Source organism: Sciurus vulgaris (genome assembly GCF_902686455.1).
Source record: "Sciurus vulgaris genome assembly, chromosome: 3".
NCBI classification, from domain to species: Eukaryota; Metazoa; Chordata; class Mammalia; order Rodentia; family Sciuridae; genus Sciurus; species Sciurus vulgaris.
This window is the reverse complement of record NC_136463.1, coordinates 49,828,761-49,889,708: the sequence shown is the minus strand read 5'-3', so window position 1 is coordinate 49,889,708 and position 60,948 is coordinate 49,828,761. Positions and strand designations below refer to the sequence as shown.

Genomic DNA, 60,948 nt, shown 5'->3' with positions numbered 1-60,948 from the left:
GGGGATTCCCTAAAAATGTGAATTCGAATTGAATAGAGGTTAATATGTTAAAATGTAAATACCAGGTCTTAAAGTCTAAAAAAATTGTTCTTGTACCCTAATATGGAGGTCTGGGGTAATTTGCTTTAACATGTATGTTAGTAGTAAATTTTAGCTAAGTGGATTCCTTGTGAAGAGGAGATGGTTTCTAAACTAAGCAAGTGAGGTTTGTAATTCTGAGGTAGGCAAAGAAAAATATTTGGGAGCATTAATTTTTATTATTATTATTAAAATAATGCTCTAAGTTTAAAAAATATGGTTAATAGTAGAATAATGGACCTTCCACTGCTAATGATTTCCATGTACCAATTCCAGAAGCCTGTGAATATGTTCCTCTATGGCGAAAAAGAGTTTGCAATGTGATCAAACTAAAGATTTTGAGATGTGATTTTTCTGGGTTATCCAGGTGGGGTCTGTATAATCACAAACACCCTTAAAGAATGGACAAGGGAGTCAGGAAGATCAAGAAGGATATGAGACAATGGAAACAGAAGTTGGGGGATGCGATTGCAGGAAGAGGGATTCAGGAATGCTCTAGAACCTAGAAAAGACAATGAAACAGATTGTCCTTCAGAGCCCCTGGGGGCATCGTGGCCCTGCTGATGTTGGTCAAGTGAACCTGTTTCAGGTTTCCAACCTCCAGCACTGCAAGATAATAAGGGTTTGTTGTTTTGAGGCACTAAAACTGTGATCATTTGTTACAGCAGCAACAGGAAATTAATATATAGAGAGAAGACAAAATAAATGGATGTAGGAAAAAAAAAATCCTAAAGAAAAGGAGCAAGGAGAGACAAGACAAACTGGAAATAAGAAACAGAGCCAGAGTTGTGGAGACAGGTGTTGGAGGCTGCAGTGTACCTGGACTGCTGTGTCTCCTGGGAGCCCACAGAATGTAGGACTAGAGAGGAACTGGGAGCGGGAGAGAGTGATGGGCCTAAGGACAGACAGAACAGCAACTCCTTCCTAGTTGGCCCAGCCTGCATCCCTCTCAAAGCAGCTTCTGAGATAAAGGCTTAGAGAGGTGGAAGGGAGGATGAAACCGGGCAAGAGGGATAGCTGATCCCAGCCTGTGTCATTGAGGTGGACACTGCCTGACCAGGTGTGTAGCCGTGTGGGCCCAATGGGAGAAGCTCTTGCTTTGGTCCATGCACAGCATCCATACACTCTTCTGCTCCTCAGATTCATTTGTCTTAACTAGTTGTTCCTTTAGCATTCCACTCATGTTGAGTAATAATGATTTTCACCAAATAATCAAATGCACAACCACTGCGAGTTTTTGAGGGTTGTGTGAGGAAAGCAGGTCAATTGGGAGACAGTCCACCCTGGCTGAGTCATGATGCACAAGGAGTCTAAGAAGGGGCAGAGAAAAATTCAGAAGAAAAAGATGTGTTCACACAGAAGGTAGGAGGTGTCCCCAAATATTTGTTTTTTTTCTATGAACTTTGGTGGCAGTCAGCATGCTGGTGCCCAGCCCTGAGTATTATAACTGTGTGGTTGCCACTATTGGAATCCTGGCTTCCTTCTACTCTACTTTCTCCTGAAGGAATCCTCCCGGGAGAGCTTATGTGACAGGAGAGCAGTGAGCAATCTGCAGACTTTCAGGGAATGCTATTGGACTTAGCATGCCCACTGACATGAGGGGACAGTCCTGATTCCAATTCAGGCACTAGGTGTCCCTTTGTGCCCCCATCCCTTCTCACCATTGTGACATTTTTGTAATTTTATCCTACTCATATCACTAAACAACTCGTGACCAGCAATGGGTGTTATCAAGACAGATGTGAGATTTTGCTCCCAATTCAGATACATGTGTATGTGGTGGAGCAGGGGCCGTGTTTGAGTAAGGTCTTTCTTAAATCTTATTTTGTTTTAGAGATTTCTTGGAATTTTTTAACACATGCCCATGAACACAGGAAAATCCCCAGATGAATGTGGGCACTCCCTACCAGCAGGGATCTTACTTAGACCCCTCTGTATCCTCTTTTTTTTATATATAGGCTTTTAAAGTAGCTTCTATGTCCTCTTTGGTTACTAGGGGTAGGGCTCAGCATCCGTAGATAGGGAAAATGCTAATATTACATGCATTTATTGGTCATTTAGAGAAAAGGCGAAAAGGGAGACCAAAAGGGGATACTCCATGTAGAAATGCAGGATATGAACTACTTTCCTTATAAGAACCACAAATGGGAGAAGTTTTGATCCCCCTCAAAGCCTCACCTATGAAAGTCAGGACTCTTGGGAAGTAGCTGCACTCCCAGGCCCTACTGGGAGCGGTTTTAGGCTCTAGCCTCTGACATTTCAGATTGTGATTTTCAGATTGTGTTGTGACTTTGTATTCTATTGAGGTGGAGACAATGCCATGAATTCACCTGCTTTTTATTTTCCTCTTGCTGGTCATATGGGAAGATTGCACTTCCAGTGTCCCTTGCAGTTGAGTTGAGATCATGTGACTAGTTCTGGCCAAAGAGACATGTGTCCCTTCCAGGTTAAAACAGGGATGAGTGGAAATGAGTTCTCCAGGTTTTCTCATTCCCTGCTGTAGTGACCCTGTGGAGACTTCAGATTACAATATGACAGAGCCTTCAGACACCTGCATCCCTGTGGGTTCAAAGGCCCCCACTTTGGAGAAGTAGCATGGGGAATAAATGAATCTTCACTGGGCAAGACCACTGAGATTTTGAGATTAACTTGTTACTTCAGCATAATCTTACTTATCCAGACTAATACCAAGCAGAGCTCATGTGGTAGTTCTTTTTAAAACTTTTGTCATTTAGTGATGGTGAGTACATTCATGCTCCTCTCTTTTGCTATTTTGAGATATTACATTCACCCTGATAATTCCATGGAACCCCAGAATTTATACCTCCTATCCAACTGTAAGGTCATACCAACTGACAACTGCTTTCCATCTTCCTTTTCCCCTCCTCTCTCCAGCTTCTAATAACCACAATTCTATGTTCAACTTCTGTGAGATCAATTTTTAAAATCTCCATAAATGAGTGAGATTATGCAGTGCTTGTCTTTCTACATCTGGCTTATTTCACTTGACCTAATGTCCTCAAGGTCCATCCATGTTGTCACAAATGACAGTATTTCACGTTTAATGGCTGAAGACTATTCCATTGTATATATGTACCACATCTTTTTATCTATGGGTCTGTTGATGAACATTTATGTTGGTTCCATATATAGAACTATGTGGTAGTTTTGAAGCTTTGAAAAAAATTTTTTTTCTCATTGAAATGTCACACATTTTCTTTTCTTTCCTTTTCAATACAATTTCAAGTGCTTATGCTATGCCAAGACTAGTAATAGTAGTAGAAAGACTCCCTGGAAGGAAAACAAAAGGCAAGAGAAGTAATGCTTTATTGGAGTGTTTTGAGTTTGACATCCTGCAGGGGTTTGAATCAGAGGGTGGAGTAAACGGAGGTTGACTTGGGTTTTGGTCACAGCACTTCAGGGAGGGATGTCTAGGGCAGGACACATTCCGTGGCAAAGATGGCACTTCCGGTCACAGTGGTCTTCTTTCCTTTTGATAGCATCTATGTTGCTACTCTATATAAAACAGAAGAGAACACTTATTGACACCTGACCTGTGTCTTCAGGGCACAGAGGAACAGGTCATATTAGAGAGAATAGTGAGAAAGAGTCCCTTGGTCGGGGTGGCCTAGCACAGATTTAGATTTGGGCATGCATTTTCAGGCAGTCGTGTGGGGGAAACCCACTTTCCCTTCAAGCCTGCACTCTTCTCATTTTTTATTTTCCCTTAATGATCTACTTTCCAGCCCTAAGAGACAGTTTTCCTTTTGTCTGTGCCTCCTGAAGCCCATGTCTGTTGCCATTGGTCATGATGTGTTTTGCCATCCTTCCTTTTTCTTCCAATACCACTTCTGGCCCCGGCCTTTCTGCCCTCCATGCTCCACACATGCCTCTCTCTTGGACGGTCGGTTGCCATTTATCTGTTTTATCATTATTGTTGATAAGAAAGTTGCTCTTTGCTTTCCATGATGACAGCTACCTCATCTGTTTGGTCAGCGTTATCAGGGCTGCCTGTGGGGATGTCTTATTTCACAAAAAAAGGGGTAGTCAAAGATTTTTGGGTGATCATTACTAATTAATTAATTCATTAATGATTATTGAGCACTATTTTAATGCAAATGCATTGTCCTAGAAACTCGGGATATGATGCATAAAAAACAAAACAAAACAAACAAATGAACAAACAAACCAAAACAGGGAACCAGTTCCCTGTTCCAGAGAAGATTACATTCCAGTTGAGGGGTAAGGGCAGATGATCAAAAAGCAATACAGTGGATAATCAGCTATCAGTTAGAGAAGCAGACTATGGATGGAAGTGAGACATGTGATGGAAAGGTAGGGGACTGGGGGTGTCGCTAACTTAATACGGATACTTCCTGAAGACTCATCAAAGTGGTCACAATGGATCTGAAGTTTGAAGGACTAGGGGTGACCTGTCATGGACTATCTGGAGAAGAGTGTTCAAGGCTAAAAGATCTGAAAGTCTATGTGTTCTCACATAATGATTCACTTGGTATTGTTACTTCAGGAACAGGAACTAAGTCCAGTGACAGGAGGAAAAAATTGCACAAAATGAGGTTAGAGAAATTAGAGAACTAACAGAAACAGAGTGAGACCTTTAAGGTGCAGGCTTGGAAGACAACAATCTGCTAAGGGCCAAGGCAGCACCCTCCTCACTGACGGCTGACCTATTCTCACCTCCTGAAGCATTCCTCTGTTGTCCTCCACAGTTCCTCTGTTTCAGAGATCTGCTGGGATCACCATACAGGTGGGACATGTCTTCACTGAGATGCTCTGCCCAGGACCTAGAGAAACATACAAACATCTTCTCCTTCAAAAGGAGCCTGGACTGTGGATCTGGTTGTGTCCTGTACTTAATGCACAACCTTCCTGGACCCGCTTCTTTAGCAGGAAGTCTAAGGATGAAATGGTAAGATGCACACCAAGCCGCCTTCCAGTATCTGACCACAAGACTCACAGAATACACTCAGCAATATTGGTTTCCATTCCTTTCCAAGAAATGGTGAGAGGAAACAATGGGAAAAAAGACACTTGCCATCCCCAGTGGTTTTGAGTGAAATGGACAGAACTCTGAATTCTTTTTCAACACCACTTTATGGAGGAATGACTGATATATATATATATATATATATATGTGTGTGTGTGTGTGTACTTAGTTAATATACACAACTTGGTGAGTTTGGGGATAAGTATACACTGGGAAACCAACTTCTCCATCAAGGTTATAATCATAAATGTGATTTCCCAAAGTTTACTCCTGCCCTATGATTATGATTATGATTACTTTGTTAGGAATATTTAACATGTCTCTTAGCAAATTTTAATATTATACTGTTAACTATGATCACCTTGGTGTACATCAGACCTTCAGAAGTCATTTATCTTGTATGACTGAAACTTTATAATCTTCCATTTCTCCAACCCCTAACCCCCTGCCACCACCATTCCACTCTCTGTTGTCTAAGTGTGACTATTTTAGATTCCATAAATAAGTGAGATCGCACAGTATTTCTTCCCAGGCCCAACTTATTTCACTTAACCTCGTACCTTCTGTGTTCGTCCATGTTATTGCAAATGGTAGTAATCCTTCTTTTTCTTCTTCCTTTTTTAAGGTTGAATAATAATCCACCATAGGTGTAGACCACCTTTTCTTTATCCATTCTTCTATCAAAGGACTTTTGGGTTGCTTCCACATTTGACGATTGTGAATAATGCTGCAATAAATCTTGATGAAATCTAATTGAGAAAAAAGCACTGTGTAGCTAGGATTATTTTCAAACCTGAGGAACAACGCTGCCCGGACTAAAAGAAGATTGAAAATACTGTTGTTATCTGACTCCCAGAATAGCCGGCTCCTCTTCACTTAAACTCTTAAGTAATCTCTAGGCCCTGGAGGTGGGCCTCCTGCAGCCCAGCTCTCTCCATGTCCTTAATCAGGGGACAGCGTATTCTTGAAGGCCCTTTGCCTACAGAAGGAATTGCAACCTTAGCTGGAAGATCTGCCGTGGCCCTGTGTTTGCATCGGTGTTTAATAAACAATGAGGCCAGTTTGGCATTTTATACTCTGCTTCCCTGAATTAATCATGCTTCTCACCACACCCTACTTCCCCACAAAATTGTGGACTTTGAAATAATTGAGTATTTTTCCTGCCTCCAGTTGGACGGCAAGAAGTTAAAATTATTTTTAGAAAACAGTTGCCCAGAGTGAGTGTAATTTGAACAGTGTCTCCACTAAGTTTGTTTTAGCTAGTTCTCACTGCACTTGAATGTGAAAGCAAGCCAAGCCACAGTCAGCTCTGCTCCCATCTGGATCTTTGTATAAAACCTCCTCCCCAGCTCAGTTGTGGGGATGTGCCCCAGGTAATGGCTGGATTTGCATTAACTACTCTGGTTTGATGATTTCTCGTGTGTGGTCATTTGCCTTACATAGATGTCAGTCACTGTATTAGTCCAGATTGTCTGGGAAAAATAGATTAAAATCTATACTATATCATCTAGATCTATACGTTTACCTATCTATCAAGAGGAGATTTATCTTAGGAATTGGATCACTTGGTTATGGAGGCTAAGAAGTTCCACCATCTGCCATCTGCATCTGGAGAATCAATGACAGCCAGTGGGATAACTTGGTCCAAGTTGGAAGGTCTGAGAATTGGCTGTGGGGAGATGGCGTATGTCCTGATCTGAGTCCAAAGGCCTGACAACCCTGAAGGCAGAAGTTCCACAGCCCAGCTGAGACATGCAGAATTCATCTTGCTGCAACTTTTTGTTCTGATTGGACCCTCAGTAATCTAGATGGTGCCAACTCATGTTGGTGAGAGCAGATCTTCACTTGGTCTACTGACTCAATATCAGTCTCTTCCTGAAACACCCTCCTAAACACAGTCAGAAATACTGCTTTTATCTTTTAGTCTGGGTCAAAATGACTCATAAAATTAACCATCCAGTCACTGAATATTGTCATATGCTTAAGTCAGACCTTGTCATGTAAGCAATGAACAGAAATAGAGGTCGAGTCTAGGATGGATCACCTCATGGGGATCTGTGGCCTTCCTGCTCTCTACCTGTGTCCCCTCCCCACATCTATAAATGGAGAAATGACCTCACCATCCTCATGCAGGAATCCAGCTCATGTAAGGCATTGTGAGGATTGAAATCTCAGTTTTGCAAACTCTAAGGTCTCTCTGAATACCAGGTGTTCCTGAGGGTCTTCATAAGGCTCAGGAGTGTGTTTGGTTGCCAGTGGGGTGGCAGAGCTTGCAGGCGTTTGCAGAGAGAGAACATTCCTAACACTTCATTCTATCAGCCACCAGGAGCTAGACAAGAGGAGAGGAGATGTGAAGAGGCACAAGCTGGAGTTGTGAGAGGTGATGGGGAGGAGGTGACAGCTTGTCAGGAGCACAGTCAGGACAAGCATAAAAGCTCCCTGAAATTTCCCAGGTGAAAGCACTTGCTATGTGGTCTGGTCCTGCTACCTCGTTGCCAGGTTGGCATCTCCTTGGCCCCTCTTTCCACCCACTTGGGAAATTGCTGCTTCTCCCCTGCCCAAGTCCAGGTGCTTGAAGGCTCAAAAAGGATGCCAATGTTTGAATCTAAGTGTCCCATGTGCTGAAGGCTTGGTCCCTAGGGTGGTGTTACTGGGAGTTGGTGGAGTCTTTGAGAGGTGGGACCTTCTGGGAGGTTCTTAGGTTATTGGGACTGTGCCCTTCAAGAAGGTTGTAGACTCCAGCTTCTTCTTCTCCTTTATTGTGGCTGCCTGACCATGAGGTGAGCTATTGTGCTCTGCTTCACCCTCCTGCCATGGTGTGCTGCATTGACAAAGGCCCAAAGTAACAGGCCAACTAGTCATGAATTGGAACCTCTAAAATTTCCAGCTAAAATAAACCTTTACTCTTTATAAATTGATTATCTCTGGTATTTTGTTTTAGTGATGGAAAACTGATTAACACAGAGGGGAACTGGCTTCATTCCTAATTAACTTCATCTTTTTATTGTCATGTAGACAAGTATTACATGTGGGAATGGAATATATCCCAGCTTAGGCATGTGGATCTGGATTTTCCTGATCATCCAAAATAGGAGCAAATAATAACATCGCAGATTATAGTGTCTGGGCCCAGAAGACCGTACTGACTTTTCAGGCTGTCAGGGTGAACTGTGCTAGGTCTGTTGTGAGGGTATAATGTGACCATGCACATGCCCTTGGTGAGCCCACAATGAAATTCAGAGGGATGTGGTAGATGAATCATATGTTTTCAGAATTTCAGTTTCCATTTTATAAAGGAGGCAATGAACACGGTTTGTTTGAGCTCACACAATTGGCTAGTGGCAGAGCTAGGAAAAAGCTCCTGGTCTCTTGTTGACCACTCAAAATGCTTCTCTCACTTGTCTATGGCTGAGAAGACAAGGAAAGGAGAATCGGCCCCATCTTTATTGCTGGGATAGAACACAGTGACATAAACATAACTGGGTTAATGTGTCCTGAAAGATTAGAGCTGTCAGGTAAAATGTAAGATGTTCAGTTCAATCAAGTCGGGACATACTTATGCTAAAAATTTATTTGCAGTTTATCTGTAATTCAGATTGAACAGGGCATCTTACAATTTTATTTGCTAAAGCTGGCAACTCTGCAACAGACAAGGCTCACTTGGAACTAATGTAACAAACCAAATTATGGTTACATAGACCTGTCCTGGGTCTCCACTTAGAGGCTAAGTCTCAGGACTTTCTGGGAGTTCTTAGGAGGGCTATAGCTATATCTGCAGCAGTGCCAAATCTCGATATGAAACCAGAACAATTCGATAGCTTATTCCCAGTCTAGATGTTTGCACCGGGTAGACAAAATATTGAGATGCTTGGCAGAACTGCTCAATTGTCTTTGGAAGTCTGGCATCTTGCAGCTGCAACCTTGGAGTTCTCCCTGTGCTGGGACAGTAACTACAACCCAGTTTTCTGATCCGTGATGACCCCACAGCCCCTCTCCCCTCCTTTTCCAATGGGGCCCCAGACATGCTACTAGAATTTTCAAGGATTCAGCTGGAGTCTGGACGTGCTTTGAATTCTGCTCATTTTTTGGCTCCAGATTCACATGTATGTACAGTTGTTTTACTTCAGTCTGCCGATAAAGCTCAGACTCTGCAGACTTCTTTTCCTTAGTTTCTGTTATGCAGAAAATCCAGCAAGAAAATCTGATTCTTCCCCCCCTTCTGAAGAGCACAATGAACTGAAATAAATCCTGTCCATGTTACAACACTCTGACCCCATTAAGAAGATGGATGGAGAGCAAGATTTCAAACAGCACTAGAAGACCCTAGCTGTTCAGGGCTTCTGGAGGAGAGTGCACCCATTAATCCGGTTATTCATTCATTCATTGAACCAAATTTGCTGGCCCCTTTGGGGCACAGGAGAGGAGCGAGGAGCAGTGGGATGAAGTGGCTGGAAACAGGCTCTGTGGTCTCCAGCCTGTTGCTATTCTGGGATCCGTCACCTAGTGGTTGTATAACCTTGGCCAGTTCATCTCTCCGTATCACCGTTTGTTTGTTCATCTGTTAAATAGGATTAATAACAGTTCCTACTTCATAGGTTGCTGGGAGGATGAAATGAGGTTTTGTGTCACTGCTTAAGAACGTCTGACATTTAGTAGGTACTTATAAATGTCAGCGATTGTGTTGGACACATGGCTGTGGCAGGGCTTTGATCTTCCAGAAGGTAGGCTCCTGTCCCCAAAGGTAACATTCTGAGTTATTGTTTGGCAAAGTTGGTTGTGAGTCATGACTGAAGTCTTGTCCTGGGTCTTCAAACTACTTGTCTCATTCTTCCTGACTTAGCCATTGGTCTAGGAATGGCCCTGATCCCTAGTCCTGACTAAATAGATACAAATGGAATTTCTGGAAAATCTTTTGCTTTCCTGATTTAAACAGCATGGGGGGAAGAGAAGACTTTTGACCTGGAACATGGTTATGAAGACTGGAGGTACAGCAGTCATTTTGTGACCCTGCAACCACAGCACACAGACAAAGGCCAATGTGCTAAATGTAGTGAAAAGAAAGAGAGAAAGAACCCAGATCTCTAAGATGTGTGTTTGAATAACTCCACTAGCTGGTCTAATTCTAAGACTTATTAAGTGATGAAAATTGACATATATCTTTTAAGCCACTGTAATCGTATTTTGTTTTATCACCTGCATCTAAAATGGATTTTTCATCAATACCACCAAATAAACAAAAAGACAATCTCCTTCCCCAAAGAAATCATAGTCAAGTAGAGGGAAAAAAAATACAACATGTTCTAGTACACCAAAATGAATTAGCTAAGTAGATGGTGCTACGTGTACACAGAACAGGAACAATTAGCAGGTGATGGGAGTATTTTAATGGATTAAAAAGGACACAGCTCTGCCCCTTTAGATTTCTTGACCTCCATGCATGACCTGTTGCTCATCATCTGGTTCTCAGCAAGAGAAGGACAAACAGAGTCCCCCAGCTCAATGACAGAGCCTGGTCAGCTCATTTGTGTTCCCCAGCTCAGTGCTAAGCAGCTTCCTCTGTCCTCCTCTTGGTCCAGCTCTCGGGACACAGGCCCTCACTGTGTGGCCTGGATCTTGCTGCTTCATTCTTGTTCCCTTTACACTCAAGTGTGGCTCATCTGCTTTCCATCTGTTCCTGCTGCCTCCATCCAACCCACAGCTGCTGGTGGTAGAACTCCTGGTCTGCGCTTGATTTGGATACAAGACAGAGGACAAAGGGCTGCTAGTGGGAAGAGGAACAGTCAGAGGCCAAGGGTATCACGCAAAGCCTCCTTGATGCAGGGATAAACAGAGAAGCTGGTTGGGGAGGGGACCAGGAGTAGGGGAGGATCTGGAGCGTGAATCAAGGGGTGAATCTGGAGAGGCTGAAGAGGTTGCTGGAGCGAGGGCTTGCCTGCTAACTAGGAGTCCAGACTTGGCCTACCTCGTAGCAGGGAGCCCCCTGGATTCTTGAAGCCAGAATGGGTGATCCTGGGAGGTTCCTCTGATATCTGGGGGTAGGCTAGTTTAAAATATTACTGACTAAAGAATCAAGGAAATTATTCAAAGAATTTGTGATCATGAAAAACACGAGTCTTCCAAAAAATGTCAGAGGCATACATTTTTAAATATTTAAATCTTTTCAATCATTTTTTTAATCACCATGTAGTAATGGAACATATTTAAGGGGTCTGGTGCAATATTTTAATACATGTGTACAATTAGGATAGCGAGCTTATCTATCACCACAGATGGTCACCGTTTCTTTGTTTGGGGAGCATTCAAGATCCTTGGTACTGCTTATTTTGAAATATAGAGTTAAATATTGTCAGCCATAGTTACCCTACTGTGCTTATGAATGTTAGAAATCATCTCTCCTATCCAGTGGCACCCCTGCACCCATGAACCATCCTCTCTCAATCCTCTCCCCCACCCTTCCCAGTCTCAGATGCATAATTGACCACTTAAAGTTCAATACAGACACTAAGCTACTACAGCATAAGCCCTGCTAGTGGAATTTATCAGCAAGGTTTTGCTGAAAATAACTGGTTAAAAAGTGAAAACTTCAATCAGGTAATGTTTTAGCTACCCGATTTATTTTTTAATCACTCCATCAGGAACTGGTTTGTATGTTTTAAAGATGTGACCTATAAGAAGACATCTTTCTGGATTGACCTGTTTCTTTAAAAGAACGTCATTTCAAATGAAAGTCTTAGAGATGGTGGTTTATATGAGAATTAAATTTTTTTAAGAGTTACTATGTATCAGGCACTGGTTTAAGAGTTTTACATATAGTAACTCAATCATCTGAGAAATTCTGTGAGGTTGGTACTGTTTTGGGTCCCATCTTACAGATGGGAGGGATGAGGCTCAAAAAGTCTAGGGAGAATTCACAATAGCTTCAAAACCAAACCAAAACAAAACTTGGGAATCAATCTAACAAAAGAGTTGAAGGACCTTTAAACTGAAAACTGTAGAACACTAAAGAAACAAATTATCAATAATGGAAAGACCTCCCATATTCTTGGATAGGCAGAATTAATATTGTCAAATGGCCAAACTACCAAAAGTGCTATACAAATTCAGTGCAATTCCCAACAAAATTCCAATGACATTCTTCACAGAAATATAAAAAGCTGTCATGAAATTCATTTGGAAAAATAAGAGACTAAGAATAACTAAAAGCATTCCTTGGCAAAGAAAACAAAGCAGAAGACATCAGAGTACCAACTTTAAATTATACTACAGAGCTATAGTAACAAAAACAGCATGGCACTGGCACCAAAACAGGCATGAAAACTAATAGAATAGAATAGAAGACAGAGAGACAAACCCATATAAATATAGTTATCTCATGCTAGACAAAAGTCCCAAAAATATATGTTGGAGAAAAGATAGCCTCTTTGCTGGGAAAACTAGAAATTCATATGTTGCAGAATGAAATCGAACCACTATCTCTCACCCTGCAGAAAACTCAACTCAGAGTGGACCAAAGACCTGGGAATTAGACCAGAGACCCTGTATCTGCTAGAAGAAAATATAAGACCAAAACTCCAACGTGTTGGCTTAGGAACTGACTTCCTTAACAAGACTCCTAAAGCACAAGAAGTAAAATAAAAAATCAATAACTGGGATGGCATCAAATTAAAAAACTTCTTCACAGCAAAGGATGCAATCAAGTGCATGAAGAGAGCCTACAGAATGGAAGAAAAATCTTTGCCACCTACCTGCTCCTCAGACAGGGCATTAATATCCAGGATATACAAAGAGCTCAAAGAACCTAACACACACACATACAAAAACAAAACAAACAAACACCAAATAACCCAATAAATAGATGGACAAAGGAATTCAATAGACATTTCTCAAAAGAAATGTTCAAGATGTTTAGCAATTAGAGAAATGCAAATTAAAACCATAATGGGGATGGGTGGGGTGGGGGGTAAGAGAAGAAGGGGGGGACTTTAGATTATGTAGAGGGAAATGAGAGTGGGGAGGGGCGGGGGTATGAAGATGGTGGACTGAGACAGACACCATTACCCCGTGCACATGCATGAGTACATGAATGGTGTGAATCTACATCTTATACAACCATAGAAATGAAAATTGTAACCCATTTGTGTACAGAGAATCAAAATGCAGTCTGAAAAAAAAATAAGGGGCTGGGGAGATGGCTCAGTCGGTAGAGTGCTTGCCTTGTATGCATAAGGCCCTGGGTTCAATCCCCAGCATCCCCCCACAAAAAAAAAAAAAAAACTATCCTGAGATTTCAACTCATTCTATTCAGAAAGGCAATGATCAAGAATGCAACTAACAATTAATGTTGGCGAGGATGTGGAGAAAAGGGTACACTCATACATTGCTGGTGGGACTGCAAATTAGTACAACTGCTCTGGAAAGCAGAATGGAGATTCCTCAAAAATGAGGAATGAAATCACCATATTCCACTCCTTGGTATATATTCAAAGGATTCAAAATCAGCATACTAGAGTGATGCATCCATATCAATGTTTATAGCAGTTCAATTCACAATAGCTAAACTTTGGAACCCACCTAGATGCCCTTCAACAGACAAATGGATACAGAAAATGTATATATACACAATGGAATATTACTCAGCCATAAAGAAGAATGACTTTATGGTATTGGCAGTAAATGGATGGAACTGGAGACTATCATGCTAAGTGAAATAAGCCAGATCCAAAAAGTCAAAAATTGAATGGTTTCTCTGATGTGTGGAAGCTAAAGCAAAACAAGGGGGTGGGGAGAGGATTTAAAAAAAAGGCTAGGGAGAGTGCTCAGCATTATGCAACTGTTAAATGGTGAAGACAGCATTTGGAACCAGGCTAGAGATTGTGACCATTACTCTATACAACCTCTCATTTTTTTTTTAAGTCAAATGCCTAAGAGTATGACTAAGTCCCTAGGGTTTATGACAGTCATGCCAAAGTCTAGATGTTGCCCAGAGGTTAAACAGAGTGGAGTATTAATGGAAAAGTTGTCCATCTTCTCATCCTGCTATTACTGGTCTGGTGCTGGATTTCCACTTAGGGTGCAAGGAGAGCCTGGTCCTATTGATGAGAGTTGACCTGGGGAGCTTGCGGGGCAGTCAGAGTCCAGTGCGAGTGACTTCCACTCTTGGAAGCTGTCAAAATATATGATGAAGAATCTCATCACCTCGGCTTAAACAAACAATCGAGGGAAGGGCACTCATCCAAAGGGGACATCGTACAACACTTGGTAGAGTTTTCTGAAACAGCAGGAAAGCATGTCGGACTGGAATCGTAGCTTAAGCTTTTTGTACATAGCTGTAAATCACATCTCAGAAAGATACAAAAAAATATCTAATTTGACATTCAAGTAATCTTTGAAAGTTTTAGGGTCAATAGGGGATGTTTGATGAGAGATAAGGGAGCCCACTGTAATGGAAGAAGGGATGGACACCTCAAGGCAGAAAGCTTTAGGGAATGTTGCCGAAGGAGGTCCTATGAAGGGTCATGATACACCACCTGTAAGAGGAAATGTACAGTGATTGCATTCTAATGTGGAAATTATGTCTTTTAGGCAGGTAGTGCAAACTTTACGAGAGTAAACCACAGGAGAAAGATTCTTTTTCACCATGGGTGAACATAGGGGAATTTCTTTAGGGGCGAGGTATCACACTGCATGCCTAGAAGAGAGGGACCGGTGTATCCAGTTACATTCCAGTCAAAGGACCCTGAATCATTGTTCCTGTGGTCTGAGCTTGCTGTGCTGGCTGCATGCGTTATTAAAATGAAGTGTTGTTAAGAGTTTTGTTCGTCAAACAAGCAGCGTCATCTGAAATCCACACCTGCAGAGCTATGCATTAATTCTATTATTACCTTTTAAGGAGGAAAAATTGGAAGGAAGGAAGGTCTAAAGAATATCTGTATTGTTATAAGGACAGAACTTAAAGTCAGGCTGAAAAGATCCCAGCTTCCAACAGGAAACGTGTTCTCAATCTGCAATTCACCCCAGTGTTAATCTTTTCCATTTGCTTCCCAAGACCAACGTGGCAGGTATGAATACTATTCCAGGAATGCCGAGCCTCCCCACCTGGGAGGAGCGGGGGTTAAATATTCTATCTCAGATAGAACTGGGGTTCCCTCACCTTCCTCATACTCTCCATGACGCAGTTTTCTGACTCTTCCAAGGACTTTGTTGGTAGGGTCTCTGGTTTTTGGTCCAACCTTGTTACTGTGAAAGTAACAAGTGCTAGATAAAGTAACTAAAGTGGTCCCTTGATATTTGATAGCTTTGCATGTTTTTTAGGAGAATTTTGCTGAAACTGGGACTTTAGTCTGTGGGGCTCAGTTCCTCAGTGTGTAAGACTCAGCCATTTATGGCAAGGTGACCTCTCTTCAAACACCTTGATGGAATGCTGGGCATGGTGGTGTACACCTGTGATCCCAGCCACGTGGCAGGTTGAGGAAGCAGGATCACAAGTTCCAGGCCAACCTTAGTGAGATCCTGTCTCAAATAAAAATGAAAAGGCTGGGGCAATAGCTCAGTGGTAGGGAGCTTGCTAGCATGCACAAGGCCCTGGGTTCTATCCCCTGCACCCACCCCACAATATGTACTCTTTCGATCACTGGTCTGGAGATGATTGGCTGTATTAAACAAACAAATAAACAAATCCAACAACAATATGAAGCAAACCAAAAACCAAAAATTTTTGGAAAATTAAAAATTCCAACTGTTATGGAAACCTAAAATTGATTTGTATCAAAGATTTTAGCTAATCATTAGTTAATGAAAGAACCAATAAAATGACAAAACCAGTTCAAAGGAGAATTCAAAGAACACACACATCAGTAATACTAATACAGATTTTCTAATAGATGCTAAACTGGTAGTTATGATTTAGATGTGAGATGTTCCCCCAAAAGCTTGTGTGTGAGGCAATGCAGGAACATTCACAGGTGAAATGGTCGGGTTATGGTAGCCTTAACCTAATCAGTGGATTAATTCACTGATATGGATTAGCTGGGTGGTAACTGTAGCGAGCTGTGGCTGGAGGAAGTAGGTCACTGGAGGTATGCCTTTGGGGTATATATGTTTTCCCCTCTCTCCGTTTGCCATGCCCTGAGCTGCTTTCCTCCATCATGCTCTTCTGCCATGACATTCTATCTTAATTTGAGCCTGGAGATATGGAATTGGCTGAGACCATGAACTGAAACCATGAGCCAAAATAAAATTTTCTTCCTTTATGTTGTTCTCGTCAGCTCTTTCGGTCACAGTGATGAAAAATAAATGAAAAATGTTCAACATCCTTAGCAATCAGGGAAATACAAACCAAAACTACACTGAGATTTCATCTTGCTCCAGTGAGAATGGCAATGATCAAGAACACAAATAACAACTGCTGGCAAGGATATAGGGGAAAGTACACTTGTACCTTTACCAATTAGTATAACCACTTTGGAAAGCAGTGTGGAGATTCCTTAAAGAACTATGACAGGAATCAACATATGACCCAGCTCTCTCACTTCCAGGTATTTATTCCAAATAACTAAAATCAGCGTATTATAGCGATACATGCATACTGAAGTTCATAGCAGCACAACTCACAATAGCCAAGTTATGGAGCCAGCCTATGTGTCCACCAACAGACAAATGGAGAAAGAAAATGGGATATGTATACACAATGGAGTTTTACTCAGTCATAAAGAAGAATGAAATGATGTCATTTTCTGGTAAATGGATGGAACTGGAGAACATCATGCTAAGTGAAATTAGCCAGTCTCAGAAAGTCAAGGGTTGAATGTTTTCTGTCATATGTGGCAGCTGAAGAGAAAGAGAGGTTTGGGAGAAGGAATTAAGAAAAAGCAGGATCTTGGGCTGAAACTGTAGCTTAGTGGTAGAGCGCTTGCCTGGCATGTGTGAGGCACTGGGTTCGATCCTCAGCACCACATAAAAATAAATAAATAAAGATATTGTGTCCATCTACAACTAAAAACAAAGAAAGAAAAAGGAAGATCTCACAAAAATATAAAGGGAGACCAATATAGAGGTGGAAGGAAATTTAGGGGAAGAGGGCATGGAGAACAAAATCTACCAAATTATGCTACAATCATGCCACGAGGAATCCTGCTTTTCTGGTGTTGGCGTGCTGTTTATGTGGTTTTCTCTGTGGAGGAAGATTGTAAACGTAAAACTCCATTGTGTATACATATCTCATTTTCTTTCTCCATTTGTCTGTTGGTGGACACATAGGCTGGCTCCCTAACTTGGCTATTGTGAGTGTGGTAGGATTTGTGAAGTCCAACATGAAAACCCACAAATGGGCATAACAAGGTATATCTTGAAACATGAGCTTGGACTTTATTGGAGCAAAGGACCCTGGATTCCAGGAGCAGATCCTTTGGTACTTAGAGTAGGTTCAGATGGTGGGCCATTAAATCTTGACTTCTCTTAGAAGCTCTTTTTGGAAGATACTCTAGTTCAGGTATGGAGAGGCAAACTTAATCTCTAGGAGAAATGGCAGACTGTGTTTTCCACGCCCATCCACCATGGCCCAAACTATTTCTGCCAACTGCCACACAAGATTTGGTTATGCAATCCACAACGAGTTTCTCTTATCTTAAGAATAACAACCATTTTATACCACTAGACTGGTGGAATAGGTACTCTTGGATATTCAGGGAAAGGAAAATCATCAAAGGATTTCAAATTTGTGTGGGACCAGAGTTCAAAGTCATCTCCATCTCTTCACACTTTGAGAACATGAAACTAGGGTTAAGCAAGTCAAAATGAAATATCCACAAGGAAAACCAATGATGAAACTGGGACTGGAACCTCCATTTTCTTACTCCTGATGTGGAGCTTTCTCCATAGGCTGCACTATCCTTACTTTGTCCCAGTAGACACAGAGGCCATAAAGATGGTCCAAGAAAGGGCAATACACAATATGATGGAGTTTAAACATCCTAACACCAGGGAGATTTTATGACTTGCCTGTGCACCCCACTGCGGATACATGGTTGCCACAGAACCTGACCGGGTCACATTACTCATAAAGGGACTGAACCTGCAAATCTCCATCAACTGCACTTTGCAAATCCCCAGGGAAAGCAAAGACATATTTGGAGGAATTGCTTTATCTCTTCAATCTACTTCTGAAGTAATCCTGAACTTTCAGAGCGCCGCCAAGGGCTGGGATCCTTGCCAGTCCATATACACGCTGTCCATCTGTAGGGGATAGACTCGAATTCAGGCTAAATGGAGATTCCCTCTTTTGGCTGCTGTGTGCTGTCTCTGACTGTGTATCTTGAAGCAGGATCCACATTCTTGGCAGGTCAGCTGTGAAACGTGTTTGACGTTGGTGGAAAAGGGCAGTTCTTGGACCTGGGAGCCTTACTGCTTGTGTCTGTCTGCACTCCTGAGGAACCCTTTTGTAGAAGCCAACTTTTGGAGAGTCTGTTTGGCTCTATCTTTGACACTGATGGAGCAGGATAGGCTGACTCAGGGTTTGGAAAGGTCCCTTCCCCTGACTTTGTGTGGAACACATACAAACCCGCCTATGTGAAAATGAGTATGTTCAATGTCCATTGGAGTTCTTTCAAGAAGAGTTATTATGGGAAATGCAAAATTAAATTAAGGTTATCTATGATCTTATATTATAGGATGACAATTTAATTAACAGAAGGCCATTTATTCTCTTCTCAATGTCTAGGACCCAGGCTTGTTGATTAGTTTTTACTACATTTTATGTCTGTGGAATTGAACTACAGTGTGACAAATTTTAGACCCCAATTTCTGGGTTCCTGGCAACAATCCCAAATCAGATATAATTTTCCCTTTTGCACCGATTGCTTTTATGATTTGTGTTGGTCCATCTGGAGTCATCTTAAATTTCTGTTCATAAGGTAAATACCTACCTCGGATTGGAAGTACCCAGTTATATACAGATGCATACCCAGAAGACACAAAGCTAAAAAAAAGTGCTGTTTCCTAAGATTGTATCTATGCTGTATAAAATCTGTTCATTCCTAGTGATCCTTTGGGGACATTCTCAGATTATGCCCTCATCTCATCCTCTGGCTCTGGCTGAGACAGGTTGACTAATGGGGCACACTGCTGTGCTGAGATATGGAAGAGATAGGCAGAGACTTCAGCACATAAAGAAAAGCAACTTCGTCAGCAAACTCTGCAAAGTGGAGTGCAGAAGAGAAAGGCAGGCGATTAACCACAAGCTTCTCCTGACGGACATTTGGTGTCATTCAGATGAGCTGTACCAAACTGGTTGGCTCCAAATCTTATCCTTTTCCCCTGCCCGGCAGTGCTGTGAACATGTTCCAATAACATCCTAACTACAGTGCCTTCCAGAAGAAATGCATCAAGCGAGTGGCATAGGGAACACTGGAAAAGGGCAGAGAAATGAAGTCCTCCCCAGGCAAAGCTTCCGCTGAGCCCTCTGGAACCTTTCATCAGCCCTAAAAGTGTAGGAAATTTCCCCTGTTCAGGGAGCTTATGTATTAGTTTACTTATTCAACAATATTTAAATAAAACTAAAAATCAGCAAGGTTTAAAAGTTCTTCTAAACAATTTAGTAACTGTTCTATGTGGTAATTTTTTTGTATTAAGTATATAAACGCAAATGAAAGGACTGGTGATTGACAGGTACATTTGTATGCTAAGGTAAAATAAAAAGATTTAAGGCAAGAATGTTTTATTTTTTAAATTGATTCTCCCATCATTGATCTCTTAATCAACTAGCAGTCCTGATCCATCAAATTAGAGAGCTTGGATTGTTTGTGTGTTTTACTCCCAATATCTCAGAAGAAAGCCACCTCTTAGCACAAGCTCTATAAAACTTGGTTTTCTTTTTTATAAAATGAGAATATATTGTGTTGTGCTGTGAAAATTCAATTGGATAATATTTGTGTAAGTGCCTAGTATGGTACCTGGCATATAGTAGGTGCTAAAGAAGTATTACTTAAATCAGAAAATGTAGATGGTTATAGGAAGAATTATATTAGTTTCCTCTAAGTTGCTAAGGATACATAATTTACAGAGCTGCTGAGCTACTAAGTATGTGTCAATGTGCTGGCTCCACGTGGCTGCATGGGTCTGTACTGCAATGGGTCCACATAATTTTTTAAAGCATTCTTATGCATTACTTGCAGAATCAGAAAAGGGAGCATTTTTAGGGAAGACCCCATTATTTAGTGAAACTGATTAGTAAAACCTCATTGTCTTATAATCTTTACACTTTCTGCCATATTAAATGTCCATTTGTAAAGACAGTAGCTCACCATATGTATCACCACGGTTCCCAAGCTTATCAGTTTCTGTGGGTAGTGGCTATGTATTTGACACAGTTTAGAGAACTACTTTTCATTTTCCCCTTTATTCACAACTTAAGATAGACTTTCCACATGATCACAAGTTGATAAAGAACAAATAGACACTATATTATAACTTGGCTAGGAATTGATTTTGATATAATGACAAAATCTAAGTGTTTAGAACTGGTCTATTCACTGACCTGAACTCAGTGGATCTCAAATGTTGTGTTCATCTGCCTTTTTTTTTTTTTTTTTTTACTGATCAAAACACCTGGCAAGAACAATTTAGGAAAGAGAAAATATTTTATGCATGGTTTTAGAGGTTCAATTCATGATTAGTTGACTCCACATTGTTCTGGGTCCTAGGTGAAGCAGAACACCAAGGTGGAGAAGCTCTGCTCAGTTCACGGCAGCCAGGAAACAGAGAGAAGGAAGGCGAAGAACTGCCCGGGAGATTCACCCTTCCAGGGCACGCCCCCAGGGAACCACAGTCTCCAGCCATGCCCCACCTGGCTACAATTACCATTCAGTTAGTCTGTTCAAACTAGGTTACAGCTTTCACAACCCAATCATTTTACCTCCAAACATTTCTCAATTAACATAGGAGCTTTTGGGGGAACACCTTATATTCAAACCACAACGAATGCAAATAATAGTGCTCCTAATAGTGTCTTCTTTCCCATTCCCAATCTCATTTTTTTGTTCTTTAAAGAATCTTAAGTAGGTATCCTGATTTTCTGGCTACTTAAGGCTGTCAAAATGAAATCCAAGGACTTCCGTTATAGCCTTGATGGACTAACAAGTTCCAGACTTATCCTTCTATCAGGAAAAACCCAAAGGTAGGACAAGATACAAAAGACTGTGGCTTTTGGACATTGGTCATCAGGTATCAGAGAACAGGGTTTATGAGAGGGGGAAACAAAGGAGCTGAGCACTGTGATTTGACTGAGTGCATTGCCCAGAGAGCGCTTCCAGGCTGTGGTGGAGACTCCAGGCAGAGCTGACGGGCTCCTCAGACTGAGGAGACAGAGCTGGGAGTGTGAAAACATCAAGGCCACTGTATATTTCAGGGCACATTTATGAGCAAAGAGAGTGCTTACAGAGAGAAAGCTCCAGAGGTCTGCCTTAAAGAGTCCTGCTTGAGTCTTGAGTGAGGGCTGAGCAATTCTCAGATATGAAGAAATGTCCCCAAAGCTGCGGGAAAATAAACATCCTAAACATTTGGCAGAAACAAATTTATGTGTTCTGCATTGGAAGGGGGGTATTAGAGATGAAAAGGGAGAAACAGGAAGATCAGGAGCCCCAGGAAGCAACAGGACATGGGTGAGGAACTGGGTTGTAGAGGGCTTGTCTCTGGGTAGAATGGATATTGAGTATTGCATTTTTAAAAGTACAGCTTTAAACTGGAGTACAACATACACATAGAAATAGCCACAAATCATTACAGGCTCGTTGAGTTTTCACTAACACACTTGTGCACATTAAATAAAAAAACCAGAGAGCTCCCGGAAGCTTCTTTGGTGTCTCTCCTCCTAATTAACAACTCCCAGGTCCCAGGGCATCACATGCTCATCTCCAACACCACCACCATCCCTGTCACCATCACCCCACCAATACCGCCACTACCATCACCGCCACTGTCACCGTCCCAACCAGCCCTATTCTGCAGCTAGGTACATTTACAACTCTCTCTCTAGCTGCTGCTGCTTCTCTATCGGATACTGCAGGACCAGTTATGGGCTTTATGCCATGTGGCAAATGTCCAAATGCCGGCTGTCTTGGGGGTGCTGTTTGAATTCTCTGGAAGACCCTGTGGGGTCTCCCTGCTGCCCAATTCCCTGACTCTGGACTGATGTCCATTCTTTGTCAGATCCATTATGAAAGTCTGTTCTCCTGGCAGGCAGCCCTCTTGGTGGGGTACCGGAAAGATGGCTCAAGCCCAGCTACATTCCACAGTGTCCGCTTGACCCATGGGAAACTTATGCATTCTGGCCATGCCAAGCGGTGGACTGAAGGCTGCTCCACAATCCCCCTCTGAACTCCCATGTCCCTCCAGTTCTCTTTCCTCCTGTTAGCAGTCTGCTAAGGACAGAAATCTCCAACTGGAGAATGCAATGCTAGTCGCTCTTCCTGCAGGCAACCTGTTGTTACTCTAAGAGATTATCTTGGAACCCCACCTCTGCACTTTGGGAGGAAAGGGGAGAGCTATTACTTATCATGAAGCTGATGGAAGCCCGTGTCCTTTTCTCCATGTCACTCTCTTTTTATAAAGGGGGACATGGTAGGGAGTATCTGGAGCCTGACCACTGTTTTAAGTTAAGATATCTGATTTGTTTTATTGAGGTCTGATAAGACATTCAGACAGGGACATGACTGCCATGAAAGAAGTTTCTCATACTCACAGATCCTTGGAATCAAGAAGGAAGTCTTACCATGTGGGATCTGTCAGATTTCTTTTGCTGTGAAAAAATACCTGACAGATCGACTTAAAAGACAAAGGTTTATTTTGGCTCATGGTTTCAGTCAATGGTTGCCTGGCACTAATTGCTTTGTACCTGTGGTGAGGCAGAGCATCATGGTGGGGAGCACATAGTGGAGCAGAATTGCTTACCTCATGGTGACTGGGAAGCAGAGAGAGAAGAGACAGAGAGAAAGGATGGAATGCCAGGATCCCAATATCCCTTCCAGGGCATTATCCTACTGATCTAACCTCTTTCCCCTGCACCCCATCTCCTAAAGTTCCTACCACCTCCCAATAGTGCCATAGGCTGCATATGGCCTTTGGGGGACATTTCAGGTACAAACTGTAGGATAAGGCCACATGGGGGAAATGCCAGGGTCAGTCAAGAGGCAGAGGAAGTGAGGGAAAAATGCAGGCAAGAGGCGCAGGCAAGCAGGGGTAAGCAGGCTTAGGACTGGCAAGTCTGAATTCCTTCAGCAGGCTCTCGGACAAAGGAACTGTCCCTAATTGTGGCTTATGGGGTAATTAGGACAGGGAAATAGTGACCGGGAGTGTGAAAGCCAGATAGAGAAGGGGGTTGGAGTTGTGGGCTCAGACTTGGTTGTAGGCATTTGGAAAATATGATCAGGTGAGTCACTTGCTGTATCTATACGTTAGCTAATCCTGGAAGAGATATTTTCTTCAGGATCAGTGGAGCCTCAAGATATGAAAGTATCAAAATATAGGAAACAGATGAGATGACTAATTAAGTCAGATTGATTGCCTCATAGTGAGCTCTGAGGTGGGTTTCTGGTTGTTGTTGATTCCTTTTAGAATATATAATGTTTTTTACCTCTTTGTCTCCAGCTTTGGGTTCTGTTGTCACTTCTGAAACAATGGGAAGTATCCCAACAGTCTGCTACCTAGTGGTCAGTGGAAAGCATGTTACATATCATATTACATAACCTTCATATTAGAAATTGATGTAAAAGATCCTGAAATGGACTATGCTGTTGACTGGGGCTTGGTGTGAAGATTCTTTGGTTGCAAACAATGACATGCCACTGGCTGAGTTCAACAAAACTGGAATCTGTTAAATGGTGGAATTCCAACTGTTAGGTGTCTGAAAGGGCAGATTGTACAATTGGCACCCAGTTGCCCCAGCATTTTCTAGATGCAGGAGTCAGAGTCTAAGAAGGGGAATTCTTGGTCAGAGCTTGGAGTGGGGGGATTTTGACTGACAATTTCATCAAGAATACTTCATAATGAAAAGGTGTGGCTTCCCCAAAGAAAATGGGGGCTAGTGCCAAAAGCAGAGGGCATGAATTATGAGCAGGCACAAAATAATTCACTGCAGGCAGACAAGTCACAAAGAGCACAGACCTGGCTTCATAAAAGCTATTTATTACTCTGACCAAAATTTCTATCCATTCCCATTGTCTTTCCTATAACACAGAGGGAAACAATACCAACCTTACCATGTTATCCAGAGCAGTAACAAAAAGTGCTGTAAAAAAGAAAAAAAACTCACTATACTATCCACATGGCATTAGTACAAAGGACATCATTCCTTCTGTTTCTGAGTGTCCATTATCTTCTTGTAGGTGCTGTGTGGGGATGGCCTCCCTCTGAGTACCTGCACTAATTTGATAAGTACGGCATACATCTTTAAAAGTCCCATGGAAATGTTAGCATGTTCTAATTTCATAAATTTTTGGTCTCTGAACCCCTAAGTGCAGTGAATTTGACTTACAGTTGTCAATATGAAACATGTAAAATGCCAAACAGATCTTATCTGACCTGTTGCTGCCCCCGTGCACAGCCCTGAGCGGCTCCAGAATCTGTGCTGACAATATTCCAACGTGTTCAGCTGATGTGCCAAAACCTGTTGAAAACCCTAGGTCTGGATTGTGCTAACAGAACCTTTTAAAGTCCTTGAAATCCAGGCACATCCTGAGAGGAAAGAGACCTATGAGTTGTCTCACTTCTCTTACAAGAGAGATGGGTGGGAAATGTATCTAGACAAATACTTGGGTTTTGTTAGGAAAATTCTCCTTTGCTAAGGGATGGAAAATTATGCATGGAAAAGTTGCAGCTTAATGTGAATCTGTGTCCTCTGTTGGGGGCCTTAGCTTGAGAGTATAAGGACCTTCCAGCGAGAAAATGGATTCTGAGTGAGTACAAGTGTCAGGCACATTCGTTGTTGCCTTTAATAGACTTCCAGTTGTTGAAGGGAAGGGGTAATTCTGAGGACAGAGTGTGTTTATTTATACTTACTTTGTAGCCTAGTCTCCTCATGGTGGAGTGGGTGAGGGGAAGGTGTGGATTTCTTTTTCTTTTTCTTTTTTGATAACAGCCACTGAACTCAGGGGCACTTGACCACTGAGCCACATCCCCAGCACTAATTTGTATTTTATTTAGAGTCTCACTGAGTTGCTTAGCATCTCACTTTTGCTTATGCTGGCTTTGAAATCTTGATCCTCCTGCCTCAGCCCCCTGAGCCGCTGGGATTATAGACATGTGCCACGGCACCCAGTTAAGGTGTGGATTTCTAATGTGGGTTGTGGATGTGAGATAAATCTCAGCTACTCCAAATCTTAAGAAGTCAGGACATAAATTGATGTTTGGTGCTAGAGTGAAATAGCAGAACACTGAAACAGGAAGAGAGGTTTTTCCATTATAGACATTTCTCTTATTCATGGGAGATTCACTCCAAGACCCCAGTGGATGCCTGAAACTGAAGATAGTACCAAACCCTGTATATAATGCTTTTTTCTATACATATGTACCTGTGATGAAGTTTAATTTATAAATTAGGAATAAGAAGAGATTAAGAATAATAACTAATCATAAAATGGAACAATTTTAACAATATGCTATAATTAAGTAGTTTAAATATTAAGAAATATTTACTTTATAGCATTTTCCATTGAATATTTTCAGATGCTGTAGGTAACTGAAACTGGAAAGTAAGATCATGAATAAGGGGGATTACTGCTTCTGTTGCTGCCTAATAGTGTTTTGCAAAACTTAAATGCCTTAACACAACCACCATTTTATTAGCTCTCTTGGTTTTGTGGATCAAGAAACTTGGCTGGGACAGTCTTCTGCCTCAAGCGACAACTACTGGGCCATTGATGGCATTCAGCCGAGGCTTGTCTGGTCCCAAATGGCTTCATTCACATCTCTGGCATGCTGTAGTATAGCTGGAAGGCTTGCTCTCTGGGGCCTCTCCATGTGGTATCTTCAGCAGGGTAGATTTCAACATGGTGGGTCAAAGTTCCAAGAGTCCAAGGCAGAAACTACCAATACAGTTTACAGGCTGGAATGGAGACCCTTTTGTGTAGTCATTTTGTCAAAGTAGTCATGATCCAGTCCTGATTCAAGGGCAGAGGAAGTAGATCCACCCTAGTTAACAGGATGGTCAAAGATTTATGGTCATTTTTAATCTGCCCAAAAATATTCTCCCTTCTTCTGCTGGCAATTTGGGCAGCTCCTGTCTATTTTGACCTTCTGGAAAAGCAGCAGCCATGGGTACAATAGAGCCAGGTCTCCTGTGTAGGTAGTACCCTGACAAGGGAGCTCCTTTATGTGATATGGGGCAAAGGTGAGTCATGTGGGCCCCTCTCTCACTGAGCAGAGGGCTGAAAACTGGCAGGTCCTGGGTGTATCATGTGAAAGATACCACTCGGGAACTGCTACAAGTACTCAGGGGTGGTGAAGTTGATGTTCAAAAGCTCTGCACACCCCCGGCGCGGACAGTGATGTAAAAAAGCAGATTACGGCAGCAGAATCTGGGGTACAGACGGTTACTCCAGCTTATCCTCCTGATCTTATGCACCACCTAAGGGCAGATTAAGTCTGTGGGAGCATTGATCACATGTGTCCTAACTTTATCCTCCACCTGGTAGTTTCTTCCAAGGCCACACCTCAGAGGACAACAACCCTGCACAGGTGGGGCCCTCCAGACCCCAATCCTGCCTCCACAGTGACATCGCCTGGGATGCCGCAGACCCCCTGTGAACACACGGCCCCTCAGTGGAGGGCTTACCAGTGTCTCATCCTGCACCTTCTGGTTTCATCCTCATAGCTCCACGGAACAACGATTTTCATACCCTCATTTTTGCAGATGTGGAAACTGAGGCTGGGAGATGTTCAACTACATGTCAAACTTGCTCAGCTCTGGCCATTGGGGTGTAGGACCGTCTGACTGACAACTATTTTTTCCTGGAGGTCCTGTCTCCCAGGAAGCCCTTCCAGAGGACCAATGCTATGAGTTCTTAAGAGGAGGATGCTTGTTTTTTCTCTTCTGCCAAGAAGCCTGCTGCTGAGCTTCCAGAGCTTGGTTATGGCAGCCTTTCATTTTCTTTAGGCAAGAGTTCAGTGGGGGTCCTGCAGGGAAAGGGTGCAGGATAAATGCTCATGCTGTGTTTCCCACCATGGCTCAGTCTTGCTGGGTTTCTCCAGATCTCGCTCACAGCGGGGTCACGCGGGGGAGTGTAGGAGGGTTCTTTGGTTTCAGGCCCTTCCTGATATTTGAAAGCACCTTGCTTATTCTCTCCCACTGTAAACGCTAAGGGGAAAAAAAAAAAATGGACTTTTCTGGCTTTTGATGGAGCTTCTGATTTTAGACACATGGGAGCCGTGAAAGGAATTGTGTTCTCTAATGGCCGTATAAGGTCTTTGCACCCCAGTGACTTCGTCCTCACTGCATGGGGCACCCAACCTCTCTTTGGAGAGTCTGTCCTTTTGTCTGTAGTGGATGTCTGTTGGGAAGCAGATGCCATCATGGATAATGTCTAGGAGAACCATGTTTTTCTACATTAAAAAAAAAAAAATTCATTGAGTCCCAAAAGGACACAGCTATTGCTACTTTCCAATCACAGTTATTGAAGCCCATTTCAAAATCTATTTGAAATGGTGTAAAATGTGGTATTATGTGTTAAGATTTGCTATCTTTCAGAAGTCGATTTTGAGGAATCATACCTAGTATAGTTTGAACCTTGAATGTCCCTCAAAGCCTCATGTGTTAAAGCCCTGGATTCCAGTGTGGCATTATTAGGAGGTGGTGGGACCTTTAAGAGGTGGGCCTAGTGGGAGCTGCGAGGTCACTGAGGACATGCCCTTGAGGGGACTAGTGGGACCCCAGGCCCTTCTCTCTTACTCTCTGTTCCTTCCTGGCTGTGAGGTGAATGGTTTTGCTCCATGATGTGCTCGCTGAAGTGACCTGCCACCTCAGTCCAATCTGACAACCAATCACAGACTGAAACCTCTGAAAACATGGGCCAAAATAGCTTTTTTCTATTTATGAGGTGCCTCAATATAGTGACAGAAAGCTGACCGATCAACTGTGCTCTTAACTATCATTAGCTCTATGGTTTGTGCTCACACTGTTGCCTGCCCCCTGAGAGCTACTAGGTGTTCACCTGGAACCCAACAGCTGCAGGCTGTCATCCAGCCTCCCTCCTGACCTCCTCCTCTTCCTCTCTCCCTGGTCTCCTCTTCTAGCCTTCCCTCACAATACATGACAGGTAAGATTGCACAGTGTGGGATCCTGGTAGAAAAGTGGAATGAGCCTGTCCTCTGAGCAGCCGGGCTCGGTACCACTCACTGGTACGGCCGTCAGCTGATAATTCTTGCTGATGCATGGCAGTGAGAACGCAGTTCTTCTGCTGCAAAGCCTTCTCCACTGCCTAGTAGATAATCCATTCTTCTTATTGTGCTCTCAAAGTCCTTCTCTTTCTTGTTCCAGCTCACCTTTCCAAGGTCATGCTTCTCACATCAGAGCAGATCAGGCTGTTCACCTTTCCCCCAGATACTTTCTACCTCTGTGCCTTTCTTGTAGTATCACTTGGGGTAAATGCTCTTCCCCTGACATTTTTGGTTTTCATAAGCTTACTTATTTCTCAAAGCCTTGTACCAGTTTCTGTTTTCCAGGGGAATTCTTCCTTGAATCTCACAGCCTGGGTAGAGGTCATCTTTCTAAGTGACTTTCTTACAGTGTTTACATCTAACACAAAGACTGTGGTGTGGTGGACTTTTGGAAGTGTTTGTTGAGAAGGGAGCCAGTTATTTTTGTGCATGACTAATTAATTACTGAAGTCCAAAGACCGTGGTGTCTTTGGGACCTATTCTTAAAACCGATGCTCAGTAATTGTGTAGAATTAAAAGATTTTTACACATATTTCTTTTGTTCTGGAATTATTTATTATCTTAAAAGTGGTTATGATTTTCAACGATTTTTTAAAAAGTCATACTTCAGCTATTCCTGGTTTATGTGTGTAGAATAGAGACCTATTAACCTCAGGCAGATTAGTTTATTTTAATGTGACCACAGTTTTCACCACCACTTGGTGGCAGTGTACCCCAATTACAAGGCTAAGGGAATACTAGACTGATAAGTGCTAAAATTACAAACCAGAAGTTACGAAGTGACAGTAACATCCCACATCTAGATTCTATTTTAGTGACAAGAGATTCTGGTTGAGTGCCATATACCTAAATACTTACTAAAATCAATCTCTTGGGGTATGTCACTGTTCTGTGAATGTGTCTTAATTATCTTTTTCTTGTGAATGAAGAATAAAGATATAAGATCTTGTGAAGAAAAGCCAGAAAATTAACCACTATCAGCATTCTATTAAACACATTTTAAATGTTTAAGACAAGGTGTTCCCATATGACTGGACAGGTTTGACCTTTATATGATTTATAAACTCTGTGCAGAGGAGAGTCCTGTGTAGTTTTCTACTCCTCCCTGAAAGTACAAATACAATTCCCAAAAGGAACAAGGAACATTCTGTAAAAATCGGAGTTCACAAATCCAGGAAACATCAGTTGTGGGAATGTTATCTGAGGGCAGTTTGGTAGTATGTGGGAGGAAAAAAAAGGAGACTTTGGAAGCTGAATCTGGATACACGTCATATTTTCTAGACTCATGCGTTTGCCTTTGTATGTGCTTTCTCAGCCATGTAACTAAGGCTGTAAGCGGGAAGGATGAACTTACGTTTGCATTTGTGGGCAGCGTTAGAGAGAAGCTGCAGGGGCAAGACCAGAGAAGTGGAGAATCAAGAAGGAGCTCTTGGATGAGGAACTGAGTCCTTGGGGACTTGTTCTTGACACCAGGATATTCAGAGTGCACTGGGTGTCCCCTCTCATGCAAGACCCTCACTGCTGCAGAAGAAGGCAGAGACGCTTAATGGCAGTTTATTTGCAAATATGAAGTCTAAGCTAAAGTTGGTGGGAAACCTGCAAAAGGTGGGACATTGGGAGGGACAGTCATTTCATTGTTGCAGAGTTGCCGAGGGGCTATTTTCTTTGCTCAGATGAATAGGGAGAATAGGGAGAGAACACTGCTGTATGTTGCTGTTTGGAGGGACTTGATTGTATGAAATACTCTGAGTGACTTTACGAGATTTGTTTATAGTTATAAATAGTATAATATCATATAATTTTGGTATATACTATAATATGTGAAATATTTTATACTTTTACTATTATTATTTATCACTTGTAATATGTTTATAATTAAAAGAACATCTTCATATAGGGGAAGATAGAATCTTGTAAAAGTAACATTTACTAAGACCATGATTGCTTTAGTTTGGGTTTGGAATGTCTCACAAAGGCTCGTGTGTTGAAGACTTGGTCCCCAACGTGGCAGTTCAAAGGTGGGACTTTTGGGAAGTGATAGGATCATGACGGCTCTGATCTTGTGAGTGGATCAATCTGTTGATAGGTTCATAATGGAATAAACTATTAGGAGATGGTGGAAACTGTAGGAGGGGGGCCTAGCTGGAGGAAGATCACTGGGGGGGGGTGTCCTGGAAGGGTGCCTCTTGTTCATGGCCCCCTCAACCCCCTTGGTGTGAGGTCACTGCCATGAAGTGAGCTACTCTGTTCTCCAGTATAATGCTCTGCCTCGGTACAGGTCCATAGCAATGGAGCTGGCCAGTTATGGCCTTGGAAACTGTGAGCCAAAATCAATCTTTCTCTTCTAAGTTGATTTTCTCAAGTATTTTGTCACAGTGATGAAACCAACAAAATGATGTACTAGCCACAAAACTTGCTTTGATCTCAGTCTCATTTACAGTTAGAATTTTTCTGGCCAATGGATCTTGAATTGGAAAATGGAATAATAAGTAATATGAACTACTGCTTTTATAGGCCCACTGTTGTCATTCAGACTCTTATGAGTCCTGTTACATAGTCATTTCACTTAATCCTCCCAATATATACATGTGACAATCCTGGCAATCTCTGTTGTAAAGATAAATAACTCAAGGTTCAGAGAAGGTAAACAACCTGATAAAGGCAAAGTATTGATCAATGAAACACCTTAGTACTCTAGAGAGGTGGACATCATTATTTACTGTAGTCTGATGATATAATTTACAATATCTCTAAATGGGAGTTTACTAAATAAGTTATGTTTGACAATTACATTAGAAGTCAGACAAAAACAGCCCCACAGTACTGCTCAATTTCCAGGATACTATTCTCAGAATAAAGTGTGCTCCCTAAGCACACTTCTCTATGTGAAGGCATCTACTAGGATCGTATGATGTAGTGGACTGCCAGGAAACATAACCTCTGCTCACCTCCTCTTATAGCCCTCCATATTTGCTCTTCAAAGACTGATTTATCACCTTGGGGAAACCAAGCTAAGTCGTGATCAGAAGTCGTGATTTGGGTCTCAGTTCACAAGCGACCTGGGTGTTGCCTTTTGAGTTCAGTTGCAGAATTTGCCGAGTCCTCTGGAGCCAACTTCTTCCTCGTCCCTGATCTGGACAAGATGATGTGAGATTCTCAGGTATTCCTCACCTAATGAGCATCAGCCGTTGCAAAGTTCATAGGCAGTTCCTCCTGAAAAGTCAGTTTGTTGTGTAAATGCCAGAGCTTTGTTAGAGAAGAGAGTAGCAGCAAGAAAGAGCGTGTCTCAAGATTAGGGCTCATTCATGCCTTGAACTCACAGAGCATTTTTTTTAGTCACTACAGATAGAAAAAGTGGTCCCTATCCTCAACTAAGTCACAGACTGAGAAGGTAGATAGATGTCACTAAGTGATTGTAAGGTAGTACAGAGTCAGTCAGCTAAGTAAGATGGTGATACAAAGTGAGGAGAATGTGGGGTTTTCTACTGGTCTTTGGAATGGTTGGAGCCCCTACGATGGGAATGTAGGCCTCGCCGATTGTGAACTTGCACTATAACCTCTGTCCTTACCCCTACAAGGACCCCACAATCTGCTTTCTCCCTGCCCTAAGGTGGGGCATAGCTAACTGTGCTCTCTGCCAAGGGATCTGCCATTAATGGTTTCCTTTTAGGATTCTAACTGGGGTCACTTTTAGCCACAGCCTTTGCCAGAGTCAGAATTCTTAGAAGGGGCCTCTCTGAATAATTGTCAGGGAAGCTGGGCAGACTTCCCAGATGTGGGGGGATAGAAAACAGGAATAAAGCAGGGGTTCCTCCGTGTTTTAGTAGAGGCAGCCCCAGTCTCCACATAGGGATGCCTCAGACCCTCATAGGCAGCTCCTTCAATAGAAGCAAGAGTACCCACAGGGAACTGTGGATGCTTTAGAGATTTTGTGGATATGTAGTTCAGAGAGGAAAGCATAAGCTCCTGCTATGGAAGCTCCCACATCCTCACCTTGGTGTATTTCCCCATTCTTTTCTCCTCTCAGCCCTCCATTTGGACCACCTGCACTGGTTCCATGGGTCCCAAGGGGGCTTCTGCTCTTTCCTTCTTCCTGGAGTGTGCTTCTCTTTAAAAATGTCCACCTGATGGTCTTCTTCTTGAATCTGGAAGTTCAGTACCATGTAAGTCCATCTGTGCTCTTTTCTGCTCTTCCTGATTTGAAAATTTCCCCTTGAACTCAAAAAGTTTCCTAATTGTAGAAAAATACCCACAACGTAACATTTCTCATTTTAACCATGGTAAGGGCACAATTCAGTGACACTGAGTATGTTCATAATGTGCAGCCAGCACCAACATCCACCTCCAGACATTTATTTTCAATTTTTTAATTTGTTCTAATTAATTATACATGACTGTAGAATGCATTTATGCACTTTGATAGATCACACATAAATGGGGTATAATTTCTCATTTTTCTGATTGCACATGTTGTAGAATCACATGGGTCTTGCAGTCATATATATACATAAGGTAATAATGGCTGTTTCACTCTACTATCCTTCCTTTCTCCATCTCTCTTCCCCTTCCTTCACTTCCCTCTACCTAATCTAAATAACTCTATTTTCCCCTCATGCCCCTCCCCGCTTATTGTGAATTAGCATCCACATATCAGAGAAAACATTTGGCCTTTGGTTTTTTGGGATTTGCTTATTTCACTTAGTATGATACAAACAATCATGAAAAAGTGTTCAACATCTTTAACAATTAGAGAAATGTAAATCAAAACTACTCTAAGATTTCATCTCACTCTGGTCAGAATGGCAATCACCACTTCTCAGTTTATACCCAAAGGACTTAAAATCAGCATACTACAGTAATGCAGCCACATCAGTGTTTGTAGCAGCTCAATTCACAATAGCTAGATTGTGGAACCAACCTATGCCCTTCAACAGATGAATGGATAAAGAAACTGTGGTATATATACACAATGGAATATATACACAATGGAATATTATTCAGCCATAAAGAAGAATAATATTATGGCATTTGCAGATAAATGGATGGAATTGGAGAATATCATGCTAAGTGAAATAAGCCAATCCCCAAAAAAACCAAAGGTTGGAATGATTTCTCTGATAAGTGGATGATGATATATAATGGGGGTGGGGGTGTGGGGGGTGAGAGAAGAATGGAGAAACTTTAGATTACGTAGAGGGAAATGGGGAGGTAGGAAAAATGGTGGAATGAGACAGACATCATTACCCTGTATACATGTGTGATTACACAAATGGTATGAATCTACATTGTGCACAGCAATAGAAATGAAAAGATGTACCCCATTTGTGTACAATGAATCAAAATGCAGTCTGTAAAAATGAAAAAATTAATAATAATAAAAGAGAATACAGCCAACAATAAATGTTGACAAGGAGGTGGGAAAAAATGTACACTCATCCATTGCTGGTGGGACTGCAAATTGGAGCAACCACTCTGGAAAGCAGTATGGAGATTCCTCAGAAGAGTTGGAATGGACCCACCATTTGACCCAGCTATCCCGCTCTTTGGTTCATACCCAAAGGACTTAAAATCAGCATATTACAGTGACATGGCCACATTTTTATTTTACAAAACTGAAACTCAGTATCTGTTAAACACTAACTCTCCATTTGCTCACACCCTAGGTTCTTAGTAACCACCATTATGTCTAATGTTTCTATCAACCTGACTACTGTGTACATCATAGAAGCAGAATAGGACAGTGCTTTGTTTTGTGACTGACTTATTTCACTCAGCATAATGTTCATCATATTATAGTGTGTGTCAAAATGACCTTTAAGGCTGAATAATATTTCACTGTATGGATACATCACAATTTGTTTATTCATTCATCTTTTGATGGGTCCTTGGGTTGCTTTCACTTTTTTAGCTTATTTTTCCAGGAAACGAGGGTGAATGATCAGACATGAGCAGGGAGGGAAATCTCTCTAGGGTTAGGGACTAATTCTTTTGTTTGGGGTCCTCTCACTCCGTCACATGGTAAGTCCAGATGCTCCTCCATTCTTGGCATCAGGGAGGCTAGACTCCGTGGTGCCCCTTTGTGACTGGACATAGCTCATCATGGCACTTGAGTGACTTAGGAATTTGCAAAAAAAATTATAGTACAATTTGGGGAGACCTCTGGAGCTGGCAATGGTGGAATTCAACCCCTGTGATAAAGTGGACTGAGCACAGATGCAGTGGATTTGAGAAAAAGCAAGTGGCATAGTAATGGTAAGACAATTCCCCTCAGGAAGCTCCAAACCCAGAATGTATGGTTTTTTTTCTGCTATGGTTGTGCTTTTTCCTTTAGAAGAACATTTTTTTATTCTTATGTTAACCTACCAAAACTTGATTGGGAATCTATTGCATGCCCACAGGGCATTTTGAGAGCTATTTAGAAATGCAATCACTCCATCTTTTATGACTTGTACTGTCTAGAAATAATAATAATTAGTGAGACGCAGCATGTGGAGGAAAACAGTGGGCAAAGCTGATATGACTGAGTCCATGGTGTCCAGGTGCCGTGGCCGTGGCATACTGAGAAGGGTGCTTTTGATTCACATGCAATCCAGGAAGCGGCTTGGAGGAGGGGAATTGAGGAATGCCTCTCTCAGAGCCTGCATGGGGTTATTTCTTTGTTAAAGACACTTTAAAGATTTCTCAGCCAGAAAAAGAAAATAAAAATTTTATCATTCAACTCAACAAAGTAGTTGCTGCCACAACTGGGGTATGAGAGTTGACATTCCACATTTTGACTTTAAATTTTTAGACTCTTGGAATCCTTTTAGATTTAAGGTCTGATTTTCCCAGAATTGTCATAGTGTGCAGCAACTAAGTCACAAACTTACAGTGCGGTTGAGAAGAAGCAGTTATGGGAAAAGGCTTGCGACACTTGTTCTTTTCTTCTTCAAATTTATATCAAACTGTTTTCTTTTCACCAGATCCCCATCTTTGAATCTTAACTCACTAATCATAAGGGAATTTAAGAAATGAAGGGGCTGGCGCTCTGGCAAAGATGTGACCAGAGAGTTTGCAAGCAATGGCTAAACTTTATAAAACTATAGGAGAATCTAGGAAAACACATAACATGTATAGTAAGGGTGGAAGGGGTCCCAGTTTCCTTAGGGGAGGTCAGAGATTCAACAGACATGAAAGGAAGTGGGGTTTGCTTTTATCATGCCCAGTGGTGTAATTTAAATAAAAGAAAAAGAGAACTCTTGCACCCCATTTCTCTGTCATGAGATAAGGAAACTGTTTGCAAAGCCAGAGCAGTTGAGGCAACAGTGGAGGCCCTAATAATTGCTTGCGGGGAGCTCAGCTGGCCCATTATCAGAGGGTTTAGAAAAATTCCAAGGCTTGAGTGGATCTTAAAGTGAGAGGGGGACGGTGTCTCTACCTCTAAACACATCTCTCTTGTCTTCATTACAGTGTCACAATGCTAGCTCAGGTCTTCACCCTGAGTAGGCAGTCAGTTTCTGTGGAAGGAATTCATCCATCCCCTTATTCATTAATTCCACAAATAGTTATTGAGTGCTGCCTAGGTGGCAGGCAGGCAATCTTCTAAGATTTGGGAATACAGACAGCACTGTACATATATATCATAGTGGTACAGTTAATGATAGCTAGATATATTCTATATAAAGCAATGTGTATAGGGTTAGGTATACCAGTGTATATACTGCTATATTTGGGCAGGAAAGAGTTTATTGGCCCAAAATGCATGCTTACTTTTTCTCTCTTTTTTTTCCCTACTCTCCCTCTTAGAAGGAAAAAGAATCCTTCCTATATGGAGACTACAATCCCTCCTCTCTTCTGTAAGGAAACAATACGTGGTGAAGGTTATCAATCAATCAATCAATCAGATGGTTATATGGTCTAGAGAAAAGCAAATTGTATTAGTTTTATTTTTATGTGTAGGGATGGTGTAATAGAGAATCACTGACTGAGTGGCTTAGTGAATAGAAACTCAGTGTCACTGTTACAGAGGATCCAGGCCCAAGTTCCAGGGTTAGCAGGGCCACGGTCCCTCTGAAGGTGCTAGGGAGAATCTGCTCCAGGCGCTTTCTTAGCGTCTGAGATTCCTTGTCTTATGGCAGTGTAACTCCAACTTTCATATTTCCTGTGTCTCTACCTCTAAGTTCAAATATCCTCCCTCTATAAAAACTTTAGTTATATTGGATTTGGTTCCTTCTAATGACCTCATCTTTTTAAAATTTTATTTTTGTTTTTAAAATTTTTTTCTTTTTAGATATACAAGATAGTAGAATGAATTTTGACATGGAGTATAACTTCCCATTCTTGTGGTTGACAGGATGTGGAGTTACACTGGTCATGTATTCATATATGAACATAGAAAAGTCATGTCTGATTCATTCTACTATCTTTCCTATTCCCATCCCCCTTTCTCTTCATTCACCTTTGTCTAATCCAATGAACCTCTTTTCTTTCCTCTCCTCCCCCTTATTGTGTTAGCACCTGCATATCAGAGAGAACATTTGGCCTCCGGTTTTTGGGATTGGTTTAATTCACTTAGCATGATAGTCTCCAATTCCATGTATTTACCAGCAAATACCATAATTTCATTCTTCTTTATGGCAGAGTAATATTCCATTGTGTATCTATATACCACATTTTCTTTATCCATTCATCTCCTGAAGAGTACCTAGATTGGTTCCACAGCTTAGCTATTGTGCATTGAGCTGCTATAAACATTGATGTGGTTGCATCACTGTGGTATGCTTATTTTAAGTGCTTTGGTATATGCTAAGGAGTGGGATAACTGTGTCAAATAGTGGTTCCATTCCAAGTTTTAATGACCTCATCTGCAAAGATCCTATTTCCAAGGTTATATATATATATGGGTATTGGGGGGTAGAATTTCTGCTTCACTTTGGGGAGACATAGTTCAGTTCGTAACATAGACTGCTGTTTTACAGAGGTGGTCAGGTGAGGCCTGATTAAGTGGCATTTGATCATAGACCTGAAGAAATTGGGGAAGTGAGCCAGGAGGATGTCTGGGAAAAGAGTCTTCCTTGCAGAGGGGAAGAATGTTCTATATGTTTTAGGAATAACAAGGAGGCTCATGTGGCTGGATTCAGGTGTGCAAGAGAGAGACAGAGGCAAAAGACGGAACCCAAAAGATTATGAGGTTTTTCTTCTAGTGAGATGGAGAGATCTGAATGGGATTGTGGAGTGGCACATCAAAATTTGTTGTGCTTGTTGAAAGGATCTTTGATGGCTCTGTTGTGAATGGACTGAACTGGGCAAGGGTGGAAATAGGGAGGCTCCTGCAGGTGGCTTGGACCGGAGCTAGACAGGTAGTGAGAGGTGGTTGGCATCAGGATCTCTCTTCAAGGAGGTGACAACAGGACAGTTGTATGCATTAGACGTGGGATGTGAGAGCAAGAGACTTGAGAAATATGCTCAGGGTTTTGGTTTCTGCAAATGGGAGAATGAGCTTTGTCAGATATTGAAATGGGAAGAAAACAAGAGTTGGATTTAAGGTAATGCAGTATGAGATGATTTTTGGCATCTAAGTAGGGATAGCATGTAGGTGGGTGGAGATAGGAATCCAGAGTTCAGGAGGTCATCAGGTATATATGGTGTACGATGCTGTGGTTTGGCATGGAATTCCCATGGAATGAGTAGAGCCAGAGAAGAGGAAAGTCCCAGGACACACTCCTGGGACCCCTAGCAGTTAGAGACTGGAGAGGCAAATCAGAACAAGCAGAGGAGACTAACACTGTGTGGTTGGTGGGCTAGGAAGAGAATAAAGAGGTAGATTTCATGAAGGTAAGTGCAGAGCATTTTTGGAGAGAGGGTAAAGTTATATATATATATAAAAGACAAGGACTGAGGACTGACTATCTGACTATGGGATTTGGCTATATACAAGTCACCGATGACTTTGCTCATAGAATTATCAGGGAGTAATGGGAGGAAAAACAGATTATATAGCAGGTTCAAGGTGGGAAAGAGATGGTCTATGTTCATCATCTTTAACTCCTTCAAGAATTTACCTTTAAAGGAAACCCAAGAAATCACAACTAAAGGTGTATGTGAGGTGAAGGGGGGAATTCTTTTTTTAAACACTGGATGATAATACATGGTTTTGTGTTCTGATTTCTGATAGAGATAATGCCGTAGAGAGGGAAATTAATGATGAGAGAGATAACAGAATTGTTGAAATGATAGCTTTGAATAGATGAGAAGTTACAGATTCAAACAAAGATTTCCTTTGAGGGGAACAGGGAGGCAGGCAAGAGAAGAGAAGGAAGTTTAAATGAGTATAGACATAGGTAACTTATTTGATGGGGTAGTAGGAGGATATGGAAGACCTTCGGTTGTTGAGTCTTCGATTTTTTCAGAAAGATCAAAAGCAAGGGCACTTGTGGAGAATGGAAGTCAATGTTTAAGATATGAAGATGGAGGTGGTATTGAACAGTCCCTTGGGTACATAGGAGAATAACTGCATTAAGGACATACAGTAGGATGACTGAGCCACTCCAAGCAATCTGCTTAATATTGGTGGTCATTAATTTCAAGTTTCTCTCATTGGCATGATGGGGTGGTTTTCTGCAGCCATGCTGAGATGCACAGGTTCTGGTTCAGAGAAGAGCAAAGAGAGCAAGCAATGGAGAGAGGAAAGGGAGAGAGCTAGGGAATATGCAAGTAAGTGACCATAAAAATGGACCATGGAATCTGAGCTGGGGGAGAGGGAGGTGAGGATTAGAGGTGGATGAGGGAGAGCAAGAGCTTATTGGATGAATGGACTGAGGCCCTGGTGGGGGTGAAGGAGTATTGAAACTGGGGGTAATTAAAAAAGAATGGGCCAAGAAGTAGGGACAGTTATGAGACAGACATTAGATACAGGCAATTGGGATTGTACAGTAGCAGGTGCAGTTATTGGTAATAAACAGGTCTAGGTCACGACTATAAAATGGGTGACTGAGAGAGGGCAGAGGACAATACAACTGGAGGGTAAGGTCCTGGGAGACCAGGGATTTGGAACGATCATTGATTTGCTATTACAGTAACTAGGAATTTTGACAAGGGTAATATTTGAGAGAATTAAGGACCAAGGCTTCGAGGACTGAAGGGAAGTCTACTGAAGTTTGTGGATGACTTATGACTGGAGGGCACCATTGGTAAAAGGTGGCGGTATGAGCTTTGAGGTCCAGGGAGTTGGGGGGGAGAGAGGAGCAATAGTTGGAATAGTCATGAGGAGTGGGGAAGACATAACTCTACATTTGGCCAGGTGGACTCAGAATGGTGAGGGAGAAAGTGGTCAGCACTTCAGATGTCTGTAGGGAAGTCTGTCTTCTCAGAGATAAGCCAGGATTTGGTTAGAGCAAAGCAATGGGAATGTTCAGAGGAAGGTTCAGACTATAGGGAAGTTGCTTATGTTGGATGGGCGTAGAAAAGTGAAGTGCAAGAGATAGGTTCAGACTAGTGATGTCTAGAGTGGCAGGATGACAAGGAATGGCTGGTGAATCTTAGGCTTCAGGAAGAGTCTGACATCCTCAGGGACACAAGGCAGCCTATGGTAGTGAGGTCATTAGAGTGGTATGGACAATTGATGGTGGACTTTTTCTAGGAGCAGATGGGGCTCTCGTGTCCCATCTTCACCTTGAGTCTGATATTTTTGCAGCCTGTAGGGCAGTGTTATATTTGGGACTCCTAAGAGCCATGAATGTCTGCTGGTTCTCTTAGAACCATCAAAGGAGCCAGCATATCCCGAATTTCTGCAGATATGGTATGGGACATTCTTAGAAAGAAGAAAAGCCTCTTTTCTGCAGGCTGGTGTAAAATGAGATTCATTGAAAATTCATTGAAAAGAATCCTAAGTGCCTAGATCAGGAGTTAAATTTGTAGGCACTGCATGTCAGTCTGATGGTTAGTTATTGCCAGTCATAATTGGGCTTTGGGATTCTATTCAGTTATCTGTATAGATTCTAATTATCCAAATGAATTCACAATTTTGTTTCACTATGAAAGATAAAAAGACCATTTCTCCCTAATGATAAACAAAAAGAATGTTTTCTCAGATGAATAAAAAGTTAAACTGCTATTAACAATGTTTTGTCTGAAAGTCTTTGATAGAAGAAACTTTGGTTCTTACCATTTATAGTTATGTGAAAAAGGTAGAGTTTTGGGCAAGTACAGTTTATGAAAGAGATTTTAACACATGTGATTTGATCAGAAACAACAAAAGAACCAAGATTTGTTTCATAGAAGAGTTGAGATACCCTTCCAGAGTTTTGTTGTTGTTGTTGTTGTTATTTTTAATGACTTCAGAGAAGAGAATCACTACTTGATTGTAACAAAAGGAATAAATTATGAGAAAATAATATTCGAAATCTGTTTTTTTTTTTTTTTTTTTTTTTTTTTTTTTTTTTTTTTTTTTTTTTTTTTTTTAGGGTGGGAAGCATTTAGGAAGGTACCTGAATTCATATAGGGAAAAAAAATGAGTAGTGGGGTTTTAATGGAGAGCTAGAAATAAGCCTTGTAAAAACAATGTGATTTTATTTCTTTCCTAATAGATAAACAATATGTGAACACCTTCCCAACAAAATGGCAGCTTTTCTTGACTTGGATAAGTTATCTGTTTCCTATCACAAACACAGAGAAATGCTGGATAAATTACCAACAATACTTTGTGTTTGCCTAATCAAGTTAAAAGAAAGATGAGGAAATCATTAGGTGACAGAAATTAACAGATAAATCTAGGCCAGAAGAGGAAATGGGACCTCGATGCTGTTTTTGCCCTTTGAGGGTGTAAGAGCCACAGAGGCCCCAAGGATGGTAGTTTCAGGGTGATTCTCCAGGATGGACAGAAGAGAGGGACTTGACCCTCCTGGAGCAGACCTTCCAGAGTGAAGACTGGGATGTCCAATAACTGCTTCTTTGTAAAAGCTACTCTGCAAATAGTCAGGGGGAAGTAGCAAGGAAGTTGGGTCCTTGGATGGAGAACCAAAAACAACCTTAAGAAAATCAAATCCCAGGCCTGTGGCCCAAATTTAGGACATTTCTTTGGTGTGAGAACACTAGGCAAAGAAAGTTGACATGAAAAGCTACTAGAAAGAATGAAAGCTCTGGATCTATAGCATAAACAGACTCAATACTTTCTGTAGGGGTCAGTTTACCAACTCAGAGAACAAAAAAGAATAAATAAAGGATGACATTTTGAGGGGGAGTTTACTTAAAAATTAATTAAAAAGTCTATCCTGACTTTGTTGATTATATCACCTAGTGTTATTTATATTTCCCTTTTATACTATCAATTTCTATCTCCGGTCTAAACTCTGCTCTTAATTCCAGATTACCTTCAAGGCAGCTCCACTGAAGGGTCTAATAAGCACATCAAACGTGTGTGTTAGCCAGCCTCTGGGGTGGCCATCAAAGACCCCTGGCTCCTGGTATTCACACACTTGGGTAGTCCCTCCCATGCTGGGGTCAGGGTTTGTCTGTCTGACTGACAGAGTATGGCAGAAGTAATATGAAGTCCCTTCTGAAAATAGGTTATAAAAAATAGGTATTGGGCTGCTTTTTAGTCTCCTTTGATCTCGTTCTTGGATTGCTTGCTCCAGGAGATGCTAGCTACCTTGTAGAAGGTCCTTGAGGAGAAGAACTGAGGCTTTAAATCAACATCTGGCATGAACATGGCAAGAATCTGACCTTGGGAGCACATCCTTCAGTGCTAGTCACATTTTCAAATCCTTGAAACCCTGGTGGAGCTTCACTGTCTTCTCATGAACTACCTGAGGCAGAACCTTTCAGGTAAACTGAGGTTAGATTCTTGGCCTTTAGACAACATGATAAAATAAATATTTACTCTTTAGTCTACCAAAGTTTGGAGGTCATTTATTTTGCTGCAATGGAAAATCAATATAATGTATAAAACAAACATTCTCATCATTCTGCAAACTCTGTCCCACTGTGTTTTCATCACTTTTTGTGTCTCTTTGACAAAAATACCTGATGAGAACATCTTAGAGGAGAAAAAATTTGTGTGGGGCTTGCAGTTTTAGAGGTCTCATTCATACATGATCAACTTCATTGCTTTGGGCCCAAGGTGAAGTAGAGCATAATGGCCGAATGGCATGGCAGAGGAAAGAAGCTCAACTTATGGTGTCCAGGAAGCAGAGAGGGACAGAGAGAAGTAAAGGGGCCTCAGAAAGATGTACCCTTCCAGGGAAAGTTCCCATTGATCCATTTCTTCCAACCATGGCCCATCTGCCTGCAGTTACCACCCAGGTCCATTTCAATCAGAATGGACTAATTAGGTTATAGATCTTGTAACCCAATCATTTAGCCTCTGAATATTCCTACAGAAACAGGATATTTTGGGAGGTACTTCATATCTACATTATAACATTCTGCATCCTTTGTTGTCTTTATAAATGGTAGGTCCATCGTCTCAACAACTCAAAAACTTTGGAGTCAACTTTGAATGATGAGACTGATAGTCTTTGTGTTTCTTACATCCCACATCCAACTTTTCACCCCAATCCCTGTGGGGTCAACCTTCAAGGATACATTCAGATTCTGACTACTTGTCACCACCTCACAGTACTTCTCTTGATTCAAGTTGCCATTATCTCTTGATTGGATTATGGTAGTAGCTCCTATTGGTCTCCATAATTCTGCTTTTACTCTGTTTCAGTCTATCCTCAACAAAGTAGCCAGAGTTACCTTTTAATAATATGAATTGGATCATGTCATTCCTCATTGAGCCCTTGAATGACTCCCAATGTTACTTAAGGTAAAAGCCATAGATCATACAGGGGTTCTCATGCCCTTCCGTAACTTTCTTTCAGTCACGCTGGTATCATTGTTATTGCTCTAACAGGCCAGGCATGATGCTGTCTTAGGGCTTTTGCCTTCACGGTCCCTCTGCTAGGAGTGTTCTCCTAGATAACTACAGAGCTTGTTCCCTTGCTCCCCACCTTATGCAGGTCGCTCCCATGACATCCCTATTTAAATCTACAACTTTCCCCCTTTTCTCCACCTCTCCTGGTTTATTGTCCCTCTGGCTTTGACATCATTTGACATACTATACATCTTATATGTCTTATATATTGTCTGTCTCCCCCCACTAGAATGCCAGCCCCATGAAGGCAGCGAATTTACCTGTTCTGTTTATGGATGCATTTCAAGTTCCAAGAGTAATGCCTGGTACCAAGTATACAACCACTCAAATACTGTCGTGAGTTGCCTATGGCAGGGATACCTTTAGAGGGTTGTGGTGTTACATGATTTAATCATTATATGAAACACCATACAGTATATTCACACAAACCTAGAAGATATAGCCCACTACACACCTGGGCTGTGTGTGTGTGTGTGTGTGTGTGTGTGTGTGTGTGTGTGTGTGTGAAAGCTTATTGCTCTTAGGACTCCATAAATCAAAATATGAAAAGAAGTAAAGTATAAGGGAAAGTGATGCAGTCCAAAGATGCAATAAACAAGATGTATGAGTTGCTAGTGTAATATGACATACTGCTTTATAGTAAATTTATTTGTATAATTAGAAGGAATACACTCTAAAATACATTCTAAAATAACAAAAAGTATAGCATGGTAGATACATAAACCAATAATATTTATTGATCATCATTATTAAGCATCACATAATTGTATGTGCTACACTTCTGTATGACAGCCAGTGTAGTTGGTTGTTTATGCCAACATCACCACAACACACAGACATGTAAGCCATGCATTGTACTATGACAGCTATCATGTTACAAGGCAATAGGAAATTCTCAGTTCCATTCTTCTGACACCACTGTCATGTTTGCAGTTTGTCCTTGACTGATGCATCATTATGTGGCACAGGACTGTAGTTTTTGAAACAGTACATGCTATAAATGGGGGAAGTAATGTCATAATATTTAGAAAAAAATCTAAATGAGACTATAAAATAATTCTGTTTTTTAAAAAATAAAAGGAGTGAAAAAATCAAGGTACTTTTGAAACCAATTAGGTTTAAAAATCAATATTGAACTTCAAGAAATTAAAAATACAGTAACTGAAATCAAAAAACATACAAGGTATCAGTCAAATTCAGTTTGCTTTAGAGTATAGATGAGAGGGAACTAATATGAACTCATCACAGAGATATGAAGAGATTACAATTATGACAAAAAAGTTAGAAGACTCAGAGTGAGAACATCTGCCATTTATTTAATAGAAATTCCAAGAGGAGAAAATAGTAGCAATGAAGGAGAGATAATATTAAAGGGAAGACATTCATTTTCTATATTTGATAAGAAAACATAAATCTAAGGAGTGAAATACTATGCAGAGTCCCAAGCAGGATTAGGGAAAAAAATGATCTCCACCTAACCACATGTAGGAAAAACTACCAAATATTGAAGACCAAACCAAAAAAAAAAAAAAAAAAAAAAAAAAAAAGAAATGAAATATAGAATGTATATCTACAAAAGAACAACTAGTGGACAAATAGCAGACCTTTCATAGGTAGTATGTCAGAATACAATGTAATTACACCTTCAATGTACTCAGGAAAACAACTATCACCCTAGAGTTTTATACCCAGCTAAACATATCATTCAATAGTGAGGACCAAATATGAACATTTTCCAAAGAACCCTTACTGATTCTTGTGAAAATAAATACTGAAACATGAAAGTCAGGAAGAAATCAAACAGAGGAATTGAAGTTATTGTATGAAAAAGATTGTTAAACATGTTGATAACTCTAAATAAACAATGATATATAAACGGACTAATTTTTAGCAAAAAGTTAAAAACAAGGATGAACACTGTTGAATGTTGGTCCTGCATGCAATTTCCTCATTTTGACCCAATCTGAAATAAGACTTTTATAAAGGGCCCAGCTTTGTTGTGCTCCCATGTCAAGAGTGTATAACCTGATGAGTGTGCAGAGATGAGCAGGTGCACACACATGCACACACACCATGTATACACAGTTGAACTCAAGGGAGACAAGATTTTGTGCTTGCAAAGGTGACAGCCACTGTGGCTTCACAGTGACTCTCAGGGATTGTCAAACCTGACCTTCTTGGATGGTATGCATTCAGAAGGGTCACAAGCCTGAGGACCCAGTGGGAGCATCCCATCCAGTGTGAGTGATATGTATTGTGTGGCCACAGTTGTCATAGCCCAGGTCTTCTTATTGAAAGATAGTATTGACCCAAGCAGCTGAACAGAACTTCTGGTTGGGTCTGTGATCCCTCTCTGCCTTCATTGAGTTAGAAGTTTGAGAACCTGGTTTGTAACTGAACAACCATGGCTAGACTCAATGGAAATCAAGTGCATGATACCACACTCCCAGAAATGGTGCCAGCAACCCCATGAGCCTTTGGGCCTTATCCTAAGTAATTTGAATCATATGCTCCATTCAAATGAAGTGTTGAAGCTAATCTTACTGGAGTCTTCTATGTTCAGATGATAAATCTGCCTGGCATTTGCTGGAAGTCCCAGGATCTATGTTTTTCACAATGGTGGACAAAGAATGGAGCAGACTTCTACAAAGGGGGACAGGTTTCAAGTTTTATCATTTTGGTATAAATTGTTTTCTGACTAAAAAAACTCTTTCATTTATCATTTCAAGAAATCCAGGTTTTTCTGGATATTGTAAAGTTGAATATGGTTATAACTATATACACTTCAGAGTGTTTTATTTTGAGATGAGAATTTTGTTATGATGTATAAGAGATATTTTCCTATTCAGACCTCAGGATGATCTTATTGCTTACAAATAAGTATAATCTCCCCACTCCCCAGCAACTTCAATTCTTGATATTCAAAATGTTCATGTTCTTGAAGCTAAATGTGATATTATTCATCAGAAAAAAAAGTGTTTTTTTTTCCCATTCAAATTCTGTCCAATGTTTAAAAGGTCTAGAAAGAAAGGTGTAGTAATGTAAAAACTTAAGAAAATTAGGGTAAAAGAATTAAAAATCATTTGAAAATTAAAAAAAATCAAGGAGAAACTAATTTATATTAATAAATTTATCATTAATAAAATAACAGATGGGAAAAGGAATCAGAATTGAATTTTTGTCTGGAAGATAGAGATTTTGATTGTTTTCAATTTTAATGCCAAGTATACATCTTAGATATCTAAAATGATGAATTAAAGTGTATAATTTTCAAATTAGTGGAAGGGAAAAAGGGAGTAAGGAATTTATTTAATAAAAGAAGGGGAGAAGAAAAAAGAAACAAAGAAAAACCATAGCAATTGAAAATGGAAAATAGCATGATAGAAGTAATACCCAATTATTACTTTCATAGAAGAGATGAATAAATAGTTTAAACTCTGGTCTTACACCTTGAACAAGATGGTGGGGGTATCTTAGAGAGCTCTCTCTTGAAGCTCAAGAAGATTGACGAGGAAGGAATGAGGGGAAGGGATGACTACACTGTTTTCTTCTATTGTCTGGTCTCCCTGGTTGTCTCTCTTTCTATATTTTCTACTAATTTCTGGTGTACTAGGGTCCCTCTTCTCATTTTTTTGGGGTGTAATTGTGAACTATTGTAGTCCTCCCTTATCTGCAGGGAATACATTCTACAATCCCCATGGATGCCTGAAACAGAGGACAGTGCCAAGCCCTGTGTACAAGCACTGGGATACCTTGAGAGTGGATCGGATAACTGAGGGGATTACTAAGTGACTAACAGGTGGGTAGCATATACAGTAAGGAGACTCTGGACAGAGAAGGCTGGTGTTCTGGGCAGGACGGAATGGGACTGTGAGATTTCATCATGCTCCTTAGAACAGCATGCTGTTTAAAACTTATAAATTGTTTATTTCTGAAATTTTTCATTAATGTTTTTGGGCTGCAGTTGACTATGGGTAATGAAATTGTGCATAAGCAAAGACCGCGCTAGTTAAATTTTCTTGTGCCAATTCTCATTATGGGGTAGGAGGAAAAGACTGCAGCTGGAGCTCTGGGTGCCATCCAGATCTGAAGATAAGTCTTCAGTTTTGTCCTTATTTTCCCTTGACTATGAGATTCAAGTTTTCTCTGCTCAGCTACTTCAAAAAACAATTCTCTCCAGGAATCACAGTTGCTGATGAAAGCTGCCTGAGATCAACAACTAAATAGGAAAGAAAAATTATTTAAATGAAGGGAGTGGAATTCAGTTATATCTGTTCTTCTGTCAATCATGCCTCCATTTTTTTCTCATCTCAAGACCTCTGGACTTGGTCCCCCAAAACTCCAGTGGGAAGAGATAGATTCTTCCAGAGTCTGACCGCTGCTCTCTGTGGCCCTCTTAGGAGCCCTTCCACTTACTGCAGTCATCATCTTTGATCAAAAGTTCATTTCTATAACTCAGATGACTCAGGCAGGACATGTCTGTGCAGTTTTACAGGTGACAGTTTTTCCAAGGGCTTGCAAACTTTGTTTTACAAGTGCATTTGTTCCCTACAGACTTTTGGCTGCCCTATAAGCTTTGGGCTGAGAAAGAATAGTTGATTCTGGTTATCAAAGCTTTGTCTAAATAAACTGGGACCTCACTATATCTCTCTTGGCTATAGAGCTAGGTATATGGACAATCCATCCTGGAGGCTCTCCAAAGTGGGCTAGTTATTGAAGTATATAAAAAATAGACCTCCTTATAAGGAAGTTTCACCTAGGAAGAAGGCCCCCAGCGTTGGCTTAGCAAATGGCATTATAGTGTAGCTCCAGGGTATTAGAGCCAAATATGAGTCTCCCTGCCCTCAACCAAAGACCCAGCCTGGTTTTATAGGCCAGACATAAATCTGAGAAAGTGTTTATAAAATAGACTGAGTCTATCTGGAAGGCTTAAAAAACAACTTTTATAGGTTAATTCTTAGGAAATCGATTTGAAGCTATTTAGAGAAGTTGCTCTTGTGGGGAATGGGATCCTTCTCACCTTATCTTGCCCTGTCCAATGGGGATGTATGGTTCATTCAACAAAACAGTGCTGTTAATTCTAGCCTTCTCGTGCTTTTTTGGGCAGGGAGGATTGCCTTTCTGAGCCCGCCCTTAAGGAAGGGGGAATGGTTTACTAAGTATTTCTCCGTGGACCTCAAATCTCAATGCTCATTTTCTTACCTCGTGACACCACTTCCATTTTGTCTTCCCTCTTGGCATTCTAGCTTCCAGTTGAAACTCTGATGGCCAGGAGGGATCTTGCCCATAGAAGCTTTGTGCTGGCATTGCCTCTAATGCACATTCCACAAAACCTTCCAGTTTCAGAGATGAGGAGGCTGATGCCCTGAGAGATGGACTCTCTTCTGTCAACAAACACCACTATGTGCAAAGCACACGCTGGACCCTTTGTGGTATGTAAAAATACATGGGTCAATGTTTTTGTCCTCAGGGAATATTCCTTATGATAAGGGAGATAAAGCAAGTGTAGGAATAACTGTAATCCATGATGTGATAAGCTCTGTGAGTGAGGGGGAAATACAAGATGCATTGTGCCAGGTTTTATCTACTGAGAAGGAAATTATCATATTTTTCAGGGGGGCTGGTGAACAGGAGGGAGGAAGCAGCCTGATCATTATCACAATGTACCTGGCATTTAAAGACAATCTGGGTGACTTGCAGGATTTTTGCTCAGGGCTGATGGGACTTAAGGGTAAACCTACCTTAATGGGAACTCTTCTGGCATGAAAAGGAAACCCTGGGAAATCCAGTTTGGTCAGAGAACAGATTACAGTAAGGAAAGAATAATAAACAAGGTTGGAGAGATGGATTGAGACAAGGTTACAGAAGCCCCTGGAGGTTGGAGTGAGCAATGTGTCTTTATTTGGTAGACCCTGCTGTCCCTAAAGGGCTCTGAACAGGAGCTGACACGGATAAGACAGGAAGGACAGTTGGAATAGTCAGAACAGAAACATAACAACAAGAAGAGAGTTATTAGGAAACAAGAAGGTAGAGGATTCAAAAAAGCAGACAGTGGTTGAGTGTGTCAAATCCTTTCAAGAGGTGAAAGAAAATGATAAGAGAAAAGATGGGTAGACACCAGATTTCAGGGGTTCAGGCTGACAGGGGTGGGTTCAGAATTTTCGGGAATTCTTATGACTAGTCTGCTGATAAAAAAATAAATAAATAAAGATGAGTAGGTAGCTTAGAGGGAAAAGAAGGCCTGCAGGAATGACTGTAGGTAGAGCGGAAAGGACTAGTTGCCATGAAAGCCAGGATCTTCTGACTGCTGGATGTCTGAAGGTGGGTGCTTGGCTCCTGAATGTGTTGGCCCTGCAAGCATTTCCTAGAACCTGAACACCCACGGTGCTGGGCCGTCTTCTTTGTCATCATGAAGAATCTCAAACCTAGCAAGCTGCGCCTTATCTGACCATTATGGTGCCCGAAGGTGAATGGGACTCCTGGACAATGGCCAGATTGATAAGCCACCACCAGGTCAGGCTCACAGCTCTGCACTCTGGGGACTCTGAGCTGGTGCTTTGTGACAGCAGATATTCACAAGGACCCAAAGAATACAGAAAATAGGCATTTGGATTATCCTGACTCTGTAGATCAGATCAAAGGAGATTAAATTGAAATGTTGTCTCCTTTACTCAAGTGTTTGGCAAATGTCGCGATTCTTTGAGAGATGATTTTGAGTTTTGTAGAATTAAGACTTTCCCCCCTCTAAACATATTTCTCTCCATTTTCAAAAAGTTGGGTACTTGTGGGAAATTTAATCCACATGTTTATAATTCATTTCGACTCTGCTCCTTTTAAATTTATCTTTGGAGCATGCACTGGTACTTGAGAAGCCTTTTAAAGTCCAGGACTTTTAGAAATGAATAGTTATTCTGCTAGATGTGTCTAGAAAACACATATCAAAAATTTCCCTAAGATCAAAACTCAGAGTTTGGAGTGTCATCTGAATGCTGCGAACTCCCAGCTCTCAATAGTGTGTTAGCAGCAGCACATCCATAAGCAAAGGACAGTGGACACAAGTGGGGAACAGTCTTACTGGTGGTATCTTCTGTTTACAGGAGTGTCATCCCAGCTGCTTCAAACACTCCTAGAGAAAGCAGGTCTGGGAAGCATCATGGCATCTGTGACCTTCCAGTTAGGCCCCCATGTTTTTATAGCTTCTGATGCCTAGATCCTTGAGCTGCTCACAGAACATTCCAGATAGCCTCATGCCTGCATCAGCCTCTTTATTTCATGGCTGAATTGAAACTTGAGAAGATTAAATGTCTCGCTCAGGTTTTCACACACGAGTGTCTGAATGTCTTCAGGTTCCACTGTGTCCATTTGGTTCCAACAGAAAGAATTCATGATTGCAGCCAAGATCACGCCATTGGGATTAGGTGTGGGAGGGTGGTGGTGGCAGTTTGTGGTGAGCAGAGAGGGAAAATACTAGTTTCCACATGATGTACCCCCTTTGGGATGCTCTCTGTTTTCAGTGGTCTGTGTGTCTCGGGTTGGACCATTCCTCTGGAAGAGGGGGTTTCTGGTGAGATGGGCTCTTGAGATCTGCACAAAAGAGGCATCACATGGAAGGATGGGATACTCTGATGGAAAGCCTTCTTTCTACAGCCTAATTTGACTAAGATGCTGGGATGAACTGATTGCTCTGTAAACAGATGCCTCCCAGCTCAAATGGTACTTATTTCCTGTTCCAGAACACTAATTGCTTGTTAGATGAGTCAATAGGAGGCCATTCTAACTATGTTGGATCCATTCTGTCACTGCAGGGGGAAATCTATTGACCTTGGATACAAACTTTGGCCCAGAACAGCTACACTTGGTTGTTTAGTTTAGTTGTAAAAAATGTGGGAAATAGATGGATATCAGCAAAGGTCTTGGTCTTTGTTCCACAAGGAAACTAGTGGTGAAATTTATGAAGGTTTTTTATCAGACTGAGGTCAATAGAACACATTCACACACATGCCATTTAAAATAGCATTTATTTGTTTTATAAATGATTATAAAAGAACTATATGTTCACTCTGGAAAACTTGAAAATGCCAAAAGCATAAAGAAGAAAAAATAAATCATTTATAATTTCGCTTCTAGAGATAACCAGAGTTAACATTAGCATTTGAGAGTTTCCTGTCTTTTTTAGTGGATTTATAGATGCCTTTTTTTTTTTTACATAAAATGTATTCTTTTCATAGATTACAAATAATTTTGACTTTTTATTCATGAGCATAAAAAAATAAAGATTTTTTTTCTGAAGCATCAAGACCAATAACCATGTGCATTATGACTTTCTATTACTATAATTAAATACCAGAGGCAAACTTACTCATAAAGAAAAGAGGTTTTTAAGCTCACAGTTCCCAAGTTTCAAAGTCCTGAATCTGTTGATGGGCTTCTTGTTGTTAGAGTCCTAAGGTGGTGCTGGGCATCATGAGGCAAGGGACAGGGAGTGTGTGTGTGTGTGTGTCTTCTCTGATCTCTCTCTGTTGTCTTATAAAGCCATCAGTATTCATTCATGGGTGTTCCAGTCTAATGACTTTATCTAATCTTAACCACTGCCCAAAGGTCCCACCTCTGAATATCATAGATTAAGTTTCCACCTTCCTGATACTTCACAATGGGGTTTAAATTTTAGCACATGAATGCTTGAGGGACACACTCAAACCATATCCAAACCATACCACTGTGGTTTTATTTGTGTTTCCAGGACTGGTATGAGATCCAAAGCATTTTTAGGGCCTGAAGCAGCTGAAGCTCATGGATATTTTCTCTAATGCTCCCCTCTTAGTATAACTTGGTTACTCTCCACAGGTTGCTTCCCTTTCGGTGTACTTCTCTTTCCACCACCAACCTCCATTTTCCTCCACCTGCTAGCTTCTTCTCACACTTGGTTTCTCATTTCTTTTATTTCTGGCATGCTATGACTCACACACAGCCCCATTCTATCTCCTAACCTCTTTCCGCATGCCATTTTCCAGATCAAACTATTCAGAGAGAGAATCTGATTTATCTGGCTAATAAATTTTATCTCTTTTGGAGGACATCTTTACACACAGGCTCTACCATAAATTGTTGGCTAATTTACCTTTCTATTCAGTTCAGGTATGGAAAGATGAAAAGGAAATTCAGGTAACATTCAGAAAACAATAAAGAAGACAGTAAGCAGGGCATAGTGACTGTGGTTCCAGTGGCTCAACAGGCCTAGATAGGAGGAGAGCAAGTTCGAAGCCAGCTGTAGCAACTTAGCAAGACCCTGTCTCAAAACAAACAATAAAAAGGACTGAGAGTACAACTCAGTGGTTAGGTGCCCCTAGGTTCAATCCCTGATACCAAAAAAAAAAAAAAAAAAAAAAAAAAAAAAAAAAAGACAAGAAAAAAGACGATAAAAATCAACCCAAATTGTTAATGTTCATGATTTTTTTCTTTCACTCATTTTTCTAAGAAATTATGTATATGCATACAAATCTGTGTGAGCATATATTTTGAAAAGTTGATTATATACCATTTATTAGTCGGACATCATATTTTGAACATTTTCTTATGCCTTTAGCTATTTTTCTAACACCTGACTTGTAGTGGTGTACCATGGTCTTTTATGGACATAACAGTTCTTTATTTCACGACTTCAGTATTCTTCCACTTTCTAGCATCTGCAGTGGGAAGGGTCTTTATCCTAAGTCACACTGAATGGGGACTGTTCAGTGGCTACTCAGCCAAGAGATTCCAAATCTCTATTATAGGCTCTCTAGGTAGGTCATTTAGTTTTTTTGACAAGAGGATACTTCCATTCTGTCTTCTATTTCCTCCGACCTTATGACATTTATTTTGATGTACAGCATGAGAAAGGAATTTAATCTTTAAGTTGTTTTCTCTAAGAGTTTAACCTATTGCTCCAGAACTGTTTATTCGCTAATTCACTCTCTCTCAACTGATCTGAAATGTTAAATTATTTCCTTGATTCTTGGATGCAATTGACTGTGAGATTCACCCCTACTTTAGAAATCACAGCAAATTGGAAATCTAGAGGTAAAGCCTCATATCAGAAATACCACAATCAAGAAAATGGGATACTAAGTTGTGATTCCTGGTGGGCTATTTCTGTGTTTTCCTCCCTCTTGCACTGACCTATTTTAACACATATTAATTTAAGACTTAAAATCTGTATTGGTATCTGGTAGTCTCTTCATTATGATTTTTTTTGGTCTAACCTCATCCACTTGTACATTTATGTGATTTTTCAAAATGAGTTTGTTTCCCATCCCATTATATTCTTCAAAAAACTGCCTTAAATTTACATTTTAAGTTATCATAAATTTTCAAGAATTTACATGCATTTAAAATATCAAATACTTTAATTAAATACTTTAATATCAAATAGTGTAACTATTGATTTTTCATATTACTCAGTTCAATTATAATAGTTATTTTGGCTGGTTCCTTTTAGTTTTTCATATATACACTGATGTATTAAACACATTATGAAGGTTGTGCATGATTGATGGAAATGCCTCTGGCATTTAACCATTTGGTATGATGTTGTCTCCCTGTATCAGATAGATTATTATTATCACTTCAAGGAAATATGCTACTTTTTCCAAAAATTTTAATCAGGATTGAGTGTTGAAAAATTGTTTAACACCTATTTGCATCTATCAAAGACATGCATGGATTTCCTATTTTGAATTTAATAAACAGACTGTTAAATATTTAAATATATTTTCATTTCTACTTAGAGTTTACTTTGCTTTTGTGTATTGTATTTATCAGTGTTTAACTTTCTATATCCATAGTCATCAGGAAGATTTAGTTTATGGTTTTCTCAGTTTTTTTTTCTTATTTTATTTTTTTCTTTTAAATAATCTCTTGTGTAGAGGGTTGAGTTAAATGGGCTTCTTAGTTTACAGCACATTAGCCTCATATGGCAAACATCATTCTGTATTTATTTATTTGTTTGTTTATTCAAACTTCCACCTTCATTCTTATTTCCTTCTCTCCCATCTCCCAGAACATTTATTTTAATATTTTACATAGTTATTTTTTTTCTATTTATTTTTGGAGTGCTGGAGATTGAACCCAGGGCCTGGTATGTGCTAGGTAAGCACTCTACCCAAGATATATACCAACTATTTTAAGTGTGAATTTCTCTATTTGACTGTGTCCTTTTAAGTAGGTATTATCTTTATGTGACATGGACTGTTAATCTATTTTGTTAAAAGTCTCATTTTTCCTGGTGTGGTGATTCACACCTGTAATTCCAGTGGCTCCAGAGGCTGAGGCAGGAGAATCACAAGTTCAAAACTGGCCTCAGCAATTCAGCAAGGCCCTAAGCAACTTAACAAGACCCTGTCTCTAAATAAAAAATAAAAAGGACTGGGGAGGTGGTTCGGTGGTTAAGTGCCCCCGGGTTCAATCCCTGGTATCAAAAAAAGAAAAAAAGGAAGAAAGAAAGAAAAATGTTTCATTCTGTTTGTTTAAGAGCCGTGTACAACCAGAGAACCAACAGTTGTACCCCACTTGTGTACAATGAATCAAAATAAATTAAAAACAACAACAACAAAACAAATGAACAACCAAAAAAGAGCCAATTCTACACTGCTATATTTATTTTTTTATTTAACTTTTTAAAATTTGTTTTAATTAGTTATACATGACAGTAGAATGTATTTATACATTTTGATAAATCATACATAAATGAAGTGTAATTTCTCATTTTTCTGATTGTACGTATTGTAGGATCACACTGGTCATGCAGTCATATATGTGTATGAGGTAATGATGTCTGTTTTACTCTACTATCCTTCCTACCCCCATGTCCCTTCTATATTTCTGACTGCAGCATTACATTCTGTGAGTGTGTTCACAAATTTAATTTCTTCAACTCTTCAACTCTTCAGGTCTTATATCAGTTCCACTAAATACATTTTGAGGTTTCCCATGTTTTGATTTTAAATATTTTGTCAAAATTTAACCTGTATAGAAGACTTGTTCCTTGAAAATTTGAAAAACTTCATCCACAAAACTATTTGCATTTGATACTATTTGGGGAATATTTGTTCAAACACACATAGGTCCAAAGAAAGTTCTATTATCATTGATCTAGTTTTTCCTTCTACTGTGAAATTTTACTAATACTTCAGAAAATCATACTTTTCAATTCTAAACACACATAATTACCAATAACTATCAAATGTAAAATCAAAATAATCTACTTCAAAATTGTGGTTATATTGCTTATTATGTTCTTAATGATTCATATTTGTGCTTCTGCTCTCACTTTTTAAACAATTAAACTGTACTCCTTTTTTTTATTCTGATCTCAAGTAACATGGCTATTTAATATGGGAGCTTTAAAACAGTCTCTTTTTGTGCAATTATCATTGCTCCCAGAATTCATTCTGTTAATTTTTAAAAAGCAACCAGAGTCTTTATCAATTTAGATTTTTTATTTTACTGAACAATTTTTAAAAATACTTTTATTGTTGTCTATTTCCTGTATCTGCATTTTATAGATATTTTGGTCTAATTTAATTTATTGGATTGGGTACTTAGTTCACATACTTTCAGTCTTTTGTGTTTAATAATAAATTCTCAATGCTATTAATTTTACCCAGTGTCTCTTTGGCCATAGCCCCTACATTTTATATGTTCTGTTCTTATTGTCATAATTTAAAAAATAGGCTGTTCTTGTAATTTTTATTTCTTCTTTGTCTCAAGAGTTATTTAAGAGAGTTAGACATTTCTAGTGTTTAAAAAAAATTCTTCTATTATGAATTTCTGAGTGTATTACACTGTGGTTAGAGAATGTAAGATTGCAATCTGCAATATTTCCACTTTTGGGAAAATATTTTCTTTATGGTCTAATGTTGATCGATTTTTGTTAATTTTCCATGGCATTTGAAAATAATATGCATTTTCTGAATATATCTGAAGTTTGATACACATCAGTTAAATCAAACTTACTAAGGTGTTATATAAATTCTCTATATCCTTTTATCCTCTCTACATAGGTATGCATGTGTGTCTGGTTTACTTGAACTGACAAAGGTGAAAGACACGTCTTCTTTTTTTTTTAACTTTTATTTTTTTTATTAACTTTTTTTTGACAGTGATAAATATTTTTTTAAATTCTTTTCATACATGTATATAGGGTACTAATGTCTGTCTCATTCTACCACCCTTCCCATTCCCACCCACCCTGCCCCTCCCCTCACTCCCCTCTGTATAATCCAGAGTTCTTTTATTCTTTTCTATTCATTCCCCACTATGGATCAGCATCTGCTTATCAGAGAAAAATTCAGCCTTTGTTTTTTTGGGTTTGTCTTAATTCACTTAACATGATATTCTCTAGTTCCATTCATTTACCCACAAATGCTATAATTTCATTCTTCTTTAAGGCTGAGTAATATTCCATTGTGTGTATACACCATGTTTTCTTTATGCATTCATCTATTGAAGGGCATCTAAGTTACCCTTCACAATTCACATAGTTTTGCTATTGTGAATTGAGCTTCTATAAACACTGATGTGGCTGTGTCGCTGTAGTATGCTTATTTTAAGTCCTTTGGGTATAAAATGAGGAATGGGATAACTAGGTCAAATGGTGGTTCCATTCCAAGTTTTCTGAGGAATCTCAATACTGCTTTCCAAAGTGTTGCACCAATCTACAGTCCCACCGACAATATATGAGTTTACCTTTTCTCCCACATCCTAACCAACAATTATTACTGCTTGTCGTCTTGATAATTACCGTTCTGACTGGAGGGAGATGAAATCTTAGAGCAGTTTTGATTTGCATTTTTCTAATTGCAAGAGATGAACATTTTTTTCATGTTTGTTGATCAATTGTATATCTTCTTCTGTGAAGTGTCTATTCAGTTCCTTAGCCCATTTATTGATTGTGTTATTCGTCTTTTTGGTGTTAAGTGTTTTGAGTTCTTTATATATCTTGGAGATTAGTGCTCTATCTGAGGTACATGTGGTAAAGATTTTCTCCCATTCTGTAGGCTCTCTTCAAATTATTGATTGTTTCCTTTACTGAGAAGAACCTTTTTAGCTTGAATTCATCCCATTTATTGATTCTTAATTTTACATCTTGTGCTGTAGAAGTCTTGTTGAGGAAGTCAGATCCTAGGCCAACATGATGAAGATTTGGGCCTACTTTTTCTTCTATTAGGCACAGGGTCTCTGTTTTAGTGCCTAAATCTTTGATCTGTTTTGAGTTGACTTTTGTCCAGGGTGAGAGATAGGGATTTAATTTCATTTTGTTCTGTATGGACTTCCAGTTTTCCCAGCACCATTTGTTGAGTAGGCTAGAAAAATATGTTTTCTTAATGACTCACTGAAACTGTAGTTTTGTCAATTTATTCAGGTGTTTCTGACCATTTTTTTCCTTTATATCATCAGTGGAGTTGATGAAGCATCTCCCTAAGTTTCTTTAGTTGGAACCTCTAAGGTGTTGGAAGGGGGTATGTTGCAAAGCAGAGTGAGTTTTATATTGCTAAGTGATTCAGTTGATTTTGTGCTGGGAAAAATTTAGCCCATCCCTTAACACCAGTTCAATCTTGGTTATCCTTCTGTGGGTTTCCATAGTTTCCTGTATCTTTGCTTCCTCCTTTATTTATTCTTTCAATGGATATACACGGAAGGTTTCTCCCACACGCCTTCATTGAACACAGATTCTAAATTCACTGGAAACCATTCTTTGTGTGCCCCTTCCTTATGGGAGGGTTATTCTTCTCCACCCCAAAGATGTCTGTTTTTGCCATGTGACTTCTTTGGCCAGTGGAATGTGATCAGAATAGATATATGCCAGCTTGCAGTGCTGTGCTTTAAATGCCAGTGCATAATCTGCCATTCTTTTTCTTGGATTAGACATATCCAGAAAGGAGCTACTCCTCCATTCATCTCACTGTGCACATTTAGGCATTAGGGATCTCATCAAGATCCAAACCAGACCTGGCCCCAGTTCTCATAACATTTAGGAAACAGAGGAAGAGTCTGTATGAAGTGCTGCTAGGCGCTATTTTTATAGGTCTAGTAATATTTTATTTTTCTCTTTAAGAATAGAGTTACTTTATATAGGTAAAAGGGAAGTGAATGTAAGGGAAGGGATACGGGGGAAGGGATGATAGTAGAGTGAAATGGACATTATTACCTCATGTACATGTATGACTGCATGACCAATGTGATCCTGCAATATGTATAACCAGAAAAATGAGATTTCACTCTATTTATGTATGATCTATCAAAATGTGTAAATGTATTCTACTGTCATGTACAACTAATTAGAACAAATAAAATAAAAAATTTAAAAAAACCCAAGGGAGAGCAAAAAAAAAAAAAAAAAAAAAAAAGAATCAATTTCTTACTAAGCTTTCTTTAAATATTTTACATTTTTGTTATTGCAAATGGGGGTTGAGTATTCCTTATCCAACATGCTTAGGACCAGAAGGGTTTCAAATTTTGGAAAATTTTGGATTTTGGATTATTTCCACATATTTTACCAGTTGAGAATCCCTAATCTGAAAATTAAAACCAGAAATATTTTGAGTGTCATGCTGATTCAAAACGTTGTGGATTTGGGAGCATTTTGGATTTAGGAGATTCAACCTGTATAATCTCATTATGCTATCTAAGCACTTAGGCTGGCCTATGGGAAATCTACAGATTTTTATATACATATATGTTACCTTGGTACATTATTAAGCTTTCATTCTAAAAGTTATATGGCTACCCATTGGATTTTCTGGGTATATAGTCATATTTTAAATAATAATTTGCTTGTTTGCAATAATTAGAACTACTTTGTGCTTTATTTCTCATTTGGTCAGGTTTTCATAAAAGTGTTAAGTGAAAATGGCAATAGCAAACATTCTTGCTTTTTTTCTTCAGTTTGATAGAAGATTGGTCAGTGTTTCCCTCCTAAGATAGCACTGATTTAAGACAGTCTTTGCCACATTGAGAAGATGCTTTTCTGTTTCTTGTTTTTTCTTAGTTTTTATTCTGAATGTGTGGAGCATTTTAACAAGTGCCTTTTGAGTGACTGCTGAGGTTACTGTATGCCTATTTAAGATGTATTTTTAATAGATTTTCTCATTAAAATACTTCAACATTCTTTGGATAACTCTGGTTGATTATAATGGATGATATTTTAGTATATAATTTCCTTCAGTTGTCTGCTGTTTTTCTGAGCATTGCAGAATTTGTGTTCATAATTGGTTTGTTCTATAGGAGTGTTTTAGTGTGGGTACGAGCTTTGTGAGTCGGATATTGAGATTATTCATATAGTAGACAGTTTAAATTTTCTTTCTTTTCTTTTTCTATTCAGGAACAGTTTATATTACATGGGGATTATCTGTTCCTTGAAGTTTGAACTGACATGATGATAAAACTGTCTGTGTGAACATCTCTTTAAGGTGGTAATAGTCTAGCAGCTTCTTCAGTTTCTTTGCTGGTTTCATTTTTCAGATATGTACTTCTCCAGTCAGTCTACAGTGGCTCCTTTGGGCTGGGATGCAGTTCATGTCTGAGGCCGTCACTGAATGGAAGATTCTATCACCTGATTGGGCCAGCTCTTTATCTGAGTTCTGTCTCTAGAGAGTCATAGTACTTGCCTTGAGTGAAAATTTTTTGTTAAGAAAATTGCCCACGGGGGAGAGAGCTGGATTTTTACCAAGCTGCTTCTTTGTTTTTGTCTCAGTTTATTAGTACAAATTCTAGGTATGCTTGAATTTGAGGTAGGGACTTACTTTCATTGTGGCAGAACCTAGACTTTTCATAGATCTCTACTCATCGGAGCTGGCTGATGTTGACCAAAGAGAACCTGAAAATTGGGAACAGCCAACTTTGTTCAGATTGGTATGTTCTGTTACCTCTTGTCATATGGGAATAGAGTTGGGAAAGGAGCATTTCAGCTGCCTTAAAAAGTATGCAGTGAAGAAAGAGCTGTCCTTGTTACTAATATGAAGCGTCTGAGTGTATGAGTTTCTTGGAGCTGCCGTAACAAATGATCACAAACCCTGAGGCTTGCAACAAAAGAAATTTATCGTCTTTTAGTTCTGGATGCTGGAAGTCAGAGATCAAGGAGTTGGCAGGGTTAGCTCCTTCTGAGGTCTGTCAGGGCAAGTCTGTTTCATGCTTCTCCTTCCCTTCAGGTGGATTCTCTGGCCATCTTTTGGCAGGTATTAATGCCTAGATGCAGCACTTCAGCTTCGCCTGGTGTTCTCCCTGTATCTCTTCCCATCATCCTCCCTCTGTGTACATCTGGTTCTGTGTCTAAATACCATACCCCTTTTTAGAATAAAGATAACAGTCATATTGGATTAGAAGCCCACCCTAATGACCTCATTTTAATCTGGTTACCCTAGTAATGGCACTATTGGTACATTAGCTTACATTCCAAAGTAGTTTGTTATGATTTCACCCCATCTTTTTGGGGGAACACGATTCAACCTATACCTATTACTCAGTGTAATGCTGCTGATAGAAGGGAGATAAGGAAATAAGGGCTTTCCCA

General features: G+C 40.3%; 2 long non-coding RNA genes across 4 annotated transcripts; one reads left to right on the top strand and one right to left on the bottom strand.

The window, feature by feature from the left end:
• Positions 1–3,395: 3,395 nt before the first annotated feature.
• LOC306658043 lies at positions 3,396–5,841 on the bottom strand. Of its 2 annotated transcripts, none has more exons than XR_013762945.1 (3): positions 5,647–5,841; positions 4,695–4,883; positions 3,396–3,594 (listed from the first exon to the last, which is right to left on the bottom strand). It is a non-coding gene; the product is annotated as an uncharacterized lncRNA (long non-coding RNA). The 2 variants fall into 2 exon arrangements; XR_013762946.1 differs by having other exon boundaries at positions 4,767–4,883.
• Positions 5,842–24,827: 18,986 nt separating this feature from the next.
• On the top strand, positions 24,828–47,230 carry LOC306658400. 2 transcript variants are annotated; one of them, XR_013763046.1, is made up of 4 exons: positions 24,828–25,029; positions 31,468–31,667; positions 32,535–32,670; positions 47,077–47,230. It is a non-coding gene; the product is annotated as an uncharacterized lncRNA (long non-coding RNA). The 2 variants fall into 2 exon arrangements; XR_013763045.1 differs by lacking the exon at positions 31,468–31,667.
• Positions 47,231–60,948: the final 13,718 nt, after the last annotated feature.